Consider the following 71,922-nt stretch of genomic DNA (forward strand, 5'->3'; position numbering starts at 1 on the left):
TATAGAAAAAGTGCTACCTTTGGAATCCAACACGACAAAGTTCAAATGTGTTTTGTTAAAGGAGCTGGCTCAGTAGTTTGGAGTGCGCTCTGCTGTATCATGAGGACTAGAGTTCAGATCCTAGCACCCATGTCAGGCAGCTCACTGGTGCCTGACACTGCAGCTCCAAGGCATCCAGTGCCTTTCTTCCTGGGACTCTTTGGACACCAGCACATATACATGCATATATTTACATGGACAAAGACACAATCACAAATGATGAAAATAAAATAGCAAAAAGATAAAATATTTTGTCTAAAACAAAAATAAGGAGCTTGAGGGGTGGAATAATAGCCCTGTCTGTAAAAGCTCAGTCTCTGACACCTGTGTGAGAAGCTGGGTGGAGTAGCCACTCACAATACCAGTGTTAGGAGGTTGAGATGGCTGGGTTCCTGTTGCTTACTGGCCAACCAGCTTATCACTGAGCCCCAGATCCCAGGGGTGGACATTGCCTGAGGAGAAACCATGATATCTGTGGTACACACACACACACACACACACACACACACACACACACACACACACACACACACACAGACAGAGAGAGAGAGAGAGAGAGAGAGAGAGAGAGAGAGAGAGATTGAGAGAAATTGTAATGGAAGGCTAAAACAACCTATAATCTTACTCTCACCGATTTTCCTACTAAAACATTTGTTAATACTGCATTGTCTTTATTGACAGCAATTTGCTAAGTAATCCCAATTTTCCTTGGCAGCCAGCTGAGAAGAACACAGTCTCTTCACATTTTTTGGTGGTGTTGTTTTGCTTCAAGACAGGCTCTCACTAGATGACTCTGGCTGGCCTGGAATACACAGAGACCTGCCTGCCTCTACTGGAATTAAAGACGTGCCCCACCACTCCCAGACTCCTGAGTCCAGGCGCTCAGACGCCCCCAGTGTATTTTGATAAATGAATAGGGTGACACTCTTTTTGCAGTTAGCAATAAGCTTTTATGATCTGTGCAGTGTGTGTGGTGCTAGACAGACAGTGTTGGTGCCCACCAAGGTGTAGATCTAATTCTGTGACTGTGTTCCCACATGAATAGGCATCAAAAGTTGGTTGGATCACGTTTGTATAATGGATACATTATGTTATACAATATATTATAACTCAACTCAACATATGTATCAAGCAGTGGTTGCCCACCTGGGGGGTCAAATGATCCTTTCACAGGGGTTGCCTAAGACCACCATAAAAACACAGATATCTACATCATGATTCATAACAGTAGCAAAATTACAGTCATGAAGTAGCAATGGAAATAACTTTATGGTTGGGGATCACCATGACATGAGGAACTGTAATAAAGCGTTGCAGCACTAGGAAGGTTTAGAACCACTGGTATAAAAGAATGTTACTTGATGTTCTGTTCCTTGACGTTTTGGGGACAAATCTGATCTGGCCACTTGACACAAAACCCAAATGACTCAGAGAAAGGACAAGTCGGGATGATATCATGGAGACGAAGCTTTAAATTAGCCAGTGGGCAGCAGGAAGCCTAAGGGAATAGTCAGTGCCTCGGCAAGAGTGGCCTCTAAGTCCTGGTTACAGGGAGACTGCTGCAGGAATGTCTGGTTAGATCACCATAGCGTGCCTTCTAGATCTGGTAATGTTTCATAGGCCTCCGATTAAAACAGCTGTTGTTATTTGGAAAAGTCCTAAGCCATTTCTCTGAAAAATAATAAAGGTGAATTTGGCTCCAAGACACTCTCTCTCTCTCTCTCTCTCTCTCTCTCTCTCTCTCTCTCTCTCTCTCTCTCTCTCTGTCTCTCTCTCTCTCTCTCTCTCTCTCTCTCTCTGTCTCTCTCTCTCTCTCTCTCTGTGTATGTGTGTATGTGCATGTCTCTCTCTGTGTATATGTGTATGCGTGCCTTGTGTATGTGTTAGTGCATGTGTGGTGGGGCACGCACATGACTTGGCATATGTATGTGTTGCATGTGTGTGAGTGTAAGTATTCACACATAAGCACTCCCATGAGGAGACCAAAACGGGACACCAAGCATCATGCTTTGTCCCTCCTTGGCTGCCCTGAGCTGGGGTCTCTCACTAGCCCCACAAGCTTGCCATCTGGCTAGACTAGCTAGCCAGTGAGTTCTTGGCTCCTTATCCCCCCAACCCCCCAGTGCTGGGGTTTCAGACATAAGGAACTACACCAGGCTTCTACATGGGTGCCAGACATTTGAACTCAGGTTTTCATGCTTGGAGAGCAAGCACAGGGCAACCTTCTCACCCCAGACCAGTGTTCACTGTTTTCAACAGGCGAACTTGTAACATAATGGGGTGTGTTGGCATTTTCCTTGGCGATGCAAGTCAGATGGAAGCCTCTACTGTCAGTTAGAAAAATATGTGGAAATAAGTTTGTAAGCCAGATCGTGGCCTCCCTTGTAATCCCAAAGGTAGACCCATGCACAGGGCAAACATCCACTTGCAAGCAGTCTATAATCCCTACACACCATGGGCACTTTTTAAGTACTGGAGTAATACCTTCAAACCCACATTAATGAGGACCCATCCCTTCAGCTTCCAGCTGCCTTTTTTTAATGTGTTCAGCCCAGGTAGACACCATGGACAAAGATGGAGAATCAATAACCTGAAGTTCCCCCTTCCAGGGCTACTATGGTGCCATTGTATTAGTACCCAGAAGGTGGAGCTGGGCTGCTCGCGCTAAATGGTAAGTGCTAGCAGCTGCCTTTGTGAAGCAACACAAATTGACCCAAGCTCCAAGTCACTGCAGAGTGACCTCCCCACTCTGGACCTGTTCTGTTTCTTTCCTCTGCAGAATAGTGAGCACCCTCAAGCATTAATGAAACCCAGAAAATGGCATCCGAGTGAGAATATAGTGAAAATATGCAAAAGTTAAAAATAGCCTTCCCCTAAGACTCCTTAGGACACCATGTCCAGCAGCCAGACTCTCCGGGAACAGTCAAAGCCTGGGAAGCACATTCTTTGCATGTAAAGAAATTCTTTCCCCAGTATCATTGTAGTTGAGGCTGAAGGCCAACCAAGTTAGGCCTGTGGCCAATTATCCTCACTGAAATTTTGTTACATTATGTGGCCCATGCTTTTCATAAAAAAATGCCGTTACTTTCACCTCCCTGTCGGGCACTCATCTGAGAGGGAAAAGGCACGTGAACTAAGACACCAAACAGCTGTGATGCAAACGTTGTCACCGAAGACGCTGCCGACACAGCAACAGCACAGTGAAGCAGTACAGCTTGAAGTGGTCACGGCCGGTTTATGAAAATCTGCATTCGTCATGCAGCAGATGCTCATGGGAGTGCAGAGCTTGACTGGAAAAGGGATAGATAGATAGATAGATAGATAGATAGATAGATAGATAGATAGATAGATAGATAGACAGACAGACAGAGAGACAGATAGGCAGGCAAGCAGGCAGGCAGGCAGGCAGACAGACAGGCAGACAGACAGATAGGCAGATCGACAGATAGGCAAATAGATAGACAAACAGATAGACAGACAGATAGACAGATAGACAGATACAGACATATAGACAGACACATAGACAGATACAGACATATAGACAGACAGATAGACAGATAGACAGACACATAGACAGACATATAGACAGACAGATAGACGGACAGACAGACAGACAGACAGACAAACAGACAGACAGATAGACAGATAGACAGACAGACAGACAGACAGACAGATAGAATGATAGGTAAAGTGACAGCAGACACTGCAGACTAGTACTCAAAGACCCAGTCTAGGCCCTACCAGATGTGCCAGTCTGGGCATGGGAGGTGGCCGCAGGGCAAACTCCTCTTCATGGCCTTTCTTTCTCCTTAAGAATCTTCGGGTTGCGAGCAGTGTCTTGGTGCACTGCGTTCAGTTCTTGCCCACAGATGTGCCCTCTGTCTCACTGACCAGACGTTTACTAGTTTCCTGAATTCCCCCTGGCTGCTGTTTCTCACCCTCAGCTTCTTATGCATTTCTTGGAAGGCTTTCATTCTGACATTAGCTTGACAATGTCTACTTGGCGCTTCATGGAAACTATCATCTGTATGGGTTTCTTTTGGTGGTTGTTGTTTTATAACTATTACCATGGAAACAAAAAATCATGGGGAAGTAAACATACCAAGTTGTATGACTCATAATGAAAACACCTATGATTGTGTAATGCTCGCTATACTGGCTGATGGGTACTGAGACAGATTATGCATAACTTGTTACTTGACAATATAACGTCTCACACAAACGCCACTGTCATCTTCAAATGGATCAGTGGTTCTCGACCTGTGGGTTGTGACCTCCTTGGCAAACCTCTGTCTCCAAAAATATTTGCATCACCATTCATGGCAGTAGCAGAACCATAGTTACGAAGCAACAAAAATCAATTTATGGTTGGTTAAAGGGTCGTAACGTTAGGTTGAAAACCACTGGCCTAAAACAATGCTTACGACCCTGTTGTGCAAAACAGGCAGATGGCTGGGAACGCAACTCTGTGGAGGGTGAAAACTCCTTGGAGCCTTTGCATGTAAGTAGCACTGACCAGACATCGAGAGAGGGCACTTGTGTGGGCCTCAAGGCAGTGTTAAAGTGGTCAGACCAGGCTTCTCACATTAGAATCACCTACGACATTATTGCAGCACATCCATGTTCAGCCCCAAGTCTAGAGCCATTGGCCTGGAGTCTTTGCCTCTGAGCAATGGCGGCCGTTGAGCCTGAGTTATTCTAATGGAACTTCAAGGCAGAGAGTGTCTGGTTGGAGCTTTCTTCCCTGTTCTTTTTTATCTCTGTGAATGTGCCTTTTTCTTTTCTCTTCACAGGTTGTCACTCGAGGCGACAGACACATAGGTTTCTCTAGTTGGCACCATCTGTAGCAAAGGGCAGCAAATCAGACAAAGATTGTTTCACTGGAGCAAATTCAGATGCTTCGACCCAACATCAGGATGGGGGCCCTCTGATCCTTAATGGGAACACAGGCAGTCGCCAAGATGAACAATGAAAATGAAGCTATAACTATCCTATCATTAAAAACCAGGGTAGAAAACTGGGCGTGCAGGCACACGCCTTTAACCCCAGCAGAGGTAGAGACAAGTGGATCACCAAGTTGAAGGCCAGCCTGGTCTGCAGACACAGTTCTGGAACAGTTAGGGCTACATAGAGAATCCTGTTTGAGAACAACAACTAAGGACTGGAGAGATGGCTCAGCCATTAAAGGCTAGGCTCACAACCAAAAATATAAGAGAACAACAACTAAAAACAAGCAGGGTAGAATTGCACCAAAATATTATCTCTCTTTTCCAGCAAGATCCCCTGATTGGCAGCCAAGTGCAAAGCAAGCAGGGTTTGTCAGGATAGTTCCATCCCTGGCTATGTTAGCTAAAGCTCTTGGAGAATTATGTGGAACCGACTTTTCTAGCAAAGACCATGGAACAGGAGCACCCTGGGTCTGTGATGCCCAGGTAGTCACATGCCCAAGAAGCAGTGACAAACTTGTCAAATGTAGAATTTACCAGTCTACCCACATGGCTGCTCGACCAGCAGTTTTCAACCCTAGATGCACATTGGAACCCGGGCAGCTTGAAAAATACTAGGACTTGGGTCCTCCTCCCAGAGAATGTGATGATTTGGTCTGATTGTGCATTGCTCATTTTTACTGTTGCTCTGAGTGGTAGTTTGAAGGAGAAATGTCCCCCTTAGGTCCGTGTATTTGAATACTTGGTCCCCAGTTGATGGCACTGTTTAGGGGAGGTTATGGAACCTTGAAGAGGTAGAGCTTTGCTGGAGGAAGTGTATGGCCAGGGGGTGAGCTTGGGGGTTTTATATCCACCCTCCATCTCTCCCTGTGTCTCTGTCTCTGCCTCTGTCTCTGTCTCTGTCTGTGTGTCTCTGTCTGTGTGTCTCTGTCTCTGTCTCTGTTTGTGTGTCTCTGTCTCTGTCTCTGTCTGTGTGTCTCTGTCTCTGTCTCTGTCTCTGTCTCTCTGTCTCTGTCTCTGTCTCTCCTCTCTCTCTCTCTCTCTCTCTCTCTCTCTCTCTCTCTCTCTCTCTCTCTTTCTCTCCTACCTATGTGTGGCTCTCAACCTGCCCCACACCTTCCTCACCAGAATAATCTCTTCTATGAATTGGGTATGAATTGGGTTTGGCCATGGCATTTCACCACAGCAACAAAAACATAAACAAATACTGCACCCATGACAAGTGCCCGAGAGAACACAAGTGTTTTCTTCGTGATTTCAGTTGATTTTAGCCCTCATGGTGAGGAGACTATGGTAGAGCAGGACAGAGAGGCTCACTTTACAGTGGAAAGAGTGCAGAGAGAGGGACGTTGGCCGCACTTTCTGTTTTTCCCATTCTGTTCTGGCCTCAACCATGAATGTTGCCACCTGTACCCAGGGTAGAGCCATCTCCATCAGTCAATCCTCTCTGGAAATGCCCTTACGTGCCAGATCTGAGTCTCACCAATCTCCCCGTGGAAGCTAAACCCAGTAACGCTGACAATGAGGCTCACTCGTCACAGGGTGCGACATGGCCTGGAGATGCTCCCGGCAGAGTCTAACATGCAGCCTAGCATGGGAACCATTGGAAAGAACAATGCCATGTGGGGGGTGCGAAAGCCTAGTTCTTGGAAGGCTGAGGTGAGAGGACCGTGAATTCTGGGTCAGCCTGGGATACATGGTAAGACCTCTTCCTCTCTCTCCTCTCTCTCTCTCTCTCTCTCTCTCTCTCTCTCTCTCTCTCTCTCTCTCTCTCTCTCTCTCTCTCTCTCTCTCTCTCTCTCACACACACACAGAGAGACAAAAGTAAAGTCTTTCTTTCCTTTCTCTTTCTTCGTTTCTTATTTCTTTTCTTTCCTCCTCCTCCCTTGTCTCTTCTCTTCTTGAGACAGGCTCTTACTCTGCTGCCTTGGGTGATCTTTGTTAGAAATCAGGTTCTTGCCCAGCCCATCTTCAGGATCTCAGTGTCAAGAGCCATGTCATCTCCCGCTGCTACCAAATGTGACACATTTCCACTGTTGCCACAAGTAGCATGTTCTCCATATGCAACAGGCATAGCTTTTAAAAGGTCCCCATCATCGCAGCTCACTCTCCCTGTCTGTCTGACTCTCTCTGTCTGTTTTTCTCTCATGTTCCTGCTTTGAGTCATCCTTTTGATCCTTCTTCCCCAATAAATCTCATTCATGAAATGTGTGGTGTGGTCTTGGTGCCACACTTTGACCCTGATCTGCCAAGGTACTCCTGCTGCTTAATCCTAACGTCCTGGAACTCACTCTGTAGACCGGGTTGGCCAGGAACTCACAGAGATCTGCCTGCCTCTGCCTGCTGAGTGTTGAGATCAAAGGTGTACACCACAGTGTTTGGTTTCCTGGTTGTTCTTGTTTCCTTCTTTCCTTCCCCCCTTCCCTCCCTCTATTCTTCCTTCCTTCTTTCCTTTCTTCCTTTGGTTTCATATCCTATCAGCAAAAGATTAGAGGAAATTAAGAACTAAGAGACCAGTCATCTAAACTGAGGGCAGGGAGATTAAGTGACTTTCCTAAGGACACATGGTGACTGTACAAGTGGCTGTAGGGCACAGGGTCCCTGCCTCACTGTCTGGCAGGAAATAAAACATATTCAACAGAGCAATACCACTTTACTTAGTTTGTCTTAGTTAGGGTTTTACTGCTGTGAACAGACACCATGACCAAGGCAACTCTCGTAACGACAACATTTAATTGGGACTGACTTACAGGGTCAGAGGTTCAGTCCATTATCATCAAGGCGGGACCATGGCAGCATCCAGGCAGGCCTGGTGCAGGAGGAGCTGAGAGTTCTACATCTTCATCTGAAGGCTGCTAGCAGAATACTGACTTCCAGGCAGCTAGGATGAGGGTCTTAAAGCCCACACCCACAGTGACACGCCCATTTCAACAAGGTTACACCTACTCAAACAGGGTCACACTTTCTAATAGTGCCACTCCCTGGGCAAGTATATAGAAACCATCACATAGAAACATTATCACATCATCATATATATATATATATATATATATATATATATATATATATATATATACTGTAGCTGCCTTCAGACACACCAGAAGAGGGCATTGAATCTCATTACAGATGGTTTTGAGCCACCATGTGGTTGCTGGGACTTGAACTCAGGACCTCTGGAAGAGCAGTCAGTGCTCTTAACCACTGAGCCATCTCTCCAGCCCCAACGTTCAGTATTTATAAAGGGATGCTATGCGCCTAGGGGAAATTTCTAGCATTCCTATCCAGCCACAGGTTTACTGACCGTGGACATGCGCTTGATTCCGGCTCTGACTCTCAGAAGCCGGTTGGATTTGGGATCTGATGAAGATCTTAGTTGTCTGTTGTTTTTCTTTCCTAAATCTCTACAAATAGGTGTACATCTGACATATTGTGCATATCAAACTTATGCCTTTCATTCATTTTAATTTTCAGAAATTACTTACTTTTGATCAGGCAGTGGTGGGGCACACCTTTGATCCTAGTGTTTGGGAGGCAGAGGCAGGCAGATCTTTGAGTTCGAGGCCAGCCTGGTTTACAAAGTGAGTTCCAGGAGAGCCAGAGCTACAATGAAAAATACTGTCTTGAAAATAACAAGCAGCAGCAGCAGCAAACTCCTGAATATTACTGACTTCTTTTTGTTTTTTTGTTTTGCGGTCTCACATAGCACAGGCTAGCACTGAGCTCACTTCACAGTGAGAAAGACTCTTAAATGTTTTCTGATCCTCTCATGTCTAGACCCTTGCTGACGTCACAGGCCACAGCACCGTGCATGGGTTTATGTGGTGCTGACAACTGAACACCCGGCAAGGCTAACAGGCAAGGTTTAATGCTCACTAGGAAAGCCGAAATTGCTTGGGACATGGTACCCTGTACATCTTCTCAGACAGCAACTGATTGTGGTTGAGGCTGTCACATGACCTTGTACTAGCACGAAGAGTTGTTCATGTGTAGTTAGAGAGGGCTGCTCCCTTGCAGAGCCCTTCAAACTGTGAGTGTGTATATGGCTGTCTTAAGACTCGGGAATGCCAAGCAAGGGGTTTGGTGCCTGTTTTTATAGAAAAAGTTTCATTTGTCTGAGAACGAAATTGCTGATAGGCATCTCTTAAGCTGCCTGGGAATATCATCTTGGTGTCCTGGGGGACCCGATTCTCCAACCATTGCTCATTCTTTCTCTTCTCTTTGCAGACATTTCTTATGTTATACGGTAAGCTTCAGGGCTGAGCCATGGCAGAGGGAGCCAGGTCTTTTTCCGGAGGCTGAAGTCTCTCCAGGCAATGCCTGCCAATGAACAGAGACGTCCGAGTGTGTAAGCGAATGGTAATGATTCAGTCTGTCGTGACGCTTATCAGTCCTGACAAGTATTAAAAACACATTTGGGGCTGCCAACGTAGTTCATTGGTCAAATACTTACATAGCACACATGAGGCCCTAAGCTCGGGTCCCTGAACCACCAAAAAACAGCAGCAAACCTACAAAAACAAAAACAACAGAAATAACCACCTTCGACTTCAGAATCAGAAACACAAGTTTTCCAGGAATAAGCTCATTTCAAAGACTTGTTCAGCTCTTCTTGCTATTGTGAAACTGCAAATTTACAACCTGTTTGTATAGAACTTGAAAAAAAAAGGACCCTTCTTAAGTCTTAAAATGTGTAATTTTTATAGAACATAGTTAAATAGAAATTTATATTCTTCACAACACAAATACATTAATAATGATAATGCTGAGGGTGGTGATGATAATGATGATGAAGATAAATGGATAACCAAAGAACAAATGGCCAGTGAGCACATGGAAGGTGCCCAGCAGAGGCAGGGGGATGGTTCAGTGGGTAGTGTCTGCTGTTGTAAGTGTGAACACCTGAGTCCAGATCCATAGAACCCACAAGAAATGGCCAAATGTGAGGTGCTTGTCTGTAAGCCCAGTGCTGGAAGGCAGAGACAGGAGGATCCCTGGGACTTGCTGACCAGCCAGTCAGCCAGGCTTCAGTGAGAGACTGTCTTTTAAAAGGGCAGAGAGAAAAGAGGAGGGCGCCTGACTGTGACCTCTGGCTCACATAGGCAAGTGAACCTGTTCCTATGCACATATCTGCACACATCATTCCACGGGCTAAGCATGTTGGCAAGGGTGTGAAGGAACCAGAGCCCCGCATAACAGCTGGTAGGATGGAAAAATGGTAAAGCCACTGTGGAAATAGTCTGACGGCTCTTCAGAAGACTGGGCGAGAGTCTCCATCTTCTGAACAGTAGTTCCCTCTGGTGTGTGTGTAGGGGGTTACTTCTCAAGACAGCAAGCGAAATGGGAGGTCTTCAGACATGATGTTTATAGGGAGGTAAAACAATGTGTTCTAAGGGGAGGTGAAGCATTCCATCATGCAAGGAAGTAAAATAGCTTCAGGAAGTCCCTGAAATTGACCAAATTCACTAGGCCCCTCCCTTCCCAGGAGTATGAAAACAGTAAAGTCAGCTGAGAGTCCCTCTCAGAAAAGCGCAGCAGCCTGAAAGAAGCAGAAATCATCTGAGCTGACTGGGAGAACCACAGACAAACTGAATTACTTGCGGAGGCTCAGACCAACTGACAAACCAGGAAAGTAAACTCTGAGCTGCAGGCAAGTTACAGTAAGCTCCAGGTTCTCGGCTTTTGTGAGCTGTCAATCATACTAGGGTACACATTGTTGATATATCTTTTTTTTTTTTGAGTCATATCTGCTTCTGTAAGTAGCTGTTCTCATCTATATTCCTGCAACTATGCCCAATAAAACTCACTGGTTCGTCAAGTTGGACGGACATTGCTGGTGTCCATACTTGGGTCTGTCACTGGTTCCCTCCCTGAAGTAGATATTTGTTTCTAGTATCCCACAATTACCTCCTTACCCAGCAATATTCAGACAAAATGTTGCATCATTTCATTCATTTGAGGTTTTTTTTTCCCAGAGAACAAACTATAAAACAAAACTGGACACTGACAGTCTAGGGCTGTGGGGCTCTCAAAGGACTGAATCTAAGACAACTTCTGGTAGGTATGAGGCTGTTTCAAAAATGATAAAATGTTCTAAAAGTTATGATGTTATTTGCACAATCTGAGCATCTTAAAAAGCAATTTAGTTTTGTATCATAATGGTATGGTATATGAATTTTACCTCTGTAAAAACATTTTTTTACAAAGTTTTTGAATGGGGCTAGAGGGACGGCTTAGCTGTGAAGAAACAAAAAGCAGCCCTCACTCACCCCCTTGCTAGCCCTGGTGCCAAGTTCAACACTCATCCCCCTGTTAGCCCTAGCCCTGAGTTTAGCACTCCGCTCTGCGTTAGCCCCAGCGCCAAGCTTAACAGCCAGCACTCCCTCTGCCCCACACCCTCCTGAACAAACGTTATCGGTTTTGAAGGATAACATTCCTTTACCCCTCACCCAATCATGTAACGCCAAGGCTCAAACGCCCCAGATAATGCATTTCCTATATATAAACCCTGAGCTCCTAGCCCCGGTGTTGCATTCCTAACCTGCTGAGCACAGAAGGTTGCGTCCCAAGTTTAAACTCAAATAAAGGACTCTTGGATGCTTGCGTAGGCGTCATGATCTCTGGCGGTCTCCTGGAGTTCTCACAAATTGGACATAACATTCTGGGGGGCTCATCTGGGGTTGCCCAGCACATTCCCCAGGATCTGCCACCCAGAGAGTCTAATGCCCTCTGGTGAGTGTCAGTCTCTCTGTATTGTCTGTGCCTGTTCTTGCTTTCAGTTTTGGGAAAGCCTCGAGGGGTCTGTATAACTGGCAAAGGATGACTGAGAGCGGTTGTGCTGAAAGGTCATGGCTCTGGAGGGGAGGCAGGGTCAGGAAGATGTTTCTGATCTTGAGTGATCTCAAAAGTGTATCGCTCACCTGTGGTGGTGGTGGTGGTGGTGGTGGTGGTGGTGGGGCTGGTAGCGGAAGAGAAGCCTTGCCACAGTTTACTTTCCTCCCCGTGTCACCTCTGGTTTCTGAGGTGGGAGTCCGTGAGTCAGAGTGTTTGGATTTGCTTCTGGTTCCAGTCGTGACACGGCTACTTTGTGTGTGTGTGTGTGTGTGTGTGTGTGTGTGTCTGTCTGTCTGTCTGTCTGTCTGTCTGTGTGTCTGTCTATCTACTGTGTTCCTCCTTGTGGCATTTGGTTTCTTTCTGTGCCAGATTTTACAGACGTTATGGGGCAGAATGACTCTCACCCTCTCGATATTATTTTAGCTCATTTCATTGAAAGTTAGGCCCAGAGCTCGCAACCTCTCGGTAGATGTGAGGAAGGGGAAAATGACCACATGCTGCAGCTCAGAGTGGCCAAATTTTGAAGTTGGCTGGCCACCAGAGGGGACCTTCCATCTCCCCAGGGTAGTAGAACTAGAAGACAGAGTGTTTCAAAGGGCCTAGGGACAAAAGGATCAGGTCCACTATGTAGTAGTTTGGAAAGATTTGCTTACCAACCTGCTGCCTTGGGTTAAGTCTTTTCTCTTCCCCCTTGCTAATGTTTCCTCACCAACACGAATGATGTCGGCCATGGTGGCAGGAGAATGAAAAGGGGAGTTCCCAAGCCTCCCATACCTCTTTACCCTCTCTTTTAGGACACCACACCTGAAGCTGTTCTCCTTCCCCACCTTGCACCCACGTCTCGGAGCCTGCACTCCCCCCGCCCCCCCCACCGTGTGCCACCTGCACTTCCTCGGGAGGAAACCCCAGTGCAGCCTTCGGATCCGGTGGCATCAGCTTCAGGAACACAACTGGAAGCAGGTGTGCTGTGCCTCCTGAGGCTGTAGAGCCAGAGGCAGATTCCACTGTTTTACCCCAAGGGCGATGCGGCCAGTCGATCAACAAGGGAATCAACCTCACCATTACTGGCCCTTCGTTACTGCTGATCTTTATAATTAGAGGACGGAGAAGGCCAGATTCTCTGACAACCCTAGAGAGCTCATTGGTCTCGGTTTGTTAGACACCATCCTTTTCGCCCATCAGCCCACTTGGGATGATTGTCAGCAACTTTTGCAGATCCTCTGGCCAATAGTATTCCAAACCAGAGGAAGAGGAACGCACCATTTTGGAGACCCTAATGGTACTCCAACCAGGAACCCTGCTGACCCAGATGATGGATTTCCCCTCAGGAGACCGGCTTGGAACTACCATATGGGTGAAGGTAGGGAGTGTCTTCGAGTCTATCAATGGACTCTAATGGCAGGTCTCAGGGCAGCCGCTCAGAGACACAAATTTGGCTGGAGTTTGTGATGTTGGGCACAAGAGTAAGGAAGACCCAGCAGTGTTTCTCAAGCAGGTTGTGGATGCTTTCTGCCATTACAGTCACCTAGAGGAGGCAGAGAGCTCTAACACAGTAGCGTCAGTATTTGTAAATCAGTTGATACCAGACATTAGAAGGAAGCTCCAGAACTTAGCAAGATTAGGAAAAGTCATCGAGGGACTTCACAGAGGTGGCAGAGAAGGTGTATCATAGCAGGGAAATTAAAGATGAGAAGATTGAGACTGAAAAGATATTGAACAGAGATCTGGTCAACGCCCTTCTGGCCCATAGTATTCCAGACCAGAGAGCGAGAGTCGTGCCAGCTCCCGAGTGTCGCTGAAGGGAAAGAGCCAATGGGAGATCATCGACCAATCTTAGGTAAGAACCAATGCGCCTATTGCTAGGAGGAAGGGCACTGGGCTGAAGAGTGCCCAAAAGAGAAAGCCAAAGGTTAAGACTGTGGTCACGGAGGAAGAAGATGGAGGGAGTCGCCTGTCCAGCCTTGAAACTCTTCTTCCTGACCATGATCTGGCCCATCTGCAGATCGAAGCGGCTTCATCCTCGAAGGTCAGAGGAAGTCGGGAGCAGCGGTAACCATGGAAACGGAGGTAATCTGGGCTCAGCCTCTTCCCCCAGGTACTTCAGCTCAAAGGGCCGAACTGATAGCGCTAACCTAGGCCTTCAGCGCGTGAGGAGGACTGGCCGCTAACACTTATACGGACAGCCGGCACGCACTCGCAACTGCTCATGCGCATGGAGCTATTTACCAGGAGAGAGGGCTCCTAACTGCAGAGTGGAAAACTATCAAAAATAATGATAAAACCCTACAGCTACTTGAAGTTCTCTGGTTGCCAAAAGAGGGTGGCCATCACACATTGTCCAGGCCATTGAAGAGGAAGGACACCAGTGGTTAGAGGTAACAACTTAGCCAGCGATCCGCTAAGGAGGTAGCCCTGGAAGACACAACTGCCTCCATGTTGGCTACTATGCTGCCTGCGCCACCCAATCCCAGCTTGCCGGAATGCCCTGTCTGTGTGAAGGGAGAGATCAAATGGGCCAAGAATCGGTAAGCTAATATTACCCACTTCCTCGGCAAAAGCCATCCTCAGGGAAATCCATAGAGTCACTCACGTCGGCTGGCCGACACGGTGAGACGATCTAAGGTGACTTTCAGGGACATGCAGAATACTATTGAGGAATAGTGTCAAACTGCAGAGTTTGCCATCTAACCAACACCCAGGACACTGCCAAACATCCAGGCTCTCGGTTGTGAGGTCTGAGACAGAGGGCCTACTGGGAAGTTCATTTTACAAAACTCAAACCAGAGGAGTAGGCTGCAAGCACGTGCTAGTGTTCTTGAACAACTTCTGTGGATGGATGGAAGCATTCCCAACGAAGACAGAGACTGCAAAGGTAGTGGCTATGAAGTTGCTGAAGGGGTTGGGGATTTGGCTCAGTGGTAGAGCACTTGCCTAGCAAGTGCAAGGTCCTGGGTTCGGTCCCCAACTCTGAAAAAAAAAAAAAAAGAAGTTGCTGAAGGATGTCTCACTCAGGTATAGATTCCCTCATATGAGAGGGTCAGATCAACTTATGTGTCCAAGATAAGCAGGATGTAACAAGGTTTATTGGGGCAGGTTGGAAATTACATTGTATATACTGACCCCAAAGTTCAGGACAGGTAGAAAGGATGAACAGAACATTAAAGAGACCTTAATTAAATTGACCTCAGAGACTGGGTGATGCTCCTTCCCTTTGCCCTATATCAGGTGAGGAATTCTTACTGGATGAGATGAACCCCTTTTGAGATTGTGTACAGTGTCCCTGCCCCCATTGTACCTAACTTAGAGTCGGCAGCTGTTACCAAATTAGAAAATGATAAGCTAATAACTAGGGTCAGAGCAACCCAGTGCGCTCATAAGTATGTTTGGCCTAAGCTGTGTGCCCTCTATGAAGCAGGCCTGATTCCAGAACCACAAAAGTTTTGACCAGGAGAATGGGTCTACGTGAAGAGATTTCACTGACACACGGATAAAAGGGTCTTGTGTGCTTGCTTTGGAATCATGATCCCTGGCAGTCTCCTCGGGTTCTTGTGAACTGGACATAACAGTGGTTAAGAGTACTGGATGCTCTTCCAGAGGACATGGAGTCAATTCCCGGGGATCCAACGCCCTCTCCTGGCTTCTTCAAGCACCGGGCACACATGTGGTACATAGACATACATGCCCATTCATACACATCAAACATGGCTTCTGAAGGTCAGGGGCTGTTGTGTGTATCTCTAACCTTACCTACTAAGAAAGCTGAGGTAGGAATTCTGTTGCATCTAAGAGTTTGGTACCAATTAAGGAAACACAGTGAGAATCCATCCTTTTCAAACATTTTGCTGAAAACCCTAATTGGTTTGCAATCCTTGTAAAGTTAATGGGTTTCCCCTGTGTGCCAACTTTTATACAGCAGAGAAAAGAAAAGAAGATGAATATGGTAGTTTTCGAGGCAGGATCTTTCATAAGGCAGGTCTCAAACTCACTGCTGTTGGGGATGACCTTGGCCTCCGGTGCTGGGGAAACAGGAGTATGGCACATGTCTAGTTTATGAGGTAGGATGGACTTTGTTCATGTTTGGTAAGCACTCTACCAACTAGCCTCTGGTCTCAGCTCAAGGATAGATTTTTATATCCTAAGAGAATGTATGGAAAAACCCCAGTTAAGTGTTGTTAAACAAGTTTTTAGTCAACGTAGTATAATTTTAAAATGCGCTCTTCACCCTTTCAGGACCATGCTCTTGCCAGCCCTCACTCTACCCCTTATCCTGTCCAGCTTTGCCAAGCCAGAGCTCCGAGATCGCTCTCTCACCAGCCAACCACTCCTCGGCCACCTCTGCCAGTGTCCGCCTGACCTGGCTCAGCTCCACCAAACTGCCAGCTCGCGTCCCCCACACCCACACCCTTGCTAAATGGGCATCACAGAGGAAACAGAAAAACTCATGTGAGTGGTAAATATGGTTAAGGAGACTCCTCTTGACCACAATCCTACTGCCTTTAAGACTCATTACCCACACCTGTTAAAAGGAAAAGAAGCAAAAAACCAAAAAAAACCCAACCAAACAAAAACCTGTTTTGTTTTTTCTTTTGTTAAACAGGATGAAACATATTCATGTTAAGAGTGTGAGTCTTAACAAAGGTGGGGGGTGGGCTAGAAAGATGGCTTAGCGGTTAAGAGCACTGACTGCTCTTCCAGAGGTCTTGAGTTCAATTCCCAGCTACCACATGGTGGCCTACAACCATCTATAGTAGGATCTAATACCCTCTTCTGGTGTGTCTAAAGACAGCTACAGTGTACCCATATACATAAATAAATAAATATAAAATTTTTTTCAAAGAAAGAGTGTGAGTCAAGCCAGGTAATTGGATCTGGCCTTTAATCCCAAAGCTCGGGAGGCAGAGGCAGAGGCAGGTGGATCTCTGAGTTTGAGGCCAGCCTGGTCTACAGAGTGAGTTCCAGGACAGCTAGGAATATGTAGAGGAACCTTATCTTACAAAAACAAAAACCAAACCAAAACAACGACAGAGTGTGGGTCAAATCTTTAAACTGTCACTCACCCTTATTGTCCAGGGCTGCCATGTACAACTATGAAGACTGTGCACTTCACAACTGCAGGGTGAGTCGCTCAAACAGCACACATTTGAATTATACCTTGATGGCGCTACACAGTGTAGCAGCCAGACCAGAATTAGCAGAATACCTTCCCGGGGTTATCCCTGGGGTTAACCTCATTTAACTTAGCAAGTGGTTTAGATATACAGCTCAACATCAGTTATGACGGGGGGGGGGGTCAGAAGGCTCCTCTAATCAGTGTGTGTTCTGTTTAACCTATTAATCTAGCTGTCCATCTTTCCCCAACTCAGTCCCCGATGGGAAAGACCCTGCTGAGCAGATGTAGAATGAGCCTGCATACTCTAAGCTGAATTTGTTGTTTTAGGGATCATCTCTTGTAAGGCTCCCTCTGGTGTATGAGGAGAGTGGGAGCTGAGCAGGAGTCACATTTAACATCAGTCATCTTTACCTGGAGTTTCTCTATAAGAGAAAAAGATATTACCATCCCAGCCATATGAGGTGTCAGAATAGACACATCCATAGAGACAGGAAGCAGCTTCCTTGTTGAGATGAGGGTGAGAATCTTTTGTAACCACATCACTGTTGTGACGTTTTCTGCATGCTGCTAAAATATCGGAAAGTACCGAATCGTGCATGCGTGTGTGCACGCACACACATGTGAGCGCACAAACACACACACACACTCACACACACTCACACACACTCACACACACTCACATACTCACACACGCTTATACTTTGAAGATTTTTAAAAAAAATTATATGCATGTGTATCTATTTCTCTGCGTATGTGCATGTGTAAATGCATACGTTGGAGTTGCAGGTGGTTGTAAATTGATCAATAAAGGTGCTAGGAGATGAGCTGGAGTCTTTTGTAAGAGCAGTGCATGCTCTAAAAAGGCTGAGCCACCTCTCTGGCCTCTACAGCATGGGGATGAATTTTAAAGTGTATGAATTATAGCCTAGCCTTCCAAGAAACGACATATTGAGATAGCAGTTCTCCGCTAAGCTGAGGACGTCTCTGAAACTAGTTTCGAAGACAGACGACTCCTGAGCCACTCCTAGTTTCTCTTTCTCTACAGGCAGCATTGGGACACAGCTGTATTATGAGTCCTGGGAAGGTGTATGTGTAAAAGCCACTTGAACCTGTTGAAAGTTAATGCCTGTGGTGAGGTACGAGGCAGATGATCCAATCATCTCCATGACTTTTAGAGGCAAGTCCTATTGAAAGTGATTAGTATCAAAGCCTTCATTGTTGACTCCTGGTGGCTGCATCAGCTGAGAGACCAGAAGGGATGGGTTGTAGCTGCTATGTCGCCCTGTTCTGCTTCAGGCGGTGAGGTCACCACTAGATTCAAGCCTTCAACTTTGGGCATCCAGACCCATGAACGTTTTCTTTTTAACTCCCCTAGTCTGAAGTGCTGTGTTATTAAGAACCGAAAAAGGCTGAAATTACCTATGACACATACTTCAAGTTCGAGAATCTGACTTGAAAGACTCTAGGAGATCCCTGAGATCGTCCTTTCTGAATTCTCCGGCCCAAACGGAGCCTGGGCCTGAGCCTTGAGTTGGGGTACACCAGGACAGGACCGGAAAGCCCCTCGGTAATGGGTAGGGAGAGGGTAAGGGTTTCTCTTTCTTTCTCTTTTCTTCTTTTGTCTGTAACAGCTGATGCCTGTCAACATCAGGACTATAGTTAGAGAGTCTGAAAGGAAGTGCCCTGTGATATGGAAAAAGAGGCCTCTAGAAACCTGACGCCTGTTAGATAAAAGTCCCAGTGCTGGTGCAGCCTGACTCCCTAGTTGTTGGTCAAGGAGTTCCAGGACCCCCTGAGCAGCACGGGCTGCCTTCTCTGCTGCTGCTTGTTCACCAAGGCAAAGAAGCCCCACAGGTGCTCCATGCTTTGTGTAGGACACAGGACAATGAAGCAGGGACAGAGCCATGAGCTTCCCCCTTACTAGCCAACTTCCACAGTCCTCGAAGGCACTGCGTAGGCTCCTGGGGGAGAGCTGGCAACAGTCCTACTCAGCTGTGGAGCCTGGGAGCTATATATACCTCCAAAATTCCAGGCGATGTGGGCCCACTGGTCCAACGAAGGACGGCTTTGAGTGTGCCCAGCTGCCCTCTGATTGGATTTCAGGCCCATTCTGCACAAAGGATTTCACGTCTGGTCCGAAGCCCGGGGCTAAGAGGTCATGAGCTCTGGTGAGGAAGCGACTGCTGCTGTTTTGCTAACTGGATATATCTGTCAAGATGCCTTCTAAATATTTATGCTTATGTCCGTAGACTACGTTGCTCTCACCTCTAGTCAGAGAAGCTTCCTTTTAGGAAGGGTAGCAGTTACCGAAGAGACTCGTACGTCATCAGAGTCCTGAGAAGAAGTGACTGTTGAATGTTGAGCCATAAATGGGACATCGGGGAACGAGGAATGTAAGCTGGACAAAAGGGCGGAGTGTTGTGGAACAGTCTCCTAGGCGTGACTTGGCCATTGTGTCAGCAGCTATGGTTGCCTAAAGGAGACCTGTACAAGGTTGGGCCCATTAATTTCCCCCAGGGGTTGTGTGTGTGTGTGTGTGTGTGTGTGTGTGTGTGTGTGTGTGACACATGAGACGTGCTCCAATCCAAGATTTACAGTCAGTTGACTCATGGGGGGAGAGGTATTTCTATTTTCTTCAATGACGTAGTTGCCCATGATTCTTTATGCAACCCTAATTAAACCCATTGTTTCCCAAGCTAGACTCAAGTGGAATCTTTGGTGCGTGGTGTGTCGTTGGTGCCCTGTTTGGATAAATAGGTTTTGGTCTCCTCACAAAAACGTTTGCAAAACATGGACCTAGCCACAAAGGGACACCAACGGATGAGGAACATGCCCAGCTACTATTTGATGTGAGAACCAGCGTGGGCACAGTGCATTCAACGTGCCAGTCACCTTCCTGAAGACTACCTCTCATGGGAGTCATCTGCTCTTGCCAATGGCCTGTCACTGCAACAGCTATGATCCACCTTTCTGTCTGAGGAGCCTGAGGCATGGGAAGGGACTGCGCCCTGGTCACAGAGAAGCAAACGGCAGAATCAAGAACTGACTGTTGGTGAGCCTCCTGGCTGTGTGGTTTGGATCATTCATGGGGGTAACAGAAATTTCCTTTGATCAGGCGAGTTCTAACAGACCTGCCCAACACTGGGGCAGACTTGGCTTAAGCCAATGGACACTGCTCTTGCTCTGACTACCTTGGGAAGCTGACTCACCAGGTCCTAATTTCAACCCCGGAACACCTCAAAAAAGTTCCAGGGAGGAGTCTACGTGGTTGTCCCAGCTGCCATCAGGCCTTTGATCCAGGCAAACCCTTTCATCCATTTTGCTCCTACCAGGAATTAAAGCCGATTTCCACACTATACGAAGAGCTGGTGTTATACAAGTCAGAACGGGAATCCAGGAGTCTGTTGTTTCCCTAGAGCCCCGGGGTCTGGAAACCAAAGCTTCCTGGGTGAGCTTCTGGAGCTCCCTGTAGTGCAGGAATGTGATGTCATTGGAAGCAGGGCGATGTAAGGTGCTGCACGCCTGTCATCCCAGTCCTTGGGGAGCTGAAGGCAGGAGTTTCACCAGCTCAAGGCCAACTTAGGTTACACAGTAATGCCCTGTCTCCAAAACCAAAAGCGTCTTTCTCAAAAAGGGAAGACACGATTATGTAAGAGTGTGACTTGGGCATGGCGGTGACCCAAGTACAAGCATGGGCACCCGCTTGCCTGGAGGGACTCTGGTAATAGGGACTTGCCCAGTTACGATATGGGGCTTGTTCCTGCTCCCGTGCCTGGCTAACCATGGATGCTTAATTAACTCCTGTCAACCTAGTTGTTCCGACAACACTCAAGGCTGAGGGTTTGTGGCAAAGCCTAACTCCTGCCAGATGGCAGGATGTCAGAGCCCTAATCACAGGGAGTGAGAAACCAACACAGACATTAATGGCCATGAGCTATAGACAGGCTGCCACAGGCAGGAGGACGACACCAGTTATGAGAGACATTTCCCTTCTGAGGAAGCCATCCTCCTTACCCCAGGGCCTCGGGCTGGCTGAAAAGGGAAAGGAAGGCTGTATTCAGATGTCCTAGGTCATCCCCTAGAAGCGGGAGAGCTCCATTAAATACAAAACAGGACTCGGGCAGGTGAAAGTAAAAAATACGGTACTCGTTTTTAATGGCTGTGCTACGTTTTAAGGCAAATGTCACACACACACACACACACACACACACACACACACACACACAAAACATCGAGAGATGAACATGTTAGAAAAATACCAAGGAGACGTTTCAGACGGTTGTGGTGGTGTCTTCCTTGTTACAAAACTCCATCCACTTCTCTGAGAACCAAAACTCAGGGAGGCATGGGACAGCCTCCTCTTGTGGCCTCCAAGAGGGAAATCCCAATGTCGCACAGAAGCGCCTTCCTCCGTCCACAGCAGCACTCTTTACCATGGGTCCAGACTGAGATGTGAGTGTCCAGCCGGTGGGCTTCACTGTCCAGCTCCAATCTGTACTTAATAAGACTCTTTAGAATGGATGCCAAAGATGTAATTTGTACTTTAGTTCCCCTTTATCCAAACTCAGACTTCCTTGGAGCTAAAAGCATTCATGTGTACACGCGCACACACAAAGTATATGTAAATACAGAGGAAAAGATACATTGAAACTTAAAAAACATACCAAATGCTCACTTATAATCAAACAATGTGATTGATTCCCCTTAAAAAAAAAACAGTGTTGGCAACAAGGTTTGCCACTCCCTGCTTAGTTCCTGGTCGTTCCTGGCCCCACCGGAGACTGGAGTGGCTCAGTTGGTTTAAAGATCTGGGCTTTCACCCTGGCTGTGTGGACTCTGCTCCTGGCCCACCCCTTCACTCAGGCACAGGCGCCATTTTAAAATGACCTCTGTCTCAAGTATGTGTGGGTCCCGTGATAGCCCAGCAGAGGAAGCAAGAGAGTGAAGCCAGTGACTTAGGGACTTAATCTCCTGTTATGGGTGGGGTTGGCAGAAACTGTGTTTGAGAGTAACAATGTTGAATGTCTTCACAACTCTTCGGAACTCGAGCTCTGAAGTATGAGGATGACAGTTCAGGAGAGCCGCTCGGGCCAACAGGCGGTCTTCATGGAGAAAGCCGTCGCTCAGGTAAACCGGGCACTTACAGGTGTTAGAATTTGGCTTCCAAGGAGCAAAACAATAATTCCCACAGATCTATCCTTGGCCTTGTCAGGTCCCAACGAAGTACGTAAGAGGCAGGTTACATGGGACCCAGGACTAACCATAGGCCGCACACAAGCCAAGTAGTTTACTGTGGAAACCAGACAGGCGCCTGGGACAGAGCCTTGATCAGTGCGTGGGTTTATTGGGGGGTGTATATGATTTCGTAGCTTGGCTGTATTTTAGGAGCCTAGTCAAACCGTAATAATACAGACTGACCAATGAGTCGGCAAGGCTGTGACCACATCACCCCTCCCGGAGGAGGAGGTCCTACTACTGTAGGTGCTGAATCCCAATGGAAATGGAGGGGAAGTGCTGGCTGGAGCAGAGAAGCGCCTCTGTGTAGATGGGAACAAGCTGTCCCATCCTCTTTAGGGTGCTCCTCAGTCTGCCTCTGACCTCTTACGTTTTACTCAAGCTGAGTCGCCAGCTGTGCTAACATCACACGGAGGGTCTCTAACTCGTTTTACCTCTGCTCCCTTAGAGGCCTCCCGCTCAAGTGGAGCATGCTCCGTTAACGCAAGAGGGAGCCCAGCTGATTCGAGCTCAGTTTAGGTCTCTGGGAGGTCCTTCAGTGTCTGCTGCTATGGAGACAGTGTGATTGACAGCTGTAAACCCTTCTGGCTCGCCCAGAAAGCACCAGATGCAGAGCTCCCGGGAGACAGTGAAGAATCCATCCGCACCCCCACCCCCCCTTGACCTTTATCCCAGGCCTCCATGAACCTGGGATCCCTGAGGTCTGGCAGCTCAAGGGGGTTCACAAAGAGAGTCAAGGTGAATCCACAGCTCCATTGAGACATGGATCAAGACAAAGGTCAGAGTGTTCTAGTCCTCGGTAAGCAGTCCTGGCTTGGGAGCTCCATGACTGTGCTGAGAGGTCACTCTCAGACTAGTGATTGGGCCAACGCATTCCTTGGGAGACGAAAAGTCTGTGAGGGCCATGCCCACGTCAGTGGGGCAGGCTACCAGGGTAGGTCGCTGGTACTAGCAGGATGGCCCAAGACCCAGCCCAATCACAGCACTGACTCCTTGGATTCGAGTTCAGGAGCAACGGCTACAGGGCCTGCCCGGTTCTGGTGTGTCACCAGGGGCGACGTCTCCTCCTCAGACTTGGAATTGGGAATGGCTTCCACCTTCACTTCTTGCAGCTCCTGCTCACCCTTCTTCACTGTCTTCTGATTCAGGTGGTGGAGGATCCCAGCTCCCAGGGCATCCCCTTCCACGTTCACCACAGTGGTGGTCCTGTCCCTGGTGGAAACAGAAAAGAAAAGGACTGATGCTATACCCAGAGTCATCAGTGGAGGGCGCTGTCACAGGCAGGTCAGTGGCCACAGGGGAAGCTGACTTGTTGGGAGTGATCGTAGTTATGAGTAAATGGGTATTTCTGGCATGGGAATGGCCATGTTAAGAATCCCATTACCTCAGACCTATGGGGGTGGGGAAGCCAGGTGAGCAAGGTTCAGAAAGGACGGCAAAGCCTTCCTTCCCTTACTCTGTGTGGTGGTCACATTTTTGGGGTGGAAAGAGGAGACGTAACCCTGGTCCTGGGTACCATGGCTGTGGGCAAGCATGTCACAGAAAACAGCCCTGCCTTTCCCACAGCCTACTTAGCACAGGTTTGCTCAACATTCACCCTAGTCACTGGAACTCAGAGAAGGTCCTGTAGTCGTTTTGAAGACAGGGGGAAATGGTGTGACCCTCCCCAAGGGCACTGGAGAGCTGGAGCCCTCTGCGAGTGGCTTGTGTGCCCACAGGCCTCTACTGGGCAGCCAGCAGGGGTGCTATTTCCCTCACAGGCTGAGCACCTCTGAGGTGTTTTCTGGGCACAAGAGGCAGCTGGAAGGAGGAGGAGACAGATGATCCCAGACTGGCTCTGGGTCTGTCTAGCATGGGGGAAGCTTAATAGTCTCTATCAGACACTTTACTCCATTGCTGGGAAGAGCCCTCAGGCTTCAGCACAGCAGGACTGTCCTCCTCACTAATGTTTGCTGACTGCTGTCCCATGTGCCCCCTGTTCTCTGCACTGTACAGAATGATGACTCATTTAATCTCCCCCATGAGTAGTAAGGCTTCTACTATGGTAGCAAGATACCTGGAAAAGCCTGGGCTAAATGCTTGTTTTCTTACCCTGAACTCTGCTATTCCCATATCACTGTCTTAGTCGACTTTCTTATAGAACATTGAAAGCAATAGACGAGTGGATCACAGCTAGAAGTATCACCAATCAAAATGCCCAATGTGGTGAATTTGGCCTGCATGGGGTGTCAGAAGGCTCCAGTGATTAATCCCCAGACACTCTTGTGTCTGTAAGGAACTGCAGGGATGGCGGCCCGGTCACCTCCTCGCCTAACTTCTCCTGAGTCCAAGCCCAGGGTGTGTGCATGCTCTCCCTGCATAGCAACCATTCCTCAGCTATTTCCAGGCCAGGAACAACCACTGCTCCAGTCACTGACGCTCCACTCTGCCCTCATTTGCTCAGCCCCTTAACCCGCTGAATGCTACAAGCAAGTCCCGGACGGTCGGCTCGCATCTGTGAATGCTCACGGCCTCTCTCTCGTCTGCTATACTGTTGACTCCTCAGGGTTAGAAATCGGGCTCTGCTGGCTTAACTACGGATGCCGTCCAAAGCGAGGGTGGTTTTAAGCATCTCTGCATGCACCAGGTCTAGTGGACACCAACAGACTCTCTTTACTCTAGGGTCTTCAGTGTCAGCTACTTACACAATCCAGTCCACAGCCAGGATCAGAGAGAGGTCGTTCGTGGGCAGTCCAATGGCCTCTAGGATGATGGCAATGGTGAGGACCCCTCCAGCCGGCACACCCGCTGCTCCAACACTGGATGCGGTGGCGGTCACCCTAGGGCACGGCAGAGCAAAGGCAGCCTTGAACACGGAGCATGGAGGGGGGCCCAGGGAATGACAGAGCATTGCAGCCATGACTTATAAATAACAACCACACACTTGACAGGTGACACCTCCTTCAAGTGCACTCAGACCTCACACCCTCCAGTTCTGTGCTCACAAAGTAAACCAACCCCGCTGACCCAAAATACCAAAAACAAACAGTAACGACTGAAGACCGTTTTTTTTTTTTTTTTTTTTTTTTTTTTGGTTCTTTTTTGAGCTGGGGACCAACCTAGGGCCTTGCTTCCTAGGCAAGCGCTCTACCACTGAGCTAAATCCCCAACCCCCGTTTTTTTTTCTTATTGCCTTAACGATACAGTACAGCAAAGACTCCCATAGCACTTACATCATATTAAGTACATAAGTAATCTAGAAATGATTTGAAGTATTGAGGAAAATGTGTGCAAATTATATACAAGGCATTACTGACACGGTTGAACCTGAACTATGCCCTTCAGGCTGCTTTTTTTTTTTTTTCCGGAGCTGGGGACCGAACCAGGGCCTTGCGCTTGGCTAGGCAAGCTCTAATCACCACTGAGCTAAATCCCCAACCCCCTTCAGGGTGCTTTTAATACTCGGTTGCAAGCTGGCAGCTGGACTTTGAAGGCTGTAGAGTCTTTGGGAGGTGGGGCTTGGCAGTAGCTCACTAGGGATGGGCCTTGGAGATTATACCTGCCCCCTGCCCTGCCCTGTCCTGCATCCTCAGTTTCCTGCCTATCACCACATAAACAAGACATTATCGGCCTCGATGGACCAAAATTCCTCTGAACTAGGAGCTCCAATAAACTATTCATCTTTTAAGCTGTTTTTGCCAAACGTTTTGTCCCAGCAATGCAAAACCCAACTATTCCAACTACCTACTGTCTGCTGGGGAAAGATGGTCCTGGAATCTGAGCCCTGTGACAGATGACTCGGATTGTCGTCTGATTGAATTGGGAAAGTGCAAGAGGCATGGCTTTTGCATGTGTCTGTGGGGACGTTTCCAAAGAGGGTTAACTGGGATGGGAAGACTCACCCTAAGTGTAGGGAGCATCATACCATAGCTAGAGCTCTAGACTGTATGAAAACGGAAAAAGGACAAAGCCAGCCGAACACCTGCACTCATCTTTCTGTGCCTTTATCGTTCCAGATGTGTATTGCTTAAGTTGCTTTCTGTCAGGTATTTTGTCCCAGCGGCAAGAAAACTAAGACAGCCTCAGGAAACGGAGAGGCGACTACGATGAATTCTCACCAACCCACCTTTATAAACCAGACACCGAGCGATGCTGGGATTGGTGTCTTCCCTACCCCTCCCCCCCCCTCCCACTCCCACTCCCCTCCCCCTCCCACCCCACCCCACCTCCGCCAAAGGAGATCGCGAACACACACATCCAAGTTTTAAGCCAGGCCTAGCAAGGTAGGGAAGAGTATCGGGCTCACAGAATGGTGAAAATCTGTCCCGCGTTCAGCTCCACGTTGTTGAGCTGGGCGATGAACACTGCAGCCACACACTGGAAAATGGCGGCCCCATCCATGTTGACTGTGGCCCCGATGGGAAGGATGAACCTGCTGATCCTCTTGTCCACGCCATTGTTTTCCTCGATGCACTTCATCATAGACGGAAGGGTTGCTGAGCTAGAGATGGGCAAAACAACCAAGCATGGAAACGGTCCCCAGCCAGGTGAACACCACTGGGTGCAGACCCTGGGACCTACGGGTGGGGCGTCCCCGGCAGTGTCTGGCCGCCTTCCCTCAAAATGAAGGCGGCCAGCCCGACCTCTTGCCAAGTTTCCAATGTGACTGTCAAGTCCCACGATTCAAACATGACTTCCAGGATTCACTTGTTACATTATTCACGCGGAACCCCTCAGGGCCACAGCTTGCCCCAGTGTTCCCAAGAGAATCACCGGGCTCACCCGGCTCCGTACCCCCGTTCGGTTGGTTCCCAAGCCCACTCACCTGGAACAGGTCGCAAAAGCCGTCGCAAACGGGGTGAGGAGGCCCAGGAGGAACGTGAACGGGTTTTTCCTCGTAAAAGCAAAATAGACAAGAGGCAGAACAATTCCTCCATGGATAACATGGCCCAGTATAGAGGCGAAGATGTATTTCCCGAGGCTAGTCACGAGCACGATGAGGTCCTGCATTTCCACAATCTTGCTTCCGATCAGGAACATGATGCCGATAGGTACGTACCTGGGAATAAACAGATACTCATCAGGGAGGTGAGGAGGCTGGGAGACACTGAGCCTCCCAGGGTCATCTTTGTCTCTCCACGGAGTAACTCTAAACACAAAAACAGATGGGGTGGACTGAGTCTTTTTTTAATAAACACTTTGTGTGACTGAGAATAATTGAGATGATCCTCTGGGCGAGCGCTCCCACAGGGTGAGCGCTCCCACACATAGACGGCTTCCCTCTGGCGTATGCATGCCTTTCTTTTAGCTTTTCTCCTTCCTGTCCTTCTTCCTCCCCTGTCCTCCCCTTTACACACGGTCCACTATACAGTCCAGGTTAGCATGGAACTTGCGATCCTCCTGTCTCGGTTTCCTGAGCGGGACTGGGTGCCATTATACCTGGGTATGCATTGTTCCTGATGGACTGCCACCAACGACATGGCAAAGGGCAAAGGACGAAAAGTGAAAGGCCATGTGTGTGTGCCACTATGAGCTCGACTTTTAGCTTTGCTCAGACTTGTCCTGAGAACTCAGAAATACAAGAATCCCACAGGACTGCCGTGATACGAAGTGAACACGGCCCGGGGCTTCCGTGAAGTTTTACATTCTTTGTGGCTTGGAAGACATGATCCCGTGGGAAAAATTCATTAACAATGATATTCTGGGAACGCTGCCAGAAGAGGAAGATTTTTTTTTCTTTTTAAAGGGAGAAAAGGAATAAATTATGGAAACTACGAAGAACAAAAGTCAGTTGCCGTAAATTTCATATCAACCTAGTAACAATTCTTCAACTATAAATTTTGATTTATAGTTAATAATACCTCCTAGTTCAAACTTCATAGGGAGCAGAAGTGTGAGGAGAATGAAGTCTCACACATCAGCCCCGGAGCATCCCGGTGGAGGTGGCCAGTGAGACTGGCTTCTTGCGTTTTCTTTCTGGAGACGTTCTAAACAGGATTAGGAATTTTAAGTCTCATCTTCAGATAAGAACACACCCCCTCCTGAGGACTAGAACACTGCTCTTCCGGCACCATCCTCAAGCCAGACTCCGCCTCAGACAAGCACCCCTCGCACCTAGACGTTCCTGGGTACCTCGAGGCAGGAGAGCATTTACATCTGAGCTGTCTCCATTCCACACCACGCTTCCCAGATCTTTTTGTATCAGTGTTGAGAAATTTACCTTTTAAAAAAATGGTGATGGGACACACATGAAGTTTAGCATTGAAAGGTTCATTATGTGTAGAGTTGATCGCCATGGAGTACATTTGAACTGCTGGGCAGCCATTCCCACCACCCAGCCCAGAAGCGTCTCCATCACCCCAGACAGCTCTACTCCAGTACAGCAGTTCCGCCCCCCTTCGCCCCAGCCAGCCTGGGGTAACAGCAGTTGTAGCCACCCAAAAGCAGAACATACATCCACCCCCCTACCACAGATAGACATTTGGGCTGTTTCTATCCTCAGCACACTACTGTGTTGTTGTTGTTGGGTTTGAGCAGGGTCACAAGTAGCCAAGGCTGTTCTTGATCTCCTGATCTGCTGACTTCCCGCTTCCGGGGAGGTGGGCGGGATTACACGTTTGTGTAGCTTCACGTCCTTGTGGTTTGTACGTCCTCAGTGGAAGTGCCTGGGTGTCCTCCTAAGTTCTTGTCTTTGGAAACACACCTGTCTGTGTGTGCCCATGTGCCTGTGCTCTCTGGGTCAGTACATCAAGTGGGGGCCCTGCTGATCTGGAGGTGTGCACATTTTACATAAGAAACAGTGCTGAAGTGGGGCGCCAATTCCAGTTCCCACCAGCAGTCTAGAGGGAAGCCACCAACCCTGCTTCTGCACCAATGGCCTGTTCTCACTGCCATCGACTGAATAACCAACTCGACATTACTCGATTATCCCTGGGGTAGGCACCCCTTAGGCTGTGTCCTGCTCGTAGCAGCCGTCCCTGCCGTGAACTGCCTGCTTGCACACCAGCCCACACTCTAAGAGTGCAAACACACTGTTCTCAGTCATAAGGACACTAAAGTGGGATGAGGTAAAGCAGGTCTGCCAGTGCTTGGGAGATCCAGGACGGGGTGCAGAGTTCTAGGTCATCCTCGGCTGCATAGCAAGTTCAAGGCCAGCCTGGGCTACATGAGATGCTGCCTCACTGAACCAAGCCAAACCAAACCAAAGCAAACCAAAGCAAACCAAAGCAAACCAAACCAAACATCAGTTCTCTCCCCAGAATAACAACAGTCAAGTAAAGAGGTGTGTATGCAGTGAGAGCTGGTATATGTGATTTTTTTTTTTTTTTTTTTTTACTCTGAGCAAAAGAAACACTACTGATAGGGTCTGGATTTGGCTTGTCGGTTTCAAATTTTTCCTATAACCAGTCCAGTTGGTACCTAAGTCAGCAGAGGGAAAAAAGTGCTGGGATAATTGACAATAAGAGATACTTTGTATGTGAAGGAATAAACTAGTTTGCCTGTTTGTTTGGTTTCTCCAGACAGGGTCTCTCTGTGCAGCCCTGGCTGTCCTAGAACTCTCTTTGTAGAGCAGGCTGTCCTTGAACTCATACCTTGAACTCTACTTGCTTCTGCCTCCCGAGTGCTGGGATTAAAGGCATGCACCACCATGCCCAGCTTCATAAACTAGCTATTAACAACGATTGGATATCGTTAGTTTAGATAATAACAAACGGACAGCATTAGCTTGCATAACAACTGGGTAAAATCCAGGGCTCTGCCTAGGTGATGTGCTGCTAGCTAGTTCTTATGTCACCTTGTCCCAGGCTGGCTCAGTCCTTGGGAAGAGAGACCATTATTGAGAAAATGCCCCCACCTGATCGGCCTGTGAGGTCATGTATTTTCTTGATTAATGATTGATATGAGAGGGCCCAGCTGACCTTGCCCGGCACCACCCTGAGATGGTCCTGGGTGCTATAAGAAAGCAGGCTGTGCAGGCCCTTAGGACAAGCCAGTAAGCAGCATCCCTCCATGGCCTCTGCATCAGCTCCTGGCTCCTGGGCCTGCCCTGCTTGAGTTCCGTGCCCTGTTCGGATATGATATGCAACTTTAAGCTAAACTAACCCCTTCCTCCCTGTGCTGTTTAAGGTCATGACGTTTTTACCACAGCAATAGAAACCCTAACCAAGCCAGGCGGAATGCCAGGAAAGGCTTTTAAGATCTAAAGAAGATGGTCACATTGGTTTTAAGCCAGGACTCAAGCTAATGATTTCCATTGAGCAGCTGTACTTTCATTAATTCGGCACAAAGAAAAACTTACAAATTAAAAACTTCCATAAAAGACCATTTCAAGTTTTACCTAAGCAGGCAGGAGCTAAGTTTTTCCTCCTTGCTGTAAAAGGTCACAACAATGACCTCCCTGAGGTTTAAAGTTCATCATTCTAAGATAAAAGAACTTTATTTCATGCAGCAGACAGCAGACTGGACACGGCAAATATACGAGCTGACATGTGAACTCATACGTGGATCGTGGTTGTTGGTATTCTGCCTAAGCTCCACCCCCACAGCTACCTGTGCCTGACTATAAAGGGGGCTGCTTGCCCCCCTCCTCTCCCTCTTGCTTTTTGTTCTCTTCTCTTCCCTGCTTTTCCCCTCTTCCCTGTCTCTTCTCTCTACCCACCCCGCCCCCTTCCCTCCATGGGCTCATGGCCGGCCTTTCCTCTTCTCTCATTAAACCTCTCCACGTGGAACCATGTTGGTTCGGTATGCTTTGTCCAGGTGGGAGCCTAGATTTAAACCCCAACAGCCGTCCCAACAGTGATGATAGGAGGCCAGGGGTCAGTGTGTGTTCCTGGATCTCTAGGAGACCCAGACAAGAAGAGGAACTATTGTATCCCTTCTTTAAAGATTTAAAGCATTATCATCGTCATCAGTGTGTGTGTGTGTGTGTGTGTGTGTGTGTGTGTGTGTGTGTGTGTGTACATGGGAAGGTTGCGAGCCAACTTTTGAGCATCTGTTCTCTCCTCCCACTGTGGCTTCCAGAGATCAAGCTCAGGTCGTTAGGCTTCCTGTCCACTGAGCCATCACCCTGATCCAACCATTGGTACCACGACAGGCTAGGCTTCACCAGCGCACTCCAGGCACGGGTCCAGGTGTTCCACGGGGTAACCTAGAGTACTGACATTTTTTCCTAGACACCAGGGGCCAGAGAGAAGAAGAGGTGGCAGAATGGCACTCACCACATGATCCACGACACCAACACCATTGTTGCCTCATTGAAGGAATTGAAGAATCGGATGAGCTCGTCTCCCTCGGGGCCTAGCTTCTTTAGAGCCACTCCTAACATCAGGGCAAAAAGGACCAGTCCTAAGATGTTCATCCCTTTCACATCAGTGACGACGGGGATCTGTAGACCAGAAGAGACAGACGGAGTCAAGTTCAACGCCAGAGGAACGTGACGTTAGAGTGGGTCTGCGCAGTGTCTGAAACACTGCAGAATAAGCACATGCTCATGTTCTCTCTAATCTTCGGTGAGTTACACACCAAGGAGCAGAAACAGCAGGAGGCAGAGTTGGAGAGTACACAGTTATTAGCCAGGAGTGACTGCCACACCTGTAATCCGAGGTTTGGAGAGAGGAGCATTGGCGCTTTGAGGCTAGCCTGGGCTATAAAGTAAGACGTCGTCTCAAAAGAACAAACCAAGACCAGAAAATCTGGCCACTAGACGTTCCTTCAGAGACCCAAGGCCATAGCTGTCATCTCCCGCATCAGAACACCTTTTGCCGTTCGGATCTTATACTGACCTCCCAGCTGGCAAGTCTTCAGGAGATCGTCAGGAGTCGTGTGGGCTTTCCCCAAGGGTCTTTAGTAAACCACCCACTGAAGATGTGTAGACAGCTGGGTGTCTAGGGAAGGCAGAGGCAGGCCAATCTCTGTGACTCTGAGGCCAGCCTGGTCTACAGAACATTTCCTGGAACATCAGTTTCCAGGAAAGTCAGGAACACAGTGAAACTCTAATGTGAAAAACTAAAAGTCATAACCACAGGGAGGGAGGGAGGGAGGAGGGAGGGAGGGAGGGACGGAGGGAGGAGGGAGGGAGGAGGAGGGAGGAAGGGAGAGAGAGAGAGAGAGAGAGAGAGAGAGAGAGAGAGAGAAGAGAGAAGAGAGAAGAGAGAGAGAGAGAGAGAGAGAGAGAGAGAGAGAGGTGTAGACATAACATAGCCTTTGTGTCCCCAGCAGTGCTGACTTCTTGGCCATTCAGAGTAAACAGCATCTCGTCCTGTCAAAACATCACTGCAGGGCATGATCTGGTAGTGGTGGAACTCAGTCCTTAGGAGGCTGAGGTAGCAAGATTCTAGTTCAAGGTCACTGAGACTCCATCTCACAAACAAACAGGGGCTGGGGAGATGGCCCGGGGCTCTTAATGAGCATTTGCTGAGGACTGGAATTCAGGTCTCAGTATCTAGGAGAGACAGCTCACACCCATTTGTAAGTCCACCTCTGGGGGGTCTAATGCCCTCTTCTGGTCTCCTCGGGTGGCTGTTCTCAGGCATAAAATCCAACACAGGGGGTTGGGGATTTAGCTCAGTGGTAGAGCGCTTGCCTAGCGAGCGCAAGGCCCTGGGTTCGGTCCCCAGCTCCGAAAAAAAGAAAAAAAAAACAAAACCCAACACAGACACACACACAGACACACACACACACACACACACACACACACTAACTAAAATCATTCCAAATAAGTTAGAATAATTTAGAGTAAATAATTAAAGTAAATAACATGATTCTAAACGACAAGAAGAAAAACCTTCACAGAGTGATATACAGAAGCTTGCAACATGGTAAAAACTCCAGAGAGTAGTTCCAGCTCTGGGATTAACTGCCTTCTCTGAGCCTCGGGATTCAGCTCTCAACTGCTGGTTTTTAAAAACTGCATTTATTTACTTACGACGTGCACAGCTGTGTGCACACACAGCACAGCACCCACGTGTCGATGCACACACACACACACATACGTGGACGTCAGAGAGGACAAAGTCAGCTCTCCTTCGCCGTGGATCCCACGGATCCCACTGGAGTCATCAGAACCCAGCAGCCTGCGACTTAACCTGATAGTCAAGCCACCAGATCCTCGACGAATTTTTTAATATAATGTTTTCTGCTTAAAAAAAAAAAAGGCTGGTAGTGTTTTGAACCCTTCAGCCCTTGTATGACAAGGCGAGTAGGCTGGGCAGAGGTCAGAGCCACTCCTCTTTCCTGTGAGCCCAGGGCAGTAAAGAATTACTGGGTTACATAGTTCCCAGGTCCCTCATCCCTTCCAGCTGTCAGGAAAGCCAGGCGTGGCCCAGTATCTGATAAACAGACCCTTAAATTGACCACAAATATACTCTCAATAGAGTTCACTAATTTCCAGGCACATCCGAGTGAAAGGTGTGACTCCCGTGAAACTCGCTGGTGACCAAGCAAACATGTCGGAAAGACTGATGGGTACTTCTGATTCGTCATTAAGATACATCTCAGGTCTAATGGTAATTCGGGGGTACAGGGAGACACCCCTGAAAAAGCCCGCTTTGTTTACGCTAATAAACAAATCTACCAGGAACATTTCCAGGAGTGGCGACAGGTGAGGAAGCCCAGCTATGGAGTCTGAGTTGAGTTGAGGTGAGTAACTCAATCTCTCTGTGCTTTAGTTCTGAAGGTATTCTTCAGAACGAGGATAAAAGCAGTAGCTGACAAGTAGTGGTTAGGAAGTTCGAGTATGTTATATGCTATATGCATGAAGTACTTAGAGTATTCCTAGGAAATCAAATAGTTTGTTTTTCTGTTGTTGTTTTGGGGAAGCAGTGTGTCTGGTAGCCCAGGCTGGTCTTGAACTTAAGAAGCTTAAGACGACCTTCACTGATTCAGCTGCTTCTACATCCTGGGTGTCAGGATTACACGTGTGTACCACCGTGCTTGGTTTTAGAGGGTCTGGGGATGTATCCAGAGCTTCTGCGTGGAAGGCAGTTCTACCAATGGAGTGATATCCCCAGAGGTTCTGTTGTTTGTTTTGGGGAGGAAAGCTCTCTTAGTGTCCACTTGCAGATATTTTAAGCTCATCCTTGGTAGGGAGCCCTGAGTAGACCAGAGGCTAAAAAAAGGGCGGGGCTCTGTCTAGGGCGAGCGTCACCTGAGTGTGGCACTCAGTGGCTGCCAACTGTCACTGTTTACTGAATTAATGATTCAATAAAAGGCTAGGTTTGTACCCGTGGCAAATGATCACAGGAGATCAGAGCAGGCATGGCGGAGAGCCACAGGTTAGGGCTGAAGCCTCTCATGTGTCCTTAGGCTGGGTTCTCTGGGTTAATTCTGCCAGTGGCATTCCATCCATGGGGATCAAGGATGATTCTACTTGTGTCTTTAAAAAAGAACCCTGGAATCGGCAGGGCCACACGGCTCCTCTGTGGAAGAGCTAATGTTCTTGAATTTACCTGGGAGAGCAGGGACATCGGCTGGGGGATACCTGTGGGTCACTAACACTTCCACTGGGGAAATCAGAGCAGTCAGAAAGGCCAGGTTAGACCAAACTATTACAGAGACAGGTAGATCCTGGGACACTTGCATTGCGTGAGCCTTCAGACAGTCCCAGTAGACCCTCAGCACACTGCTTCAAGCCATCTGCAGTGGGAATCAGGCTGTCCCAAGGTTCGTAAGTCACGACTCTGCTTCATTGTTTTGAGGCAGGATTTCACTATGCTTCCCTGACTGTCCTGGAACTTATTACTCTGTAGACCAGACTGACCTTAAGCTCACAGAGACCCACCTTCCTGTGCCTCCCAAGAGCTGAAACTAAAAGGCATGAGCCTTTACTCCTGGCTTGATTCTGTTTTATACACACAAAGAACTTGAACTTTCCAAGGTTGGTCTAAAGTTGAGGGAAACACCATTTTCTTCTAACTTTACCAAGTGTCATTTTAGAAAAGTGTGTTGGGCTAGACAGATGGCTCAGTGGTTAAGAATATTGGCTTTTCTTCCAGAGGGCCTGGGTTCAAGTCCTAGTACCCACATGACGGCCTGAAATTCTAGCTCCAGGAGACCCAGTGCCCTCTCCTGGCCTCCATAGGCAACTGCATGCATGTAGTTCATAGACACATAAGCATTCATATTATATTTGGGGGGCTGGAGAGATGGCTCAGCAGTTAAGAGCACTGACTGCTCTTTTAGACATCCTGAGTTCAAATCCCAGCAACCACATGGTGGCTCACAGCCATCTGTAATGGGATCTGATGCCCTCTTCAGGTGTGTCTGAAGACGGCTACAGTGTACTCATATACATAACATAAATAAAAAAATTCTTTAAAAAAGAAAAGTGTGTTGACAAGACAAAGTACCAAGACTCAGATCACTGGTACCACACGGCAACCTGAAGATTCAGCTGTGGCATTCTGGGTTATTATACAGACAAATATATAAGTATTTACTTAGCACCCCCCACCACCACACACACACCAATGTGCAAAAAAAATGTACCAACGTTAGCCTGAATTCTGTCTTACCTCTTTTGTTATTCTGAAACAGGCACGTCCACTCTGTAGCCCTAGTTTCAAGCTGACTTGAAACTCATGTCTCAGCTTCCCTACTGCTCAGATTATAGGACTCTCCAGCAGATACACCTTTCTTAGATTTACAGCCATGGGGTCTCCCCACATTGCCCTAGCCGGCCTTCGTCCCTGGGTTCACATGATCCTCTTGTCTCAGCTCAAGTGGCTGAAACTACAGGCACACTCCGCCATGCTCAGCTCACTGTGGCTTTACTTTATTCCTTAATTTTTGAAGGAGAATCTTCTTGTATAGCCTAGGCTACCCTAGAACTCACAATGATTCTCCTGCCTCAGGCTCAACTGTGCTCTATCAATACCAGGCCTCACTGTTTTTTAAGGCCAAATTTATTAATTCCAAGTATATGCGAATATACAGAACCTTTGTTGTATCTTCTATAATTGTCTACTTGCATGGTGAAATGCTTGGGGTTATTTTTTATTTCTCCCATGTAAGTGTTAAGTTTTTAAAGTTCCATGTGTAGGTTATGCTGAGACACGTTTCCACTGCATTTTAGCTAGGAGGGGTGGTATAGACTGGCAGCTTAAAGAACTCGGGAGATTCCTGTGCTCTCAACTCTGGTGTTTGGCGGTGGTGTAAGGAGCAAATTCTTTTCTTTTCTTTTTTCTTTCTTTTTTTGTTTTCCGGAGCTGGGGACCAAACCCAGGGCCTTGTCCTTGCTAGGCAAGCGCTCTACCACTGAGCTAAATCCCCAACCCCAACCCTGGAGGTTTTAAGTATTCCATTGAGACCCCCCAATTTCCAATCCCAGTAAGTTACAGACACGTCGTGGCTGTCCTCCATTAAGGAAGCTGGTTTGCTTTCCACACATTTCCATAAGCGATCTTGGGAAGAGCCTTACCTTCTCTTTGGTCACGTTCCCCAAGCTGGAGTTATGGACAACCTCTGTGTAACTGGTTGCAGACTAATAAGGAGAAAGGAAACCCGTCATTAGGGAGCAGGTATAAAGGCCCAGCAGAGACACTAAGGACATACATGGCAAGTTCCCCGTCTACTGCCGCGACTACTCACAGTGAGTGTGCTGGGCAAGCTTCCCTTGGCTGGCCTGACGCTGACCTCTGAATCCTGCCTAAGTTACATTAACACTCAGGCAGCGAGGCCTTCTTACGCTTCTGGGTTATTTAGGTTCCGAGGGAAGTGAGAATTTCTATCTGTGCCTTGGGCAACAGGGTAAAGAAGACATACGCTATTTCCCGCTGACAGTTTGATCCTCCAGCAGGTCGGGTTTCAGATTAAGAAGTTTGGCACAATTCCAGAAAGACGAAGTTCATCACATTCTTCATTTACCTATTACGCTCTACTGTGTTCCAGAATGACCCGAGTGTGGATGCTCTTTGGCATGTTTCTAATCTGGCTTGAGCTGCCCACCGCCAGAGAAAGGGACACAAGGCAAGGCATTGTCTTCAGGCCAAGTCTCCCAGGCCTTGGTCCTACTGTTATTTGAGTAGATGCACACCTTTGCATGGTGTGCACCAAACCTCTCTCCCTGCTACGGAGGTCATGTGGCTACGTTACTGTCAGAGACACCCGCAGAGAGGTATAGGCCTGAGCACCTGCTTGAGCCCATGCTTCAAGAGCCTTGGTTTCTCTTTGCTTTATCAAAGTTTCAGAGAGGCAGACATATTCAACTGTCCTGTGACTGGGGTGGCTGGGAGACCACGCCCACCCAACCCGTCTGTGACAAGTACCCGAAGTTCTTTGTGTTGTTCCCTCTACTTCACGTTAGATATGATGTCACCGCTCCCCACTTTCAGTAAAATAGACATACCACCTTTACAGTCAGAATAAAAGTATGATTTCTGAAATTCTATGTTTCAGACAGTCTCCAAATAATGGTTTGAAGGCATTTTCTAAATGATGTAAAAGGATGTGAGAGCTCCCTTTCTACATCCTAAAGGGGTTTTTGTGGTCGTTGGTCCAAGTATGCTTCTATAAAAACTGAGCATGATGTTACTAAGTTTTGTTTATCTCAAGATCCCTCTGGATTGCTCTGGCACACCCATCTTCCTCACAGAGGACCTCCCCAACCCTCTTATTCTCACTCTTAATGAAGCTCCTCTCCAGGTTTCAAAGGGAAACCTCTCCTTCCCTCTGTAACCCCACCATTGACCCTAACATATGCAGACCATTTTCTGCTTCCCTCCTGCTTCAAGGCCTGATCATGATCTCAGGGTCATTTCTCCCAAGAAGTCTCATTCATGAAGGATTTGGGGAGGGACTACCCTAGACCCTAGAATCCCTCCTTCCTGTACTTTACCAAACTCTGGTGCATTAGTTTCTACAGTTTCATGTAATCGACAAAGTATCAAACCTTACCGTAGAGAATGCGGCAACCACAAGATTGGAAGGGAACAGGTTTCTGTGGGAAAAGAAAGCGAGCGTTTCGTCAGGGTCGTAGGTTTTTGTTGTTTTTGTTTTGTGTGTGTGTTTTAAATACTGTGGTTCTATAACCTGGGGCTCTGCGTATAGTAGGCAAGTGTCCTAGCCTGGAGAGACACCCTGGCTCACGCTAAACTTTTACACAGCCTTTAAACTCACCTCGCAGAAGGGATGCTGTTGGACTGTGGGTCCTTCTATGCACCACTAGTTCTGTTGCACCCGTTTGTTTTTGAGATTTATCATTTAATTGTGCGTGCGTGCATGCATACGTGTGTACAGACACACCAGTGGAGGTAAACAAGGGTGCTGATCCTGTAGAGCTGTAGCTGCAGATGAGTCGTCTGATGTGGGTACTGGGAACGGGAGTCCTCTGCACGAGTGGTCAGCACTCCAAGGGTTGAGCCACTTGTCCAGCTTCAGGATTTTCACTTAGTTAATGCTGAAGCAAGGTCTTACCGTGCAGTCCCAGCTGACTTTAAACCTCCCACCTTCCTCCCACAGCTCCCACATGCTGGAATCATAGGTGTGCATCACCGTGCCTGTTCAACCAATGGACCTGATTGTTCTTACAGTAATTGAGATCCATTTATAGAATTGGGGGATCTTGGAAGGGAGGGTACCAGGGTCCTTGCAAGTTCAAAAAAAAATCCTATACAACTAACTTTCTCAAAGCCTGTGGAGCCCCCAGTGTTCAGCACGACAGTAGCCTCATTTATACATGCCTGACCGAGCCTGGACGAACTCCAACCAAGAGACTTTGGTTTGCTTTCCACACCTTGACCCCACCTTCCTGGAACATGGATGGCTACTTTGTAAAGGAGTCTGGGAGAATGAAAGGCTCGGGGGCATCCTTTACACGGATTCCTGGGCTGGACTGTCCATCAATTCCTGCTCCTGAAGGCAAGTTGAGCTGCTGAATTAATTATGAACTAGGCAGGGTTTGGGAGCACAGAGAGAGGAGCTTCTGGCCGTTCCTTTCAGGGATTATCTTAATTTGGCTAACAGAGGTAGAGAGACACAGCCTAGAGGTGGGTAGAACCGTTCCCTGGGCTTGGGTTCCCCGGGTGACTAGAAAGAGAAAGTGAGGTTAGCACACTCCTTCGCCACTCTGTTTTCTGATGTGGCTGCAGTGCGCCCAGCCGCTTCGAGCTCCTCTCACCTTGACGGACTATACCTTGAATCGTGAGCCAAAATAAACCTCTTCTCCTGTAAGACACACACACCCACGCATACACATGCACATACACACATGCACACACACACATACACACACACATACACACACATACACACATGCACACACACACATACACACATGTACACACCCACACCCACGCATACACACACACACACACAATGGTGTTGGGGTTCTGAGATGAGCAGGGGTGGTGACCAGTGCTGGGCAATCTGAGATAGCCTCGTGGTGTTCATAATTCCCTTTCCTTGAGGTGATGGGGTCTATGAATTGCTCAAAATAGATACAAGGGAGCAGAAGCAGTGAGTGGGTCCACAAGAGACAGGTGGAGATGAGGAAGTTGCCTCTTCTTTACAGTTTATTTTCCCTTTATTTAATGCTCTTTTTCATAAAAGACATGTCACCACATAATATGAGTATTATTTCCCTGTAACCTTTATATTACAAAACCTGTTCTATGGTAACAATACAGAGGAGCTTCTGTGGCTTGGTCACCTATAATTGTAGCTTCCTCTTTAGGTAGGATGCTCTCCTGTCAGTCTTTCTGGGCTTATACACTTGGAAAGGGAGCAACTATTCCGGAAAGCCCCACTTGATGAGGAACTGAGGGTGACCTCCAGTCAACAGCAGAGTAGGAACCATGGCTCCAAGTCAAAACCTCGGCAAGCTAAATTCTGCCGATAGCCACGGGACCTCCAGAGAAAGTCTCCACCTGACGAGCTTTCGGATGAGAGCCAGCCGATTCCTTGACTGCTGCCCTTGACAGATAGAAGCCGAATGCCAACATTCCCATCCCACGGATCTCCGGGATTATTCCTGCGTGGGAGTCTAAGCTGCTGTCCTGGAGTCATTTGTTACTAGACAGTTAACGCACAAGCCAACAGTATGAACGAGATGGAGATCAAATCCAGAACTCGCTTAGGCTCTCACTGTGCCAGCCAGCATGAGTGCTGTGAACCCACACTTACTGGTCTATGATACCTGCATTGGTTTTGGCATCCTTAAGAACAACACCCAAGCGTACACCTGCACGAGAGCAGGAGAACGGGGATTCTTAGCGGGACTGACTATTGAGAATCGTGGGTTCTTATCATGGGCATATTTTCTTTAAACAAGCAGTTGTGGACTGGGGATGAGGCTCAGTTGATAGTATGTGTCAACTAGGCTTGGTCCCCAGCACCCATTTAAACAGTAGCTGAGCCCCTAGGGGGTGGGCAGAGGATAGGAAGTTCAAAGTTGTCTTTGGCTATAGAGTACATTTAAGACTGGCCTGGGTTTCATACCTCCCCCACCCTTTAATTTTTGGAAGATAAACTAGCAACTTATATTGGGTAGTCTTTGGTCTAGCTGTGAAAAGAAGTACATTTACGTTCCTTCCTATCCCATCTCCAGGTCTAGCATCTCCTGTTTGCTCGTCTCCTCGGGAGCAGCAAGAGAGCCTGTGCCAACCTTCCCTGTCTTCACCTACCACTTGCCAATTCTCGGTTCCCGGACCCGGTTGGCCAGAGGGTTCTCCTTCTGTGAGGACAGGGAAGCTGTGGAGACTGCCAAGTTAGAGAACCATCACCTTCTGTCTGACTAGATTTATGTCAACTTGACCCAAGCTAGACCAGCAGTTCTCGACATGTGGATGGAGACCCCTTTGGGGATGGAGTAACACGTTCACGGGTGGGGGTTGCCTAAGGCCATCGGGAAGCACAGATATTTATATTACAATTCATAACCGTGGCAAAGCTACAGTTATGAAGCGGCATGACTGTCTGGTTGGGGGTCACCACGACACGAAAGAAAGGTCACAGCATGGGGAGGGTGGTAAACCACTGAGCTAGAGTCATCTGAAAGGAATCTCAATCTCTCTAGCTGCAGAGCATTTTCTCAATTAAAGCTTGATGGGGGAGGGTCCAGCCCACGGTGGGTGGTGCCAGCCCTGGGCTGGTGATCCAGCAAGCTCTTCCATGGCCTCTGCATTGGTTTCTGCCCCTAGATTCCTACACTGTTTGAGTCCCTGTCCTGAATTCCTTCGAAGATAACGGTGATTTGAAGCATGGCCAAATGAACCCTTTGCTCCCTAAGCTGCTTAGGCCATGGTGTCTCATCCCATCAATGTAACCCTGACTAGGAAAACCTTCCCCACAGGAAATAATTTGCCCTGCAAATGCTTCACATCCTTCAGGGTTAGCTGCTTCCTGGGTGGGTATGAGGAGTCTTCCACTCACAGGTTAGAAATAGACCCTCTTACTAGACCCTTGGTTGAAATCCTTTCCTGTCCTGCCTAATCTCTTAACCTTGTACCATCTTATGCAGAATGGATCCTAACAGAGTTCATTAAGACCGTCAGTGAGATTCAACTAAAAACAAAGGGCTATAAACAATACTACAGGTAAAAACCAACTCCTGCCCAAGGGAGAGAAAAAAAAAAAAGGTAAAGTTCAAAAGAATATAGTGTACTTTGGCAGTCCAAGACAAAGCTAAATCATATTCACCATGATTCAGCACTTCCACGCCCAGATGTGTGCCCAAGAGAAACAAAAATTATGTTATCTCCAGGAGGATCTGTAATGCATGACAGCCTTATCCGCCAAGTACCCCAAGTACCGTGCCCATTGCAGATGGATAAGTAGACCGTGATAAACCAATACGGTGCGGCATCCGCTGGCAATAAAAGAAAACAAGAGCAGCACAGAGCATCCCAGTAGCACTGTCCTGAGCAAAAGAAGTCAAAGTAAATGCATGTTCAATAATCGCCGTGAGATGACACTCCAGCAGATCAAACCAATGGCGAAAGGAAAAAGAAGAAATAAAAAGAAAGGAAGAGAGGGAGGGAGGGAGGGAGGGAGGGAAGAAAAAGCCAGCTGTCCAAGGATGGGAAACACTGAGAACAGACACGGCTTGGACAGTAACCCTGTGTACTGACTTCGGTAGTAGTTACGAGCGCTCGCGTCTCAAAGTTGTCTAAACTGTAGGCTCACCATGGGCACCTTTCACTGAGCGTGAACCCTACCTTAAAGCTGTTTAAACGGTCAAAAATAAATAAGTAAAAGATAAAGGAAAAAGAAAGCCGAGCACCTCTAGGACTTGGGAGGTACGGTGGGAGGATCGGGAATTCAAAGTCATCCTGGGCTACGTTGGACCCCACCTTCAACGAAGTCAAAAAGGCACGGTGATAACTGCCAAGGAGAGTCTAAACACACACACACACACACACACACACACACACACACACACACACACACACGGCAGGATGACCGACTTCGCTCACAACCCAGATCCCAAGTCCTCGGAGGCGTGCTAGCTTCCTTGCAGTTTAAAACACACGAGAGAACATGAAGGGAGGGGTTATTGACCGACTCCAAGGTTTGTAAGGTTCAGTGAACCGTAGCACGGGGCTCCTCGCATCGCAGCGGACAGGCTGGAGGAGATACAATTCCTCAGAACACCGTCTGCAGTGTCCGCACTCCCAGTGCCCCTAACAGCCCATTCAGATTTCGAGTCCCTCGGTGAATTAAACCGTTCCTTAAGTCACGATCCTCATCTATGGAGACTCACTCAACAGCCACACTCAGGAGCGCGCCTCACTAATTCCCGAGGTTTTTCTTAATCCAATTAAGTTAACCATCACAGGGTTCACCTAAGACTCCTTTCATTCAGTGCCCTGGGCGCTGCATACCAGGGGTTGGAGGGCCTCCCCCTGGCTGGCTCCCAGCGCCAGGGCTGCGGGGGGGGGGGGGAGAGCACAATTCTCAATTTTCCAACACAGATGCTTCTCTTAGCCCGAGGACTCCTGCAGCCAGGCAACTGTTGCTTGCCAGGCCAGAAGTTTTGCTCCTTTAAAGCTTTGTCTGTAAGCACGTCTCCTTACTCAGCTTTCAATGCAGAGGACATTGGGCTCGAAAAGATTCTGGAGGTGATTTTTCACCTTCCCGAGGCCCAGAGCCATGAAGTCCATCTGCTTCCCTTTGCACTTCACCTGGGCAAGCCCTGCCCTAGAGAAGTATTTGTATGTGCAATGCCCCAGGGAGGCTGTGACTTGCACACCTTCAGGGGCAAGCACAGCTTTGCAACCTGGGGCTCCACTTGCTTTGGGCTGTGCACACTTCTGTCTTGTACATATGCACTTGACAACCTAAGCCCTTTGCCTGCTCATCCTGTGTACACACACACACTCCTCTGAACGACACGCCCAGCAATCTGTTAGCAACCTAAGTCCTTCTCCACTTGCGTCAAGCTGCGGCACATTCCACTACAAACAATGGATCAAGTTTCTCCTCCCCACAATGAACATCAAGCATAAACAGGGTCTATTCAAATGCATTCTCGATATAACTGGTAGGAGGGGAAGAGGCCCAATCTCTCTGGAACTAGGCTGTGTGCACAAGCGTGAAGACAAACTGTGTCCTCTGCACGAACTCAGGGTAAAACAGCTTAGCATCGGGGTTGGGGATTTGGCTCAGTGGTAGAGTGCTTGCCTAGGAAGCACAAGGTCCTGGGTTCGGTCCCCAGCCCCGGGGGGTGGGGTGGGGGTGGGACAAACAACTTAGCATCTTACATCTATGCTTAACCGGGAATACATATGATTACAATGAGACACCTTATAGGAAAGAGCGTGCACAGTAAACAGAGGTTTATATAGCATTATTTACCACGACCCTCAGCACCATCCATCAGTGTCAATCAAAAGACTACCAGTTAAAACAGGACCACCCATGCTGTGCACCTTAGCAAATACTTCAAACTCCTCCTCCTTTTATTTATTGTTTTACATGCATGAGTTTTTCTCTGTCTGTCTGTGTGTGCACCATATGTGTGCCTAGTGCTTAAAGAGGCCAGAAGAAGGTGTTGAATCCCCTGAGCCCCGAATCGCTATCTTTTCGGTACCCCTTCTTTCTCTTGAATCCCACCACAGGATTACTCAGACAGTAGCTGGGGGCCTTGCTGTGTGGGGAGTGTATATATCTACCCTCACTCGTGTGGCCCCCTGTCATTCTTGACAGCACATTTCCTTTCTGACTGCTACTATCACTTCGCTTTTGAATAAAGTTTCCTTGCTAGTTTACAAATCACAGTAAGCCCTTATTTTAGATCCTCAAACAAGAAGCCAACAGCCTAGAAACACCTAGACTAGACGCTGACAAGCAGCTAACATTACAACTGAGGAAATGAAGAGTTTTTACATATTTTTTAAAGTAAATTTATTATTATTCTATTTTGACACGGGGTCTCATGTATCCTAGGCTAGCCTCCGACTACGTAGCCAAGGATGGCCTAGAACTTTTGGTCTTCTCAAGTGCAAAGATCACGGGCAAGTGCTTCTCTATATCCTTGATGCAGTGCGGGGATCAACCCAGGGCTTTGCGCGTCCTAGGCAGTCCTCCTTTGACTACCCTAACTTCATTTGAAGAACAACACTTGACTTGTGTACATCCCTACCGCACAGCACACACATGCTGTTCTGAGAGCCGAAATACCAAATAGTCCTTCTGCATAAAGTGTTTCTTGTTTTCCTGAGATGCAGTTTCCCACAGCCAGTCCTCCTGCCTCTGCCTTCCGAGGGCTGGAGTCATAGGCATGCGCCATCATTCCCTCTAACCCTGGGACGTGACTCTTCATCTTGTCCAGCTTTACACCCATCCCTCCTTTCCGTTGTTTGATCCTAATTCACCTGAGTTACAGAACACCATTCATGCATTCGGCCAAAGTGTCTCACACGCGAGCTGGCCACAAGTCAACTTACTGGCTTTACCAGCATTTTAGAAGTGATTACGTACCACACTTAAAACGCTTTGTGGGAACTTGCTGTGATTTGCAAACGCAGGCCTGAGGAGTGTATATATGTAGATGCCGTAATATAAAAAGTGTCTCTTCCTATGGGCCAAAGTGAAAACACAAAAATACTGAATGTGCTGCTCAATCCAGAGATTCAGTCCCTCAGGCCAAACATGGAAAGAGTGAATGGACACGCCCTCTCAGTGCAGTGAGTGAATGGACACACCCTCTCAGTGCAGTGAGTGAATGGACAAGCCCTCTCAGTGCAGTGAGTGAATGGACACGCCCTCTCAGTGCAGTGAGTGAATGCACAAGCCCTCTCAGTGCAGTGAGTGAATGGACACACCCTCTCAGTGCAGTGAGTGAATGGACACACCCTCTCAGTGCAGTGAGTGAATGGACACACCCTCTCAGTGCAGTGAGTGAATGCACAAGCCCTCTCAGTGCAGTGAGTGAATGCACAAGCCCTCTCAGTGCAGTGAATGGACACACCCTCTCAGTGAAGTGAGTGAATGGACACACCCTCTCAGTGCAGTGAGTGAATGGACACGCCTTCCCAGTGCAGTGAGTGGACACACCTTGTCCGTGTAGCAATGTGTCACTTGTATACGTGTCTTAAACAGGCAAACAGGTGTGAGGCTTATCTGAACTGGCAAACGGAGCGCTTGGCTGTACTGCATAGACCCAACAGCTCAGTGTGAAAAACTTCAAAAACCTTTCTTCTGTACACATCTGGTGCTGTTTGTCCTTCTGATCTATTGTCAAGGGTGGTGCGTGTTTCCCCGTCCTATATAAGAATATAAAATAGTGAACTTCTGCTCTTTTTTGTTGTCGTTTCTTCAGAAGTGTTTCCTTTTATTTAAGTTCAAACATTCTTTACTAAGTCTGCAGGAACTTCAAAAAAACCCCAGAACAGGATAAGGCATAGCATGTATACCTGCCAGGCATTTGTCCACTCCGGTGTTTATTGTCCCAGAGCTAGTTGACAAAGACTTCTTTCAGATCTCGGTACCCCCTGTAGGATGGAAGCCGGGGAAGGACTGGGGTGGCAGGCTTGCACGGCTGGTGCTGCTTATGATATTGTGTATGTGTGTGCTTTCAAACTTGAGGCCAGCCTGAGCTAGTTCGGACAGCCAGGGCCAGAATATAAAATCTCATTTTTAAGAAAAACGAAAAGCAGAAAAGAGAACAATTGACCTAGAGACTCCCTTGACCCAGAGAGCATTTCCAGGTGGCCTGGGCCTGTTTCCTGTCCTAAGCTGCTCTGAACAGATACAGATATACTTTCCTTTGCTTAAGTGCTTCATTCAAATGCCCGGCTGGAGGGAGCGGGCACCCATCTGGCTTAGGGTAGTTCCTCTTCTTGTTCCTCTTTTGGCTCTCAGCAAACATTTCTGAGATAGTAGACCAGTGACATAATACCATTATGATACATTTTGTCTTGGGGGATGAGCAAGACAAGCCACCTTGAACCATGGGGCAGAAGGCCTATCAATCTCCTAATCCGCCTCTCGCCATGAGGGTCAAACTTAGGGCCTGAAGCATGCCAGACAAGCCCTTTACTACTAAAGCATAAACCCTGCCCTTGGTTAAGATTTCACCAGTAGCTCAGGATGGTCTCAAACAGGAGATGCGCTAGCCCTGCCTCCTAAGTGTCCAGACACTCTCATTCCTATTCTTTGTCTACGTTTCCTGGGTTGGAAGCAGGACCGTATTCCCTGCCCTTATCACGAGCTGCTAGGTCAAGTGCAGCTAGCTGGTAGAAGCATTAGAAAATGCTACCGCATCCTAACAGAGCAGGGGAAACTCTTTTGGGGAGATACAAGGGTTGCCCTAGCCGCTGAGGAGTTATACTTACACCGACCCTTGAGCCAAGACACTTGGGGTCACCATTCACTTTGAAAGCAGGAGCTGAGGGGGCTTGGGTCTAAAAGCACGGCCATAAGACAGCAAGTAGTAAGTCCCTTCTTACTTACTAAAGTTAAGTGGTTCTCACTCCTCCCGCGCCCCCAACTACCAATCAGTTCCTTTTTCAGAGATGGGGAACACCATTAAGGTTCCCGCGTTACCAACAGAGAGGCACACGTGAACACCGCCCTCCCATCTGGGCCACAGATGGTTCCACAAAGAGCCCTGAAACCCCATATTTGTTTTTTCTCCCTGAGGGAGCCAACCTAACAAGCCAAGGTGCTCTGGGCGTCAGTAGGTTTCTCTTTCTCTGAACACATCTACAGTTATTTCTTAAGCCTTAAAATTCTTGGACTGCCAAGCTGCCAGTGAACTGAAGCCCACGGTCCCACTTAAGTCCCCAGAGGCGACCCCCACTTGCTCTGTTGGCAGGAGCTCTTGGTCTTTTTCAGCAGATTTTTTCCCCCCAAATGCCATGTCTCGGGCTTTTAGTTTTGTTTTAGACAAACAAACTCTTTAAAGTGGCAGAAAGCTGTCACATTTTCCACACGAAGAAATGGAGACAGGAGAAAGACAAGTCACTCTCCCAGGGTTCTCTGGTTTTCACCACCTCAGTAACGAGGAGCTTTGCCCAGTGACTCAAGACAAAACATACCACTCCGGCTCAGAATGCGGGAAGGCGAGCCAGCTGGACTCCTCGTTCAGACAAACCTGGTTAGATTAGTAAACGCCTGCAGACTGCTGTTTCCCCATCTGTGAACTTTGGATTAGTGTAGAAATAGGTGAAGCTTTGAAAAACTACACTCTAATTCATCTCAGGAGATGAAATACAACTCCCGAGTGAAAAAACAAGCTAAGAGAAGTGAAGATGTGCCTCTCAGCCCTCTGGATCTCACGCCTTTCTATAAAGAAACAAGGCTAGGCAGTGTCCTGACCAAGAACGTCTGCCACCCATCCCAGGCCTGAGAGGCAGTCACGGAGCTGGGCAGCGGGCTCCTCATAACTATTTATTATTCTTGGACACATCCTTAATTCTGGCAGAAAATTGACAACTTCCTTCACAGCCCAAAGGCTGAATCAGAGAAAGCCTCAGACTACAAGCTGGATAGCTCCCCAGGCAAAAGTCACTCAATGTCCCAGAATCTTTGGGCTGATGTAGGGGAGAAAATGAAAATTTTCACGTCATGGGAACAATTTAAAAAACAAAACAAACAAACAAAACCGAAAAAAAAAAACAACAAAAAACAGAGCAGCCCAGGGCAAGGAGAAAAGTGTCAAGTGAGAAGGCATACTCTTAACACACTCTTAACATCCCCACCTAACGGAAAACCAGTTCCAGCTTTCGAGCTGTGGCCTCCGGTCTTTAAAGGTGTGGTCAGCACGTAGCCCAGACGTAATTTTGGTATTTAGTGTTAAAGGCTAATATAGCTGAACTAACTCTAGGTGATATGAGTGCACGTGGCGTCTCCCGCCATGCCTTCGGTGGAGAGGTGGAGAGGAGAGCATTACCTGAGTAAATCCAGGAAAGAGTCCACTGTCTCTTTGGAGACTGGAGGAGGTTCTGAGTTCTCCAGCCCCAGGCTGCTGGAATGAAGGGTCTGCGCGCCCACTCCTGGCTTGATGATGAACGCCAGAGCAACAGCGAGCGCAGAGGCACTCAGCGTGGTGAGGCCGAAGTAAGCAACAGCGATGCCACCCAGACGCCCGAGGGAGCTGGCGTCCAGGGAGGCGGCGCCCGACACCAGGCTGCAAACCACCAGCGGTAGGATGATCATGCGTAGCATACGGAGCAGCATCTCGCCGGGGAAGGCCAGGTAAGTGATTTGCGTGCGGGTGAGCTGCAGCCCGCGAAGCGCCGCGCCCATGCCGGCGCCCGCCAACACCCCCGACACGGTGAGCAGCACCAGCGCGTTGCGCCGAAAAAAGCTAGCACAGCGCTGCGCTTTGCTCGTCCCGGTCTCGGGCGTTCGGGGACGGGCCGCAGGCTGAGCCTGGGCGCCGTCGAGGTATCCGTTGGTCTCCTCCATGTCGCTGCCCGCCGCTCGAAGCAGCAGCACGTGAGGAACTTGGACTCGGAGAAAAGACCGGTTTCCAATGAATGGATCAGGCGGAGACAGTGGCCTGTGCCAGCTGCGGCTCCCGAGCTCTGCTAGTCCCTACAGGAACAGTTTCCAAAAAAAGATGAGAGACGTGGGCTGGAGGCTGGAGGCAAGACTGAGTAGACCGTGCCGCGCCCAGCCTTCCTTCAGAGCCGCTGCTGGCTGGATGATGCAACGCTGGAGGCGCGCTGGAGGCTGCAGCTTAGGGAGGAGGGCGGGGCCGGAGCCCGCCCTGCCCATGTAGGCCCGCCTCCGAGATTATGACCAATTAGAGCCCTGAAGCTCCGTTCCCCACCGCCCCGACTTTCGCAGACCCCGCCCTCTCCGGAGGCACCGTAAAGGGAGTGAGAGACAGGCAGGCGGGGCTCTTCCCAGACCGCGGGGCGTGAGGCCATCGGCCAATCCTGTCTCCTGGCAGCTTCCCGTCCTAGCTAACGGAAGCGGCTCCCGACGCGGGCGGAGGGGCCTCTAGGTGCTGTCCAGGCCTCGGGGTGAGAGGGAGGGTAACGTCTGGAACGCCGCGGCGTTCTTCACCCCTGCTGGTGGAGGAGAGGGGCCCTGGGAGGTCGGTGCCGGATCTCCGCTAGGGAGCCCGGAACAGTCCACTCGCCATCCTGCGGGAAATCCTTTCTTCTAAGGGCCCTGTAGGCTTTCGTGGTGCAGAGACAAAGGAGTAAGGTGGATGGGGAAAGTCTCATTGCTCGCACGCACAGGACTCCAGCAGAGCTTTACCCTTAGGTGACCGAGGAGTCCGGGTGACACTGTGTCCAGTGCCAAGGGTGCGCCACTGCGTGCACTAGCGCGCTCTGGGGCGGGTCCCTTGGCTTCTGGGCAGCAGCCTGGTGTGTGCAGACTGAGGACGTAAAACTCTCCCAGAGAAGCAGAGCTCTGACGCCACCACTTTCGGTGGCGTGTCTGCCACGTAACCTCAGCTGAAACACACGCGGAATTTTAACCACCCCTTCCGGGGTTCCAGACTTGGCACAGGAACAGTTCAGCCAAGTGTTTGGCCGGTCCGAAAGACTGGACTTTTTAAAAATGCCATTTATTTACTATCTTCTTTGACCACACCAGATAAAAGGGAAACCTTGGTAGTCATTTATTGTGTTATTTATTTTTATATTTTCCCCGTTCTGCTTTTGAAAAGAACTACCTCCTCAGACCTCCGAGAAAGCCTTAGGTGTGGCTGAGTTATAGAGGAAGACAATGTGAAGTAAAGTAATTTTGAAGCATACCCTAACAAGTCAGACCTGTGCAAATCAATGTGCCCTGTTGAGGAACTGCAAGACAAATCGTCCAATTGTTGAGACAGCAAAGAGCTCCTTAACACGAAGCCATTTAGCTGTCCTGTAATGCTCGTTGAGGTAGCTTATTTGCCGGAGGGAGGTATGTGCATCAGACGAGGACCTATATGTATTTTTATCTTGTTCCCCAGAACATGGTTTGCCTCTCTGTGCATGGATGACTGATTTCTACGGACCCGTACTTCTCGTTTCCAGGTAGCTCTTCCTCCTTTTGCTTAGGCTGCCTCAAAAGACTCAAGGCATGCCCCAGAAATGGGTTTCCAATCGCCTGCTTTACAGCCCCACCCAGACATCCTGCCGCATCTCAGCTCAGCACATTCAGAACCAGATTTGTGATTGTCTCCCTCCAGCCTGCTCCCGTTTCTGTTATGGTTATCATGATCTGGCTCTATGAACCTTCAAGTGTAAGTCTTCTCTCCTCTGATCCGTTGTTGAGTCCCACGACTTCTTTGCAGCGACCTTTCTCTCCTCTACTTCCACTAGCTATACTGTTGACCCCATTCTAGTGCTTGAACAGTTTCTTCCCGTGTGGCCCAAGCAGATCTTGAACTCAGAATCCCTGCCTTTGTGTTGAGTTTGGTTTGTTGCTGTGTGTTGTGATGCTAAATGCTGGCCCTGGTTGCCTCTGGGACGAGGAGATCCTCCTGTACACCAAAGTGATGCTGTGTAACCCTGCCCCCACCCCACCCCAAGTTATCCCTGATTGGTCAATAAAGATGCCTACAGCCTACAGCTGGGCAGAAGAGGGGTAGGTGAGGTTTCAGTTCCTGGGCTCAGGAACTGAGGCAGGACCACAAGAGGGAGGAGAGAAGGTAGAGAGAAGAGAGGACGCTGAAGGGTAGGTGACTCATGAAAACATGGCCTTGAGGGCTGGCCAGTTCAAGTAAGAGTAGCCTAGGAACATGGCTAGTCATATCTCGGGGTTAATGACAGGGGACAGTCACAATAGTGTAAAGGCTGACATCTGCCCTGCTCTGGTGCTTTAAAGGCCCATCATAAGTATAACGCTGTGTGTCTTTTATCTGGGAACTGAATGACCAAAGGCAGGGTGGAAACCCCCAATTAATACTATTTACCACAACACCTCTACTTTCCAATTACAGGAATATGTCGCTGTACCTTGTTTATTTCCATACTTCTAAGTCTAGGCGTTAAACAATTACAGTTTCTGTGTATTTGTTTTCTGGTGTCCATGCCTGACCAGAGGAGGGCATTGGACTTTTCCGCTTTATCATTCTCTGCCTCACTCCTTTGAGACGGCCTTTCACTGAACCTGGAGCTCACGGTGATCCTCCTGACTCTGCACCACAGCGCTGGGGTTATACTCGTGCTTGGCCACACCTAACTTTCTGAGCAAGTGCTGGGATTGGAACTCTCCCCACAGAATCATCTTTCTAACCTCCTTATCGAGGCTTTGAAATTCTGTCTTGTTTGTTTTGAAGCAGAGTTTCATGTATTTGGAGTGGGTCTGGAACTCTCTGTATAACTACAGATGGCCTTGAATTCCTAATCCTCCTGACTATACCACACACTTGCTGGGCTTGTGCGTGTGTGTGTGTGTGTGTATGTGTGTGCGCGCGAGTGTGTGTATGTGTGCATGCACGTGCACGCTGAACCTAGGGCTTTGTGTATGCTTCTCCTGAACCTGGGGCCAACAAGCTTCCGGTTTCCCTTCTGCCTCCATCCCCCTTAGAGTTGAAATTCTAGGAGAGCATAGGCCTCCAGTTTGTTAGACATGGGGCTAGGATCTGAACTGTAGTTCTCATGATTACATTGCAATTGCTTTTAACTGCTGAACCATCTCTCCAGCCCCTCATCCCTTCCTGAGAGTCTTGCTATGGAGTCTAGACTAATGTCTAGAATGAAGAGGAAGAATAGGATGGCTAGTCGGGAAGAAAGAGCTGGAAAGCAAGTGCTGACTCGGATGTGTGGAGAAGGGAGCCTTGTACTTGTTGGAGGGTATGCAGATTAGTATGGCATTACAGAAAATGCAAATTAGAATGGCGGGTACTTAAAAAAATCAAAAGCCATTCATTGGATCCAGGAACTCTAGGTGAGTCAAAGGAAGTTGACTCGGCATGTGGAAAAGATATCGGTATTTAATATTTTACATTTATTGATTATGTCTGTGGGCACTGGAGTGCTATGATGCTTCTGTGGATACCAAACAACTTGTGAAAGTCTGTTCTTTCCTTCTCTCGTGAGGATGCCAGGGGGAATCTTGGATTGCCAGTGGCAGGTGCCCTTACTTGCCAAGCCATGTCACCACTGCACATCTGCGCTTTTAGTCACAACACCCACAAGATAAAAATCAAATTAGGTGTTCATTAGTGGGTGAATGGATAGAGGGGATCGCTTCAAAAGCTAAACCTAATGGAATCTAAGTCTACACAAACCCGGAGGATATCGTGTTAAATGAAATAAGAAAAACATGCAAACATTGCATGAGCTCACGTTTATATGCAGTTGTTTTTTAAAAAGCGTGACTCAGAGGCTAAGAATTTAGCCAGGATGGAACGAGAGGCAGGATGAGGCAGAAACAGAGGACTTGCCCCTAGTTTTAGGAAACAGCCAAAGTATGTCAGTCGAAGCTTGCTTCTTCTTTGAGAAGACTGGCGAAGTCGAAACATTAGAGAGATGAGCTAGCCGACGGGAATGTAAGTAATCTGGTTTCTGGGATTTGTGGGGAACAGTTTTGAATTAGAGATCCCATTTAATATGTTAGATGCTTATAGAGGTACTGAGAGCAAATCACGCTGCAAGGCCCATCGAGTTGTTGGAGGGAGGGAGGGAGGTAAAAGCCAAGCACAGTGGCTCATGCTTGGAACCCCAGCCTTCGGGAGTCTGAGGCAGGAGGGATGTTCAACAGCAGACTAGGCTAGATACTAAGTTCAAGGCTAACTGGACTTACAAGTAAGTTCTGGTCTAGCCTTCTCTACAAAGTGAGACCCTGTCTCAAAGCCACAAGCCAAGCCAAAATCCAGAACAACAAAGCCCACACACACACACACACACACACACACACACACACACACACACACCCTATAATTGGTGTAGGGCATAATGGCTCAGATCTGTGAGAACAGGTCTTAGGAGGGTAAGAAAAGGGAGGCTTTGAGTACAACCTGTATATTGAGAATTCCAAGCTTGCCTGGCCTGTGGGTGAAGACCTTGCCTCGATCTCCCACCTACAGGGAGTGGTGGTGAAGAATGTTCTAGTGGTTGACTAACACGCATATTCCCGAGGCTGGAACAGCCGAGGAGTCTAAATCTCAACGGAGGATCCTTCCCTCCTTTCACACTCCATTTTTTAATGAAGAAGTATGTATAAGGGTTATGAGTTAACAACTTGGAATTACGGTAAAGCCCCAGATAAGATTTAGGACTAGCTGAACAGTGTCTGTTAATCAAGTCCTTCTTTCTAAGTGATAGGCTACAAGGGGAGAGGTTTGGGGAGATAGCATAGAAAAGAAGAGAATTTCAATTAGAGAGAATCAAAGATCTGATTAGAATGTTGGCACAACAATTCATTGAAATAGATTAAAGTCTACTGGGGGAGATATATGTGGATACCTTTAACCAGCTACAACCTGTGGTCCCCGCCCGACTTGACTGCAGAATTTGAAAAGGACAGATTACAAATGAACAAAAGAGGTTTGGTACTCCATACCGGTATTGCCAGCACTTGGAAGATGGAGGCAGGAGAATCAGGAATTCAAGGCTAGCATAAGCCATATTGCAAGCCTAGGGTGGCCAGCCTAGGCTATATGAGATCCTGTTTAAAACAACATGGAAAACGAATGTTATCGATATTTGTATGAATCTGTGGTAGGACCCAACCATCTTTCTATACGTTTTCTTCTCATTTTTCCCTGCTTGGGGCTGGAGAGATGACTTGGCAGGTTAGAGCACCGGCTGCTGACCTTGTCCTGCTTGGCTGAGACTTGACCCAACTAAGGACATGGAAGGAACGAAGAGAAAACAAGCAAGCAACAGAAGGGCTGGGATCAGGTGGGCTGTGCACACTGTGATGGAGCTGTGATGGCTGTAAATACCAGGCTGAAGTATCATCAACCCTTTCTAAGCAATTATACTTGTACACACAGACATACATGCATACATATATCTGTGCATACATCTGTGCATACATACATACGTGCACAGACCATAGCAATACACACAATCAGTAAGTAAATTTAATTTTTCTTTATCTTTGAGAATTTCATACATGTCTACAACGAAATATGATTATATATACTCCTCATTTCCTCTAACTTCCTTCGTATACCCCCTAACACGTCCCACAATGAACCTCACATCTTTTTTTTTTTTAAACAATCATTAAATCCAGTTGTGCTGCCCATATATACATGGTGTAAAAGGAGCTACTGGAACATGGGAATCATTGGCCACACCCCCTACAAAGAATAAATCTTTCCCCAAAACTATCAACTGTCCATAGCTTCTCTATGAGGGCAGGGCCGAGAGATCTATCCCATTTATGTGGGGATTTTGGCCGCCTTGATCCTGTGCTATCAGTTAGGAATGCATAGCCCTGCAATTATTTGCATCTATAGGTTTATACTCTTTCATTTAATAGACGAATGAGATAAATAAGTAAATAAGTTCCAAAGGCAGTGGAATCTAGACTGAAGGGGAACCGAAGCATAACCATGACACAATTGGAAAACTTTATGGACCAGGTGTGGAATTCAAATGAGGGTCTCAGAAACGCCGTCAGTGCTCCGGATAGCAGAGCAGTGTCCTTGTTCTTGAGAAGCTGGAGAGGTCTTTGAGGGTGAAGTTCACGGCATATGCACACACCAGTCCCAGATGTTTAGCAAGGACTGGTACGTGTAGAGAGCTGGGTTGGAGAGACGAGGTGTTAAAATTCATGAAACTAGCTTACAAGTGTGTAGACGGCCACTGCTTTGTCTTGGAAACCTGTCCATACGTTAAAAACCCTCAAACTTATGAAATAGCTGTTTATAAGAAAGAACAAGTGAGCCTGCTCATGGTAGCTTCCCAAAACTGGGGAGGCAGAGGCAAGTAGATCTCCGTAAGTTCGAGGCCAGCCTGGTTCTACAGAGCTTCTTCTAGGACAGCCAAGGCTACACAAAGATACAACAAAAATCAAACCCACCACCCACTACCACCACAAAGTGTGCAGTAGTAGGCTTCAGGCTTGATGCTGTGATATTACAAAGCCTTAGAGAGGTCACTGCTACTTCTGACTAGAGAGGTCACACACTGCTGGGTGTGAAACCTGGGCTTCTCATCAGTTCTCACAGCCACAGGTGGCTGCAGACAGAACAATTCCTGGCTACCAACCTGAAACACAGATGGTGTACCTCCCACTTACTAAGGAATGTTAGCCTGAAAATAAGCGACGCTATCAGGGAGGGACTGAGGCCGTTTGAATCTATTTTTAAAACAAGAGTGTCCTAAATCTGGTGTGGAATGGGTTTGAAGAGTCAAGGAATAATTTCGACATACCAATGAAATATAGACTCTCTGCTGTCTGTGGGCAGCCAGGCTCCGGGTCGCTACAGAGGTAAAAAACTGCCTTTAACTCATGAGCGAACATGATGGAAATCCTTGCTGGTTTAAAATGGTGTGTGATTCAGAGTCTTTTGGTAAATTCAGACTCTATGAAAAGATGACTCAATGTGGCGTGATGTGGAGAGTTACGATTTTTCCTACATCCAGTTTTGAATCTGGTTCCAGCCACGGGATTTCTTTCTGACCACGAGTTCACTTGGGAGAGAGGCAGCAGTCTCCAATAGGTTTATACGTGGCCTGCACCCTGAGCTCCCGCCAATGCCGTGAGACCAGGCCTGGTCCCACCTGCTCACATGAGTTCCCCAGTCATTATAGTGTGGATCCTCCTAGGCCAGATGCCTGTCCATCTACTACCAGATGTGAGGGCGAGCACGGCCTGCTCCTCTCACCTCCCCCGACTGCGGATCATTTGAGGTGATGCCTACCTGGTGGAAGCATGATATTACAAGCAGGCTTTTGAAGGACTCTCCTGCCTCTGGTTTTGCTCTCGCTTTCTGCCTCCCTGGATGCTGTGGTGTGAACAGCCTCTACCACACTTGCCAAGAACTGATCTGAGCTACCTCGCCATGCCTCCCCAAAGTGATGGGGTGAAACCTGAAATCATTAGTCAAAAATACATCTTTCCCAGTGCCGGAGAGATGGCTGAGTAGTTAGGAGAGCTTGCCGCTCTTTCAGAGGACCAGCAGCTGTGGTTCCCAGTACCCATATTGGGCAGCTCACATCTACCTGCAACTCCAGCTCGAAGGGAATCTGATGCCCACTTCTGGCCTCTAGGGGCACCTGCACACTCGTGATACATACGCTCCCCCCCCCCTCACCACCCCTTCCACACACATATATTTTTTACTCTTAAAAAAAAAAAAGTAACTCTCTTCTTTCTTCACTTGTTTCTGTCAAGTATTTTGGTTACACAACAAGAAGGTACCCGCCACAGAATGTGCATAAAAATGTACTGGGACAAATACCTCTGTGACAGAAAATGAGTACGGTGCTGTAGGCGAGCCCAGCTGTCAGAAGGCAGGGCGAGTCTGCCCCCAAGTGAAGGGAAGCAAGAAGAAACAAGGAAGGGACACTGACAGCTGTTGGGAAGCCTCGCACGGGTGTCAAGGGCTCAGGAAGCTAAAGGAACAGGTGAGATTTAGCACTTTCACGCTTAGCTGCTGGTTAAGAGCAGCTTGTGAGAAGCATGATTGTAGCACACACAGAGCAGTGGACCTCAGAGACGTTACTTGGTCAGTTTAACTGGCGCTCTCCAGGTTGCTATGGTTGATAGCATTTCTGAGGTGAAGTTTCACTGGCATGGTATCGTGTAATACTTTTCCTCGGAGAACATAAACAAATGTCTACTCACCCCAGAGAGTGAGCTGATGACAGACAGAAGAATGGATATCATCAACACAGAGCGTGTTTTATTGGGGTTACTTAGAGTATGGGTGAGGGTTACCCATAGGAGCAGAAATGACTCAAAGACAGCTGCATCACCAAAGCCCACCCTGTCCCAGCATGAATGAAAACTCACGAGAGCTGGAAACCTGAAGCAGACTGAACAGCCCATAGGCAGCTCAACAGGTTGGAGTGTTCTTGTCTAGTGGCTCAGTAGGTCTGAGCCTCTTCTACCCAGCTCAGCTTGTCTGAGAATGTCTCTCCACAGTCCTTACTGTTATTTATGGTTGGGAGGGAGGAGCCTAGTGAATTCGGTCAATTTCAGTGACTTCCTGAAGTCACAGAGTTATTTACCTCTTGAGCTTAATGAGTTTCCCAGGAGGGACTGCTTCACTTCCCCCTTAACATTCTGTGCCTTAAACTTCCCTTTAAGGGGGGAGGGAGGCTTTAATCTCAGAGAACAATGTTGTTCAACATATGGGAACATGTCTACTTACGGTACAGCAACCACTTTTCATATGGGGAGTTCTGCATTCTAGGGGGCATTTTGGAAATGTCTGTGATCGGAGACATATGGAGAGGACTTCAGAAATCTTGTAAGAACTCTTGATTTTTTTTTTCTATGACTGAAGCAGAGAGCTACTTGGGAGTTTGGAGTCTTCTTGGTTGATCTTGAAGACCTACAGTACAGGAGGCATGAGAGTAGAAACAGAGACCTGCCAGGTGCCATTGTGATCAAGGAGAGAGGAGCCTGGGATCAGAGTGGAGCATAGGACACGGTGACACACAATTCGCTTTTGAATGTACTTGTGAGAAAGAGCCACCAGGGCTTGCTAAAAGGTTTGATATCGGAGGTAAAAGGAATTCTAGTGATACAGATAAGGATTGGGAGTATGGGCCCTCAGAGAGATGGACACAAGAGCTCGTTGATGCAGGTAAGCTAGGTGGTGTAGGGATTCTGGAGGGTAGGAGAGGAGAATAGAAATTGAGGTATGAATTTATTAGATCTGAACGGTCCACCGAGTCATTTTGCTGAAAATGGTGAGCCAGCATACAGTCTCCCTAGAGGGAGAAAGAAGGTTTTCACTGGGTGTGGGGGGGGCGGGGATAGTTCTGATGCTTTGATCAGAAATATATGTTGACTGATGATGAAGGTCCTCACGCCCAATTGGTTTTTGATCTATCAATAAAGATGCCAGTGGCTAATGGCTGGGCAGAAAGTAAGAGGCGGGACTTGCAGGTTCCAGCAGGCTGGAGAAAGGAAGAGAATCAAGATAGGGGTGTGTGTGTGTGTGTGTGTGTGTGTGTGTGTGTGTGTGTGTGTGTGTGTGTGTGTGTGTGTTGGGGGGACTGGGGGTCAGAACAGACTTGGAGCTGCAGGAGAGATCTTCCATAATGTAGGTGGGAAGGGAAAGCAGCCCACGTGCTTGACAGGAGGCAACTGGACAAGTAAGTTGAAGGCAGAGTTAGAGGTGTTGAGCTAGGAGGAAAGGTAAGGGCCAGCTAGTCAGGGAAGGTCCAGAAGAGCCCGACCACAGAGCCAATAAGCCAGTTTATAAATGAGCTAATGTGAGGTGTCTTTTATCTGCGGATCTGAGATAGCTCCTGGGTGGGTCCATGCATTTGACCAGCCAGGAACACAAAGCAGTGTAGACAAAACTACACACTACACCTGGGACTCGCTGGATTAACTATTTATCACAGAGTAGGTCCCTCTCTGTGGTGATTCCATTCTGGGATGTGGGCTAATAGGCTTGATCACCTGGACTTTGCTACAGCAAGAGGAAGAAAAGAGGTGGAGTCTTGCACTGGCAATAAAACACATTTCTTTAGTCAAGGTGCATTGCAAGAGGGCGAGAAAGGGTTATCCTGTTTGGCGTTTGGGAAAGAAGGACCAGAAATATGGGTGAACAACACTAACGCCTACTGGATATGGAGATACATGATACTGAATCACCAGCACATGAAGCTTAAAGCTGCGGGACTGGCGGAAATGACCAGAAATGTAGAGGTAATGGGAAGTTCAAAGCCAGAGCCCCCAGGAACTTCAATAAGAGTTCATCAATCAGTTGACATGACAAGCTTAAAATAATCATTCTGTTCCCCTTGGTTACACAAATAATCATATCTCTAGGATGAAGTAATGAACCAGAAATAATCAACAAACTATGTATGTATAACATTTTAATCTTTGTGTTCTCATATAGAGCTATGTTTTATGGTACACACACACACATGTATGCACAAGCATGTGTCTGTGTATGTGCAGAAGCCAGAGAAGGGATATTGGGCATCCTCTGTCACTCACCACCTTGTTCACCTGAGAGAGGCTCTCTCATGGCTCTTGCTAAACTGGCAGCTGGCATCTGGCAAGCCTGTCAGCTCTCCTGCCTGCTCCTCACCACTCTGGGGACACAAGTTTGTGAATGACCATCCTCCTTTGTTATGTGGTAGCTGAGATCTGAACCCAGGTCTGCATATCTTAACCATTGACCCATTTTCCCAGTTCCTAGGTTATTATTTTTTTTTAGATAATGCTTTAAATTATTAAGATAACCAGACTTACTTACATAACTTGTAAGTCAGCTTTCCTAGATTCATGAAGTTTTACTCACTAGATTTGTAAGTCTGCTTTCGGTGTTTGAAGTTCTTTAGAGACTTCGATTATGTTGTATTGCTACCGTGGTTTGAAATTACTAAAGGAATTCAACCAAGCTTATAAATGTGTTGAATGTTTTAGGAACATAATCCACCAAATATCTAAGCTTATCAAGAATAAAAAGAAATAAAGTGGAAGTATGTTTTATTTTAGCAAAAGACATTACTAGGTCTATAAAGAAATAAACTCTGTAGGTTGAATTGAAGGCTTAAAAACGCTAATGGTGTCCAGTGTTCTTTTCTGTGGAGAGCACTCCTTGGATCCTGAAAGCTTACCCAGTGCCCCTGTCCCTACCATGACAGTTTTAGAAGACAACCCTGTTGGGATGCAGGGCCCCTTGGGCTCTTGCTTCTCTACCTCTTGGCTTAGCTCTGAGTTGCTGTTCAACACCTCTCGATTGTCAGTCACTGTTCTGATGGGCCTGTCTGCCATCCTGAAGGTCTTTGTCTGATGGACTGAGATGGAAAAAATTAAGCATTTTGAATATGATTTGTTATTTGGGGAATATGGTTCATGCGGTGTCCTTTAGCTTCAAGTCACCGCTCATTTGGGGGTGATTATTACCTTTGTCAGAGAGGCCTCCTTTTAACAGTGCTCTGCAGTAGCCCTCGGCCTGTTCACGTTCAAGAGAGACCTTCCGAATCCCCATCCTTCTGGGGATAAGTGAATCAACAGGGAGTCCCTTTGCTGGGACCCTGGGCTGTCCGCCCTCCAGTTTTCAGCACTTAGCAAGGCTGTTAGGAGCATTGTTGACTCTGCTCTATGACATGGGAGGGATTGGGCAGTGTGGCAGTGTTGTGTAACACCTTCCTGCCCCACCCTCTATATGGATAGCGCGGTGACCATAGCAGCTTGTGTAGCTAGAGGGTGTGGTGGTTTACTGACCAGCAGGGCTGTAGCAGGACTGGGTTTGAAAGCTGCAGCAGTCTTGAGTGAGCAGGGAGATGTGTTGGTTCCCTTTGTGTCACAGCTGTGCTCTGTGATCTGCTGCTCATTTAATCATTGTGCAAAATATGGCTACCACCCCCATGATATTGTTGAGGCGGGCACACAAACTATTACCATACTTTTCTCCTTATGAACCAGGGTCTTGTGATCTGGCTGGGTAGCCACGTAGTCCAGGATAGCTTCAGGCAATGCTCCTTTTGCATCGTAAAATAATTAATAAATAATAATCAATTTCACCATCACCATCACCATCATCATCATCATCATCATCATCATCATCATAGTGTGTGTGTGTGTGTGTGTGTGTGTGTGTGTGTGTGTGTGTGTTTGTGTGTGTGGTCTATTTGAGTTACTTCAAATTGGCTGATACGCCAGCGTAAGAGGCTATAGCAAGGGGAGCTATATCCTGGTTCTACTCAAGGAAAGATAATTTGAATTCTGGTTTAAAATACATTTGAATAAGGCAAGAAAGAATCCAAGCAAGCTTTACTATGTACTGGGGAAATTTCCATGTCTAATCCGTGTGTGTGTTTTTTCTTTGTCTAATTCCTCGTGTTCTACCTGAGCCTTCCTGAACTCTCGCTGCCTCGGCGAATGCCAGGTATGAGTCACCAGGCACAGGCAGACACTTGCAGGAGACAGGAGTGCAAGAATCGCAGCTGCACCATGGAAGGTCATTGCTGTTCATCAGAAAGAGGACTAGGCGTTTAGCCCCGTTGGCAGCTGACCTTGGCCCTTGGCAAGCATCCCCACTGAGTTTGGCATGTGGCAGAAATAGGCAAGTTCTCTTGATTTCTCTCTACCCGGCATCCTCCTCCCACACCCACAGCTGGCACGAAGGTCACAAGTTTCTCTTTTGAATCACTGTCATGTTTAGACTTCCAAAGTCACGCTGACTAAGATTCTATTATGAACGGAAGCAAAACCCTTGGTTTATTCATGCACATATGTGTGCATGTATACAAGATAATGGATGGTGTATTTGTTGAGCCTCAAACGCAGAGCCACACCCAGCCCCTGGATCCTTATGTGGACATGAAAAGCCCAAGGAACTCATCTAATACATCTAAACAGGAGGGAAAGTCAGCATCAGTAGTGTGGAGTCATGGGGATACTGTGTATCCTTAACCCAATATGCTAAGAGTGCCCTTCCCTCCTATACTTTCCTCTTTAAACCTGTAACTCCTGTGTCATCATGAGTCAAACAGCAGACACATCCCAAAGGAGGTGCATTTTACAAAATGCAAAGTCAGTGCTCAAAGACACCAAAAGCATGGAAAGTCTGAGAAACTGTGATAGCCAAAGGGGGCCTGAGGAGATATAGCAACCAAATACAGAGTGGTTCCCAGACCGAACCCTGTAGCCAGAAGGGGCATTGATTATAACTGAAGGATTTGCAAGCAAAGTATGAAAAGGAGGCCATCCGCCAGGTGACACTGATGACAGGAAAGTGTCTGCTCCCGTCTGGTGATTCTTTGTATTGTTTTGGCAAATGTCGAGTGAGTCCAAAAGCAAACTAAAGAAGAAATGCTTCTTTCAAAACCCTATGCAGGAGAAACTGGTAGAGCATCACCTTGGCTTGCCGACTGTAGTTGTCTCTGGGAACAGGAGGAGGCGAGGGGTGAGAGCTAGCCCACTGAGTCCCTACTGGGTGTGGGACAGAGCTGGAAAAGGCAGGCAGGTTCACTCCTGCAGGAAAGGTTAAGAATGCTCCCACTGTATCTGGCTGTGGTGGCCTGAATACGCTTGGCTCAGGGAGTGGCACTATTAGGAGGTGTAGTCTTGTTGGAGGAAGCGCGTCACTGTGGGGATGGGCTATGAGACCCTCCTCCTAGCTGCCTGGAAGTCAGAGTTTTCTCCTGTTTGCCTTCAAAGCAAGATGTAGAACTCTCAGCTACTCCAGTGCCATGTCCGCCTGGATGCTGCCATGCTCCCACCTGGATGATAATGGACTGGATTTCTGAACCTGTCAGCTAGGCCCAGTTAAATGTTTGACTTTATAAGAGTTGCCTTGGTCACGGTGTCTCATCAGATCAACGAAACCCTAACTAACATGGGAAACTAGCTGACTTGTAGGTCGCAGACTTCTTTTTAAGGACATGGTTGGAGACGGTTTGTTCATGTCAATAAGCCATGGTTTTGTGAGTTCTGCCGCTGAGCACATCTTGACATGTGTGTGTGTGTGTGTGTGTGTGTGTGTGTGTGTGTGTGTGTGTTTGTGTGTTTGGCTGCTGTGTTTGAGAAGTCGGATCTCGTTTCCTAGATTGGTTGCTTTGTTCCTTTTTGAATAGAGCTTTACAGTTCCTAAAACGGAATACTCCAGGGGGGTTGGATGTTACGGTTATAGCTTCTCTAGCAAGCTAGAGTCACCTACCCATACCAATTTGCCAATTAAAAAGGCAAATGGTATCTAGAAACAGAGAATGGAGATTTACTAATGCAACCTCATTGGGAAGAGGAACAAATAAACAGGCCCAGGCTCAACATAACTGGGGTGCAGAAGCCACAGCACCCCAGAAGCTCAGTATGTTAATTATAGCTGGACGAGGAGGCGGGGTTATTGCATACAACTGAACAAGGAGGCGGGGTTATTGCATTCAGCTGAACAAGGAGTGGGGTTATTTCATGCAGCTGGACAAGAAGGCCAGGGTTGGGGAGTGCGCTCCAGTGGACATTCACTGCACACTGTCGACATTTGCACTCAGACCAGAAGAAGGCTTGGCCTCTGAGCCTCTCCCAGGGAAAACTTCCCCCAAGCTTTCCTGTGGTTCTGAGGTATTTGGGTGGTTAAAATATTAAAAGACCATTTTTCCTTTCCCAGTCCTGCTCCCACAATGATGACTCTGAGACTAAATATTTATTAATAAATGACTAGGCCATCAGCTTTGGCCATTCCTTGAGTAGCTTATAACTTGTTTAAACTATTTAAACTATTTTATGTATACCACTTGGTTAGTTACCCCTTCGTCAGCGTCTCTCCAAGTTTGCCTTCCTGCTGGTTTATACCCATCTCCTCCACCCATCTCTTGGTCTGTCTCTCCTGCATTTCTCTTTTACCTCTTACTATTTCCCAGACTCTCTTTTCCTGCCAGTGTCCCACCTCCTTTTTCCTGCGTCAGCTCATTGGCCTTCAGCTTTGTTATTGACAGGTGTTACTTATAAGAGATTCTCTCTACAGGGCACCTTGATATGGCCGGCCCATGTCAGACAATACACATTCACCCAGCACTTGACTCACCCCCTATACCCACCAAAATCATCTTTAGGGCACTGACATGAGGTTTAAGGAGATGGCTCAAGCCTGAGGACCTGATTCAGTCCCCAGAACCTACTGTGGCAGGAGAGCAGACTCCTCAAAGTTGTGCTCTGACCTTTAAACATTTGTCATGGTGGGCAGGTACTCACAAACACAGGTGTCACACACCCATCCACAGCCACACAAGCATTATACCTGCATACACAGGACACATAATAATGAGTTAGTGAATGAATGAATGAGAGGGAGGAAAAGGGTAGTAAGATAGTTAAACTGCATCCTGTTAAGAGAGGGTGAGAGGCGTGCATTACTAAGTAGTTCGGGCCAAGTGTGGTCCTGTCTGTCACGGATCTTTAAGTGTCTCAGGACCAGTCTCTCCAGCGAGGTGGGCTGATAAATCGTTAGAACTGTCAGAAATCTCTCCCAGAAAGACTTGTTCCTTCTCTTTCCTTCTTTCTCTGGCACCAGGCTTCTGCCTTTCCCTTCCCCCAAAATGAGATTCCTAGGGAAATTTTAATTATTTGGGAACCACTATTTCAAAAGCCTGCTAGCACAAGAGTCTTGTTTAAAATATCTTTTCTCCTGTTGGGACAGTTGTGTAACTCTTCCATGCCTAGACAGACAGCCCCTCACAGGTCTTCTGCAATTCCTGTCATGTAATCTATCTTTCACATCTTCCTATATTAATAAACAAGGGCTTACTTATATTTGCTGATTTGCAATAATGATTCCTCTGGATGAGTCATCTCACTAGTACACATTTATAATTTTTCTTTTACTAGTATGTGTGTATGCAAGTGAGAGACCAAATCTTTGGGTTTAGACTCCATCTTAGAGAACCTGACCTAAGGTTAAACTCAAGTTAACTAACAGGCCATTACCTAGCACCAGTTTCCAGGTTATTCCCCAACAAGTCTGCACCCCCAGGTTACAAGCCTGCTCCTGGCACTTCACTTCCTAGCAACCACCAATCAGGAGAAAAACAGAAGTTAAATTTATGGTTTGGCTCCCAAAACCAGCCAATTCTATTAAAGGCCATAATGGCCCCCCAATCAGAACTAGCAGGCTAAATACCCCCCTCTTGCCTCTATAAATGCTTGCCTAAAAGTAGGCTGGGAGCTCCACCTTCCTGCTGTGTCAGGTTTGGCGAGGAGCCCAAGCTTGAGCTTGAATAAAGAGACCCTGGAGACCCGTCAGATAGACTAGGGCCCTGCACAGAGATGGATGGATTGGCCAGGAGTGGATTACATCGGAATCAGCTCCATGGTGATCTTGGGGTTTCATGGCACAACACAAGTGTGCATGATATGTGTGTGTGTGTGGGTGCAAATGTCATGGTGCCCACGGGCAGGGCAGAGGACAACTTGTGGAGTTGGTTCACCAGTAATAGGCAGCAAATACCTTCACCCACAGAGCCACCTCACTGGCCCTCTCTGTTGTATACTTAAGTAACCTAGTCTATTCTTTCTGACAGTTACGTTGTTTTCCATTTTCAATGGTTTGCATATGCTTAGCCCAGGGAGTGGCACTATTAGAAGGTGTGGCCTTGTTGGAGGAAGTGTGTCACTGGTTGGGGTGGACTTGGAGACCCTCCTCCCAGCTGCCTGAGGATGCTCAGTCTGTTCCTGGCTTCCTTCCGGTGAAGATGTAGAACTCAGCTCCTCCTGCACCAGGCCTGCCTGGATGCTGCCATGCTCCTGCCTTGATGGTAATGGACTGAACCTCTGAACCTGTAAGCCAGCCCCAGTTAAATGTTGTCCTTTATAAAACTCACATTGGTCATGGCGTCTGTTCACAGCAATAAGACCCTAACTAAGACACCATTTTTTAAAGATTATTTTATGTAAAGGATTGTTCTGTTTTCATGCACACCAGAAGAGGGAATCAGATTTCTTTATGGATGCTTGTCAGTTACCACGTGGGTGCTGGGAATTGAACTCAGGACCTCTGGAAGAGCAGCCGGTGCTCTTAGCCACTGAGCCATCTCTCCAGCCCATTCTCCATTGGTTTTAAAAGAAGCATTTTACAAACACTAGCATCCCATTTCTTTTTTCTTTTTTCTTGCAAGATTTTGTAACACAGCTGCCCAACACTCATGCACTTGTAAGTAAACACCCCCCCTCTCCCCCATTAACTTATTGCTTCACAGAGCTGTCAGCCAGAAACTTTCTATCTGGGCTGCACAAGCGGAGATCCCACAGTGAGTGGAGGACAGAGGAGGTACTCTAAAGAGACACTAATGCTGAGAGGGGAAGCAGCGAGAAAGAGCCCGAGGCCCTGTGCCCAGGAAAGGACTTTCTAAACTATCTCACACCTAACTGCAGATCGTCTGCTTGACCTCACAGCCTTCTATAAACTCTAAGACCACCATAGACCCAGGGAAGAGAAAAATGGGGTTTCTTTCCACACTCAGGCCAAACTATAAGTAAGCCCACTTTTTTTTTTTTTAAAATAGCAATTTCTATTTCATCATTTCCTTCTGACGGAAACTAAGACAACACGTTATGGCCCTGCGTGCTTGGTAGCAAATGTGTTTTTTTATGTCACTCTCGGAGAAGCCACGCAGCCCTCCAAGGACGGTTCTTGGAAGGCCCGGAGTGATGTGGAGTGGGCTTGGAACAGTGCCTGGCACTTAGTGAGCACTGTGTAAATATTTGTCATTCTAAGTTTGGATGAAATTCCAAGATAAGTCCTCTGGTTTCCTAACATTTGAGTACAAAATTAGATGAAAATATCAAGCCAGAAAGTGTCCAAATGGCCAGCCAACATCTCAGAAATATGGCAGGCAAGCACAGTTCAGGGGGGGATCCAAGCCATTCCACAGACATCTGAAGGAACAAGTGCATCCTTGGTCTGAGGAGGGTTCAGTGGCATGACCCCCTGCTTTGTATCACTACACTCTTAATGCAGCCCAGGCTGCTTTAGGACCCGCAATCCTACTGCCTCGGCCTCCCAAACAAGAGGCCTGTGCTCTTCTTTCCAAAATTTATAAACTGGGGATCAGGCAGGACCTTGAACCCTTGGTTCTCCTGCCTCAGTTCCCGAATGCTATAATTAAAGATACACACCATCGTGTTTGGCTGTGTCTTAAAACTAAAAGATGGCCAGGAGGTGGAAATATACGCTTTTAATCTCAGGAGGCGGAGGCAGGCAGATCTCTGAGTTCAAGGCCAACCTGGTCTACAGAGCGAGTTCTAGGACAGCCTAGAACAGTTCTACACGGAGAAACCAAGTCTCAAACATAAATAAATAAACAAACAAACAAATAATAAATCATGCTCAGGGTGTTACACTTAAAGTGTAACTATTATGGGCTAGATAAGAGTCCCCCAAATATGTTTGACTCCCAAGCCCTTCTATTGCAAAGTAGACTAGAGATTGGCGATGGATTCAGATCACTGGTTAGCTTGTTTTAACCTGCAGAGAATATGTACTCACCAGAGTGGAGTCTTCAGTACAGCACGTCCTTGCGACCCCTGAGGCTTTGGTCCTTTTTCTGCAACTTAAAGGCCACAGTGGTTGCTTCTGAATTCATAGCTGGAAAAGGTCCTCACACCAAGAAATGACAGCACCACCGGAAACCAGCACCGTTGGATGCCACCAAAGGTGGGAAACCGTTCTCTCCCACGGCTTCCAGAGGAAGTGCAATCTTTGTCCACACTTTGAATTTCAACCAGTCAGGCTCATTTTGGATATCTGGCATCCAGGACTGTTGTAGCCACCAAGTTAGTGGTGATTTGCAATAACAGTCAGAGAACAGGAAAAGAATGTGATTTCGGTCCAAGCAAAAATGGCGTTTAGGAGTCCCAGGTGCCCTGACACATCTCACTTTGCCAAACAGAAAGCAGGTATCGCAGAGCTCAAACGGTTTGGCAGAGATTTTATGGGAGTAACGTTGAGCCCAGAAGGCCGTGGTCCTGAGACTACATCTGTAATGAGAGACGTGGGAAGGAGTAAGAAGTGGAGATCCGGGATGCGTCTTGGGCTTCAATTGTGTTAGCAAGAACAGATCCTTCCGTTCTCTTTACCAGCATCAATTCCAAGCTTCACCACTGCTTGCTCGAGTTTTCCATGTGATGAGCTCCGTACTGCCCACTCACTGCGGCCTGCTAACCCATAAGAATCATTCTCTCTAGCCGGAAGCTGCCATCGGCTGTCCAGTTTGCATCTGCAGGCTCCTGTGCCTTTCTCTCTGGGCTCTTACTCCTAAAGATGTGGTGGCTCTCGAGGACGTTGGCTCTCTCTTCCTCCTGTTGGCAAAAAAACAAAAACAAAAACAAAAACAAAAAACAAAAACAAAAACCAGAGGGTGGCAAAGGTCTTGCCTTTCTTAAGTTGCTTTTGGTCAGAGTGTTTTGTTTTTTAATTTAAATTTTTTGTTTTGGATTTATTTGGTTGGTTGGTTGGTTGGTTGGTTGGTTGGTTGGTTGGTTGGTTGGTTGGTTTGGATAGTCAAGACGAGGTTTCTCTTGTAGACCTGGCTGTCCTGGAACTCGCTCTGTAGACCAGGCTGGCTTAAACTTGCAGAGATAGACCAGCCTTTGCCTCTTGAGCGCTGGGATTAAAGGTATGTGCCTCCACTCCCAGATTTGATTTATGTTTATTTCTTCTGTTTGGGTGCATTGCCTTCTTGTATATATGCCACATATAAGCAATGCCTGTGGATACAAGAAGACAGCACTAGGTATCTTGGAACTGGAGTTATAGATGGTTGTGAGCTCTCATGTGGGTGCTGGGAGTTGAACCTAGGTCTTCTGGGAGTATAGTCAGTTCCTTTAACTACTGAGCCATCTCTCCAGCCCCCAGAGAGTTTTAGCACAGCAACAAAAAAGTAACTAGTATCAGTAAAAGTATGAATTTCAGATGACAAGAAAATAGGCTAAACACTTGTAAATAATTCATATTTATGTTAAGACTTGGTGGTTTGTTTTTTTTTTTAATTTAAAAAATGTTGTTTTGAGACAGGATCTTAAGTATTCCAAGCTGGTCTTGAACTCCCTATGTAGCCGAGGCTGGTCTTGAATTCCTGATTCTTTTGCCCCTTCTTCCCAAGTGTTGGGATTACGGATGTTCCCCACTGCACTTGGCTATTTTTAGGTCTCTAAGAAGAATAAATATTTTACTGATTTTGTTTGCTTGTTTTATATTTCATATCATGTCTGCTTCCCAAATGAGAAAGAAATGAGGCACAGCAGTGTTGGGAGTTTGTACCTCTGCATATCAGTGGTTAGTATGGTTGGTTTTAATGTCAAGTGGCCACAAATTAGAACAAAATGAGTAGGGAGTGCCAATTAAAGATCCTGATTTGACTTGATTGATGTGGCAAGGCCCGCCCCAATTGTGGGGGACCCTTCATATGTCAAAGGATATGGCAGAAAGAAATTCATATCCCCCTCTGCTCGCTAAGTTGATTTGCCCCATTTCTACTCGTCTTCCTGCTGCTGCCACTGCCACCGACGACGACGACGACGACGACGACGACGACGATGATGATGATGATGATGATGATGATGATGATGACTTCAATGCTAGCAGAACCAGCCTTTCCAAATTTTCATCACGCACCAGATAAAAGTAGCACTTCAAGAACCTCCCATACCTCAGGTCCAGATTGGTTCTACTGAAGCATCCCACCTTGTAGACTGAATAACCATAGATTACTGTTTCCCAGGGAGGGACAGCTATTGTGGGATAACCTCGAGGATCAAATAACTACCAGGTTCTCAGCTCTTGGATGAGATTCTGCTGTTCTGCTATTTTAAATTTCACACACACACACACACACACACACACACACACACACACACACACACACACATCCCTTGGCTCTATACCTCTAGAGAACCTCACTGAAACTGGTTCAGTCTGGCTCAGAGCCCAGGTTTGGTCCCCACTTTGTTTTAGTCTCAGTGCTGGAGACTCTTCCAAACACTGGCTGCTGACCCAGGTAGACAAAGGCCTGTGTGGTGGTAGGGACTTTTTGCAGAAATACAAAAAAATACAAAATGTACCATTAATGTCAATAATGCTTGGCATGGTGGTAATACCTATAATTCCTGCACTCGGGAGGCTAAAACATGAATATTTCAAGTTCAAAGTCCATCTGGGCCAAATAGTGAGATCCTATCCTACAGCAGTGAGGCACATTAATAGTAATAATAATAGCACACTTCTTTGGTGATTGTATGTGATTCCTAGTGTGAGGTTAAGTAGACCTTGTATTTTCACTTAGCAATTCCAGCATGCCAATGTGTAGGGAGAGGATGTTTTTATTGGGAATCTGTACGTGAATTCTGAAGGTCCTGTTCCCCAATTGGTTCTTGATTGATCAATAAAGATGCTATCAGGCAATGGCTTGGAGGAAGAAACAGAACTTCTAGGTTCCCACAGGCAGGCTAGCAGACAGGAGGAGGAAAGAGATTCACCATGCTTCAGAGGGAGAGCCACCAGCCCAACCATGTAAGATCTCTGGTGGAGTGGCCATTGGCCACTTCCCTAACTGGACCTGGAGTAGCAGGTGGGAGATTAAAAGCTCGACTAAGCTGAGGGCAGACTTAGGGTGCTGAGGTAGGACTAAAGGTGACTGAGCAACTGGGCGAAGATTTAGGGGTGCTGAGCTGGGAGCGAAAAAGGAGAGCCCAGCCATTTAGCTAAAGCATACCAAAATAAGTTAATGCGCATGTGCTTCATCTTCGGATCCAAGGGAATATGGGCCGGGCTGGTAGCGAGGTCTGCCCGGAGCTTAAAGAGGAATAGTAGAAACTGCACACTACACCAGTGAGCTTTTTTCCCATTAAGTTTCTGTGTTTCACTGTTGATATTTTGGTTCTCAGCCCCTCTAAGGAGCCTCTCTACCAAACCATCTCTTAAACCTATTCAACTGTTATCCAGTGACTGTCCATTAGAATTTAGAGGATTTGAACGAGGACCTGCTGAGCCGTGTTTCTCTGCTATTTTCTTACCTGATCGCATCCGTCATTTTCTGTTGACACTTAAAGAGTCCCCTGGGAGAGCAAACCCCTACGGAACTTCTAGTAGGGCTCACTCATCAAAGCCAATCATGATTAGCTTTCACATAGGACTTCACAGTGTGGAAGGCAATTTCTACATGGCTTAGCTTCCCCAGAAATGTTAGATAATACATGCCTTTTAAGATATTTTTGCTGGGGCCTGAAGAGATGGCTCAGTGGTTTAGGGGGCTTCCAGAAGACTGGGGTTCGATTCCCAGCTCCCACATGGTACCTCACAACTATCTATAACTCAAGTTTCAGGGGATCTCATGTACTTATCTGGATTCTGCAGACACCGTATATGGTGTAGAGATATATACACTGGCAAAATATCTATCTATCTATCTATCTATCTATCTATCTATCTATCTATCTATCTATAATAAAAATAATTAAAGACAAATCTAAAACAATATTGAAAACCTGATAATTTTGCAGGGTCAGGGAGATATGTATGCACGAGGGAGTTCAGATTCCCAGAGCCCACATAAAAGCCAGGTCACGTGACAGCTCATGATCCCAGGGTGTGGATGGTGGAGACAGTAGAGCCTCGGACAAGCTATCTGCATGGACTGGCTGATTCAGTGAGCTCCGAGTTCTGGACAGGACTCTGCTTCAGTATATACAGCAGGAAGCCATCAGGGAAGACACCAGTGTCAAATTCTGGCTTTCACACATGTGCCCACGCACATGAACAAGTATACTCACACATGCATACAATACATACATACAAACATACAT

The 71,922-nt window shown here is 47.6% G+C and overlaps 1 protein-coding gene across 1 annotated transcript; it reads right to left on the reverse strand.

Moving 5' to 3' along the window:
* Positions 1–21,051: 21,051 nt before the first annotated feature.
* Positions 21,052–49,222, reverse strand: Slc1a4 (solute carrier family 1 member 4). Its single transcript, XM_032916109.1, has 8 exons — positions 48,470–49,222; positions 38,032–38,074; positions 36,557–36,619; positions 31,359–31,525; positions 26,966–27,199; positions 26,447–26,641; positions 24,846–24,980; positions 21,052–23,373 (listed from the first exon to the last, which is right to left on the reverse strand). The coding sequence occupies exons 1-8, from the start codon at positions 48,985–48,987 to the stop codon at positions 23,139–23,141; spliced, it is 1,590 nt and encodes a 529-aa protein (XP_032772000.1). The 5' UTR covers positions 48,988–49,222; the 3' UTR covers positions 21,052–23,138.
* Positions 49,223–71,922: the final 22,700 nt, after the last annotated feature.

Source organism: Rattus rattus, chromosome 11 (genome assembly GCF_011064425.1).
Source record: "Rattus rattus isolate New Zealand chromosome 11, Rrattus_CSIRO_v1, whole genome shotgun sequence".
Classification (NCBI taxonomy): Eukaryota; Metazoa; Chordata; class Mammalia; order Rodentia; family Muridae; genus Rattus; species Rattus rattus.

Bases quoted from the DNA above. Each gene is read 5' to 3' on its own strand.
- Slc1a4 (XM_032916109.1), bottom strand. From the start codon at position 48,987: ATGGAGGAGACCAACGGATACCTCGACGGCGCCCAGGCTCAGCCTGCG. The intron at 31,526-36,556 runs GTAAGGCTCTTC...TCTGGTCTACAG, and splicing joins GGAACGTGACCAAAGAGAAG to ATCCCCGTCGTCACTGATGT. The intron at 26,642-26,965 runs GTGAGTGGGCTT...GCCCATCTCTAG, and splicing joins GCTTTTGCGACCTGTTCCAG to CTCAGCAACCCTTCCGTCTA.